The following is a 70,205-nucleotide window of genomic DNA, read 5'->3' on the forward strand; positions in this document are numbered from 1 at the left end:
TGATCTCCAACCTGGGACTCCAAACTTGGTTTGTCTGCTACCTTGTTGCCCCAACTCTTTTTATGGCACATTCCCTCTGTGTCCTTGTGTCCTGTTTGTGTCTTGGAGTCCTCCCTGTGTCTCCTGCGCCACGTATTAATTTCACCCATGCTGAGTATTGTTTAAGGGCACGTATTTAAATTATGCTCCGTGTCTCTTTGGATCCCGTTCTGTTTTGCAGCTCGATGGGGTTTAAGGGTTCCTGGGGCTCTTCTAGTTAGTGGTTTAAGCACTGTGAAATCTGTGGAGCAGATAATAGAACACCACGAATCCCTTGTATGCAGGTGGGTTTTGTGATGGCTGTGGGACGCTCACTTAGAGATGGAATGGGGGTCACAAGGGGCTCGCCTTGCTCCCTGGGGTTTATTCTTCCAGCCCAATAAGCTACGTGGCTGGTGATAGAGTGAGGTGCGTGTATCAGGCTGGGACCTGAGCTTAAGAAAAGCCCCAGCCCCAGTGGCCGTTTTCTTCATCCTCGCTTAGTGTAATGCAGTCTCCACTACTTGAGCATACTGAACACGAGTATTCTGTTCCTGTTTTGTCTGGTTCTCTCCTAGACCTCCCTTACAGATTTGTCAGTAGTAACAGATGTCAGGGCACAGTTCTCAGAGCACGTTGTGGCCGACCACCCCAGGGTCCTAGGGTTCTTTCTGTTTTTATGGCAGATCCGGCTTCGTCTTTCTAGGAAACAAAGGATTGTCTTCTACTGGACCACTTTGTCTGGATCACCCCAGATATCTCCATCCCAATTGTCAGGGGATGCTGTTAGTTTCCTAGTCTGTATGATACCCAACCTCCCCACCCCTCTTCCTTCTATCCCCTGGCCCCCATTCAATAGCTAGCTCTGCCGCTGTGGGACCCACCAGTGTGATGAAGCAGTACCTCTGGTGTGCTGAATACTGGGACTGGCACAGAGAGGCTCTATGGCTGATGTGAATCTTCCCGACTGGACTACTTGGTGAGTTTCCCCGGAGCTGTTGAGCACACAGGCTTCCCCACCTACCCTGGTTGCTCACCATGCCATCGATGTCCTTTGTGGACATGGCTTCAGGTATCATACCAGAGACTCCTTAGAGTCGGAAGCGACCATTTATGATGATCTAGTCCGACTCACCCACAATGAACAGGGACATTCACAGCTAGATCAGGTTGCCCTGCGTGTCACCTTGGAAGGGACAGGGCATCCACTGCATCTGGGCAACCTGGTCCACTGCGCAGAGTCACAGAATGTCCCGGGTCGGAAGGGACCTCAAGGATTGTGGATCTCCAACCCCCTCCCCCGCTACGTGCAGGACCATCAACCTCCCCATTTCATACTAGACCGGGCTGCCCAGGGCCCCATCCAACCTGGCCTTGAACACCTCCAGGGATGGACGGGGCATCCACAGCCTCTCTGGGCAGCTGTTCCAGCACCTCACCGCTCTCTCTGTGGAGAACTTCCCCCTGCCATCCAACCTAAATCTTCCCTCCCCCAGCTTAAAACGTTTCCCCTTGTCCCTTGCTATGAAGGATATTTTCCTTATATCTAACCTAAATTTTCCCTCCTTCTTTCCTTTAGCTCCCCTTTGGGTATCGAAAGGCTGTTACCAGGTCACCTCGGAGCCTTCACTTCTCCGGGCTGAACAGCCCCAGCTCTCTCAGCCTGTCCTCACAGGTGAGGTGTTTGATCCTTTGGTTCTTTTTTTTTTTTTTTCCTTGTGGCCGTCCTCTGCATGTGCTCCAACGGGTCCATGTCTCTTCTGCACTGAGGACTCTTCATATGGACACAGTACTCCAAGTGAGGCCTCTTCAGCACAGAGCAGAGGGGCAGGATCACCTCTTTTCACCTGCTGACCGCACATCTTTTGGTGCAGCCCAGGATGTGGCTGGTTTTCCGGGCTGGGAGGGCACTTTGCTGGCTCGTGTACAGCTTGCCATCCACCAGGTCTTTTGGGACAGGCCTATGCTCAGCCCTTTCATCCCCCAGCATGTATTGGTAGTGGGGGGTTCTCTTGTCCCAGGTACAAGACACTGCGCCTGGATTTGTTGAAGCTGATGAGGTTTGTCTGTGCCCGCTTCTCAAGCCTGTCTAGGTCCCCCTGGCTGGCATCCTGTTCCTCTGGCGTGTCGCTGCTCCCCACAGCTTGGTGTTGTCAGCAGGGTTTCTGAGGGTGCGCTCGATCCCGCTGGTGATGTCACTGACGAAGATATCGAAAAATCTCAGCCCCGGCACGGACCCCTTTGAGATGCCATTCATCACCGATCGCCATCCGGACACGGAGCCATCGGCTCCTGCACTCCCTCCTGCAGCCGGGTCTTTGTCCATTGAACAGTCCACCCATCGAATCCGTGTCCTTCCAATTTGGAAAAAAGGATGTTGCGGGGTATTGTGTCAAAGGCCTTACTGAAGTCCTGGTAGATGATATCAGTGGCTCTTCGCTTGTCTATTGATGTCTAGGGACACCATCACAGACAGCCAATGGATTAGTCAAGCAGGATTTACCCTTGGTCCTCTGGATGCTCCAACAGGTCCATGTCTTTTCTGCACTAAGGACTCTACATCTGGACACGATCCCTAGATATGGGATTATGTAGAATATGGTCTCAGATAAGGGAAACCACTTTACTTCAAGTCCTACAGGAGCTAATGAGAACTTTAGAAATCAAGTGGGAGTTCCATACTTGCTGGCACCCTCCTTCTTCAGGGAAAGTAGAATGAATCAATCAGATGCTGACAAAGCACTTGTCAAAATGCATTTTAGAGACCAAATGACCATGGACAAAGCGTTTACCTTTAGCCCTTCTCAGAATACGAACCGCTCCCAGAAAAGACTTAGGAGTATCACCGTATAACATGCTGTTTGGGTTGCCGTACTTGAGAGGGAGGGGTGAGATGCTCACTCTCGAGACCAAGGATAAGTTTCTTAAGAACTCTTGGAAATCTGGCCCTCGTATCTCCATGGAGAAGTACAAAACATACCGAAAAACAACAGGTTGGTAATGGACCTCATTGGAAATGTATCATAGCAACAGCATCGGGGAGATTGCAAGCCTGAGATGCTCAACCAGTGAGGTAGTGCCAGGAGAGCATTACCTGCGTTCGGTTTAGAGTATAGAACGGAATGAATTTCGCTGACTGGTGCACAGTTTCTCCCTTGCTAATGGGGCATATGAGCCCAGTATTGCAATAACAAATAAACTTTGCTGCTATCATTAAGTTTCTTGCCTAACCCGAAATTTTTGAGTATTTCTCACATGGTCTTGTTCAATATGTTTGTCAACTCCCTTGCTGTGGGGGATAGTGTCCACCTGTAGTAAGTACACTGATGAGACAAAGCGGGTGAAGTGGTTGGCACGCCAAAAGGCTGTGCTGCTAGACCTGGACAGGCTGGAGAGCTGGGTAGTATCAAACCAGATGAGCTGTAACGAAAGCAAGTGTTGAGTCTTGCACCTGGGAAGGAATATCCACAAGTATCAGTACAGGCTGGGATATGACATGCTGGAGAGGAGCTCTTGCAGAGAAGAATCTGGGTGTCCTGGTGGATGACAGGTTGGCCATGAGTCAGCAGTGTGCCTTGGCAGCCAAGAAGGCCAATGGAATCCTGGGGTGCATTAAAAAGAGCAAGGGAGCTGATCCTCCCCTTTTGCTCCTCTCTGGTCAGGCCTCACCTGGAGTACTGCATCCAGTTGTGGGTTCCCTGATACAAAAATGACAGGGTTCTCCTTGAGAGAGTCGAGCAGAAGGCCACGAAGGTGATAAAGGGCCTGGAGCATCTCCCCAGTGTGGAAAGGCTGAGTGACCTGGGTCTGTTCAGCCTTGAGGAAAGAAGACTAAAAGGGGATCTGGATTAATGCTTATTATATTAAGTGTGGGAGTCAAAAGGACGTGGCCAACCACTTTTTAGAGGTCTCTGGGGACAGAAGAAGGGGATATGGCCATAAACTGGAACACAAGAAGTTCCGCACCAAAACGAAAGGAACTTCTTCACAGTAAGGATGATGGAGCACTGGAGCAGGGAGGCTGTAGATTTTCCTTCTCTGGAGATATTTCGCCTGGATGCCCACCTGTGCAGCCTGTGGTAGGGAACCCATTTTGCAAGGGGGGTTGGACTCAGTGATCTCTGGAGCTCCCTTGCAACCCCAGTTTTGTGATTCTGTGATTTTATTCATTGCTTCTTGCAGCAATGCAGCGTTTCAGAAGAGAGAAAAGCACGGCGGGCGTAAACTGGGTTTCTGTGGTTGGTAAAGCTGTGCTGAGAACTGGGCTGACTACTGCACCTGGAAATGTGTGCAAAGTCTGCAGACACAGAAGAATTACTTTTCCTTGCAGGTTGGGCTTGTCTAAGGTAGGTGATTGCTAGGTGAGCTTGTGCTTTAAAGCATCAAGTTGTATAAATAAGGAAACTTTAAAAGCAAGATTGCCAGTTCTTTTTTACCTAGGTGATTTTTTGCAAGGAGAGATTTGAAATGCTGCTTGCTAATGGAAGATGGAGAGAGGAGAATCAAGTCAAAGGCATGCTGTGCATAGCCACCACGTAGCATCTGCGCCGCTCTCCCCCTGCACAAAGGAGGAGCAGCTCAGCAAGCTTGGCCTGGGCCATGGAAGGGAGCATACAAACATCTGGACCAACCCCAACGGAGCGGGTTCTGCAGGTTGGTTGTCTTCTGCTGTTTGTCTCCCATCCTGTTGCTCAGGGGTAGATGTGTTCTTGATCAGTGCTAATAGGAAACTTTCATGACATTTTTGTTTCAGCTGTCCCAATGCTTTGATCCCTTGCTGCTGGGATGGGGCGTTTGCAGAATGACAATGTCCAGTCAGATGTTGGGGATGAGTCTACGCACCGGGGTATGTCTGGCAGGACTGAGGCTTGGGGACCAGGCCAGGTCAAATCCAGTGCACTTTGCTCTCATTCTTAGTGCTTGCTTTTGCTCAGGAGGGTGGGTGGTGAGCCTTATGAACCAGTGCCTGCAGATGGGGTTTGTGGAGAAAGAGGTCCTGCAGGCCTTGTGTGACACCCATGGAGCTATAGTGAGGCTGCATCAGTGTAAAACACCAGAAATCCCCAGAGGTGTGAAGGTGAGCTGTGGGCACCAGTAACACAGGAGGGAATGTGCATGCTTGGGTTTGGATGCTTCTGTGTGTTTTAAGTGACTGTGATACCACTGCTCAGTCAGTTTGAGTGCGTGGAACAAGTGTGACATCCTCTTTGACTGAGTCCTGTGAAAGGAGTCCTATGAATTTGAGATCTGAGTTCAAGCCTGTGGGCATCGTCCAGGAGTTGGGGAAGAGTACGAGGCAAGGAAAGTTGGGTAAGAGGATGAGGCTTCGGACCAGGAACCTCTTCCATCGGTATTAAATCTTGTTGTTCTCTTTTTGGATTAGGAATCCATGTGGGTCTTTTTATGAAGAACAGCCTCGTTGTGCAGCTTATGAATTAATTCATTCACGCCTGTTAGCTGGTTTTCTTTCCTACATGAAGCTGCAATTGAAATGGACACTTTGTGATCTGATCCCCTCTGGCATGCTCAGATCAGCCAAGTTGGCAAGGTCTGGCACAGGCTCAGAGGCGAGGCCACAGCAGCTCTTCCGTTGTGACACAGAGCAGGGACATAGAAGTGGAAGAAGGCCCCACAGCTGTACAGGGGAAATTCCACACAATCATCAACTTTCCATCTGAAAGGTAAAGAGGACTTTGTTTTCCAGCAACCATCATTATTGTTTGGGTGGGTTGTGTTGTTGTTTTTTTTTTCCCCCATTATTTCTTGCGCCAAAACATGTGGAAGCTAAATTAAAGTAACGGTGCCTGAAGTGAATTGTTGCAGTGAATCTCTGCTCCCTTTGGACTCTGAGATTCAACTAACATATTCGGTTTAGCCACACGAGGCTGCCATTCCTTCCTTGCTGGGCACGCAGTCACGAGATGTATAAAGCCATGCTGACGTCTACCCTGGCCTGAGCTGGCTCTACCTTGAAACGTTGGGGTTTTCCAGCTGTCGGGGCCACATACCTGAAACCAGTTCTGGTTCTCCTCTAAGCAGAGCTGTTGGTCAGACCTGCTGGCACTAGAAACTAAACTTGGCGGTGAGATGGGGCCGACGAGGTGTTGATGTCAGAGTCAGAGGTGCTTTTGAATTTCCTTTATGGCTGCACGGTTCCTCAGAAAGCAGTTACGCCTGCTGGCTCCAGAAGAGCCATCCCTTAGATGCTGTCCTGTACAGCCGCGGAGCCTTTGCTCACGTGCTCTGCATCTTGCTTGACACAGTTTAGGGGAATTTAGCCAGCAAGACTTCAGGGCTGAGCTATAGGAGTGGAACCATCCTCAACTGCTTGAAAGAGAGCGAGTTTCTAAGTTGTGCTTCAGCAGAAACCAGGCGGTGCCAGGAACAAGCAACTGTTGGCAAGAGCTCAGTGCAGCTCTTCCCTCACCCCGCACCACGCACGACTCACACCAGTCACTGTTTTCTCTCTCCAGACAACGTCCACCCAGCAAGACGAAGGAATCACCAGCTGGCAGTTGGCGTTCCTGCTTCAGCCTGCGGAAACCATCCTCTGTGGCCAAACGCCGACTGCAGCGCAGTCCCAGGGAGCCCTCAGAGACAGAAGTCGTGGTGCTGGCAGGTAAGGGTGTGAATCCAGCTTTCAAAGCCTTGCTTTTCAGCAACATAGAATTCATGCAATACAAGTGGACTTGTACCTCCTTCTAGCATTCAAGCCCGTGCCTAACAACAACTTCGGTTAACTCCTGTCTTTCCCAAATGAGTCTCTTGTTAAGTCAAGATCTGGACCTGCACAAGGATTGCTGTCAAGACAGTGGCACTGTTGCTGGAAGCCTATTTGCTTCTTTCCGCCATCACTACCTAACCAAATGTCAACGACCGCTTTCATAATTCAGCCTGTCAGTGTCTTGGTTTTGTTTCCCTAGGGGGGACGAGGAGACCACGGGATTCTTTGCTCAGCTGACAGCGCAGACTTAATTAACAGCTATTGCTAACTCCATTCTTTGTTGTTGTTGTTTAGAGCTGGCCAGGGAGCATCTAGCATGCTGCTTAAAGCTACTTGACAGACAACACCAAGACATTGGACAGTGAAAGTTTGACACTAACCCTTGTGTATCCTTCCTAGGTGAATCGAGCCCTTGTCTACCCAGAAGAGCCAGGGCAAGCAGCGATGATGCGCTGTGTGCTTCCATCAATGGAGAGCTCTTAGGAAGCACAAACTGCTGCTGTTCAGATGACAGCCTTCCACATAACAACAGCGATGGAGAGAAGGAGCTCATCTGAGTTCATGCCCTCATTTTTCCCAGCTGTGCTGAAGATGCTGACCTGAGCCTGCCAGACACCAGCCTGGTCACCAGCCTGGACTGTGACCCAGTGCCTTTGCAGAGCAGCCCAGCCCAAGCACAGTCCGAGTGCCCCAGCAGCAGCACCTCCACGCAGGAGCAGGTCAGCATCGCTGAGGAGAAGCCGAGCCTCTTGGAGGGGGACTTAGAATCAGGCCTCCAGCCCCAGGCACCGGGCAGCAGCACTGAGAGCTCTGAGCCACTCTCTCCGTGACAAGAGAGGATGAGTCCCATCTTTACCCTGGACCTCTCACGCCCTCCTGTCTTTTACATAATAATAAAAGCACGCTTGTGCTCAATCAACGCCTTGACTGCCTTCCGAGTCTTCATTCACAGAGACTGGGATGAATGCAACGAAGAGCAAGGCACCCCAGCTTGCAACGCGATGGCTGTGGGGTGCGCACAGCAGAGCTCTGGGTTTGTTCCCGTTCTGTCTGGCTTTGGGACGTCTGCAGCGAGAGCTCAGCTACCATCTGGTATGGTAGCAAATGATGTTTAGCATCCTGGATGCTGCTCATGATAATCCCGAGCTTCCTGGCTGTGGCTTTGTGATGCTTTTCAGGGCTTTTTGATGCATTTCGAAGCCTCGGCTGCTCCCTAACGCCTCTCTCCTCCTGCCGTGTCCATTCCTGGCTCCCGACCTAGGAGCTGGCCGTGCAGACCTGTCGTCATCACGCTGCGGCAGGAGGAGCTCACCTTGAGCAGCATCTCCCTTGCCCCGCCCCCTGCCTCTGATTGGGCAGCGGCGGCGCCGCCCCGCCCCCGCGGTCTCCTTGGTCCGCGGTAGCTCCGCCGGCTGCCGTTGGCCGAGCCGCCGTGCGCGGGAGCGAGCGTTGGGAGCCGGCTGTCGGAGGCGCGGCTCTCCTCGCAGAGCGCCGCTCCTGCCGCCTGGGCCGCCCCGCAGGACAGCGCGGCGGCAGCCGGAGCTGTCCGGGCAGCACCGAGAGGGAAGCCGCGGCGCGACGGGAGCGAGTGCTGAGGACAGCTGTGCCGGAGGTGTGCGGGAGAACGGTCCCGGGACGGGGAGGGGGGCCGTGCGGGGCTCCAGGAAGCTGCAGGGAGGCGACGGGGGGGGATCTAGCGAGATCTGAGGCTGTAGGCGGCTGCGAGGGGGTGTGGGGGTTCTGGGGAGCTGGATGATCGTTGTGGTCCTTTTCAGCCCCCCTGCCGTTCTGTGGTTCTGGTAAACGCTGTGGAAAGTGAAAGTGGTGTTTCTGCATTGGATATTTAAAAGGGCAATTAATCTAAAGAATGAAGCTGTAGCATGTCCTTAGAAATAGCTGATGTGAAAAGTAAGATTACCATATACGTATTAGTGACATATTTTAGAGACATAGTTACCGAATTACGTGACCAATTCTTTCTCCCAAAGCTGCAACAGACTTTAAATGTTCTAAACAATGTGGGTATAGTATTCTGACCTGGGAAACGTACTGTAAGGTTGTTCATTAGGCCAGCAGAAGTGGAGTCCATTGAACAAACTCTCAAGGAGTCGGGGCCTTTACACAAAGCAGAACTGTCCCACTCTGTGGGAACGTTAGGATGCCGTAGGCAGGCTCCAAGATACTGCCCTCTGTCCTCCTTCCAAGCTTATCTCTAAGCAAGGACAGACGGATGACCTGAACATTGACCCAGTGCAAACGGCACAAATGCTAGGGGGTAATGAAGCAGTTAAGAGGTTATGTTTATGTTGTAAAGCAGACATCCAAAACTTACGACCAGATGTTTGTTAAGAAAGCAGTTGTTAGAAGGCAATTGATCAACTAAGATATTTGTGGTTGGGTGGTAAGGATTTGTGCTTTCTTGGTATTCGTACAATTAGTGAAGTGTCGCGAAAGAGTGTGAACCTGCAGTACTCAGCCAGTGAGGAGCCGGGGAGAAAGAGATAAGGGTCGGGCAGTAGGGGATAAAAGACGTAACACTGTTTTCTCTGCGCTCTCCTGCTTGCAGGAGGCCCGCCATTGCAGTTGGGAATAAAGATAGATATAACGATCAGAGATACTGTCCTGGAAAATTATTTGGCTATTTCCAACAATGCTTATAAATATCTTAGAGAAAGCCTATTGCATACTTGTCCAAGGTACTAGACCCTGTATCTCGAGGTTGGCCTGAATGTGTCCAGGTGGTAGCAGCAAGTGCCCTATTGGTAGAAGAGAGAATGTGTGTACACTTTGGGGGTGTAAGGAGTAAATTGTTGGGACTTTGATAGTATGTATTTGTCCCCCCCAAAGAGATTGCTCCTCATTTTGAGGCATGATCATTAACAAAAAAAAAAAAAAAAAAAAAGCAAATTAAAAAAAAAAAAAAGGAATGAGGGCAGGAATCCACTCCTTGACCTCTTAGAAAAGCACGGTGCCAAATTCTCCCCCACGGAGATGAATTGGGCACAGAATAATTGGCCCAACTTAGAGGGAGTTGTGGATCATATAGATTCCCTCCACAAGCAAACTCGTATGGTGGAGGAAAAGGGAAAATCAATCACTTGTGCAGTTTCAGGAGCTGCTCTTACTGCTGCCGTAGAGATCCACAATGAACAGCACACGGCAGAAACCCAAATTATTCAGTCCTTGCAGGAATTGGTTACAAAGACAAATCAGAAAACCTGGTGATCCTTCTCTGCCTTCCGATAGAAACTGGGCATGCATATGAAGAGACTGAAAGTGGGTATTCTGATGTTCGTATCGAGGAGGTCTCCCTATTCTGCTACAGAACTAGCCAAATAAAGGAATGTTTTTGGTTACACACCTAGGAAATCAGTATGTGTGGAAAGTGCCACTAACAGCGGGAGATGAGATCCTGTTGATTGAAAAGGAATCAGAGGGTTACTGGGGACCACCACTGGCAACCACTGTGCCCCGTGGTCCCTTACTCAAAGAGCTGATTATTGGGATGATTACTCCCCAGGACAACTAGTGTTGATTGATTTGCCCCACCCTGGTCCTGTCCCTTTAACCCTCAGGGAGACTCTTAACAAATACATCTGAAAGGCTCAAGATGATCAGGAGGAAATGTACAAAATTAGCTATCTGGATTTCACCTACCTTCTAACTTTGGTTCACTTGGGACCAGGAAGTTTTATGTTTGTTTTGTTTTTTCCAGTTATGCTTCCTCTAACCTTGGTTCCTTTGGAACCGGGAAGTTCTCTCTTGTTTTCCAAATGCTAATGAATGCTGATCCTATTTCTGTGCCTCACATGTTCCCTTCTCGCTCTGTTCCTTTCTCTGGGATCCCCATGGTATCATTAGTCACTGTTTTGGACAGGAATCTTCTTCAGATTAATTTTTGTAATTGCTTATGATGACCTTATCACAGTCACTGGCTGCTCATGGAGCCATGCCCATATTGGCCGTACTGGGCATATGGGACTGAATTCTAATTCTAACAGAGGCTTAACCCTTTCAACCATGGTTAAACACAGTGATTAAATGCATTCAGGAAATGAATAGGGCCAGGATAGCACTGGCCAATTGCCCCCAACTCCGGAGAGATGCAGGATAAAGAATAAAACTAGGGTGTCAGATTAACAAGTGATCTTGTGCATTGCTACACCCCTGCAGTTTTCCCTATCAGCACTGGGAACAAATCAGCAGTTATTATGTAGTGTATTATCTCAGTGGGAAAGAACTAATATAAAAAGTCCACCAGTTAATTGTAGATGCACTTGCCATAATTCAAATAATGTCTCCCTAGCTCTAAGTTGTGGAAGGTAAAAGAAATGCTTTACCCACTGAATTTTGAAAGGTGATTTGGGACAATGCATACAAATTTCAAAGAGAATTTTAATCTTGGTGACATCTAGTTAATTTTACTTGTGATCCTCTCACTAACTATGCCACAGCTTTTGTCCTAACAATATGCAATGCTTTGGTACATATCATATACCTAATAATTGTGCTGGGACTGAATCACAATGGAGTTGGGTTTTTTTTCCTGCAAAGAAGAAAGAATCCCAAATGCTTGTGGAGAAAGAAGATTCAGGGATTTCCTTTTCTTTCTCGCTAGCAGATCTTGATGCTCTCCTGTTCCTGCCTGTGGGCTGCTTGTCATGCCAGAGTCCTGCAGTCTCCAGAAGCTACCCCACATGGTACCAAAAGAGATCATGGACCTGGATTCAGGCATTCCTCATTCTCCCACTGCATGAGCTCTCATGGAGCAGCATGCTCCTCAAAAGTGGTCATGGTCATTTTGTGCAGTTACACAGTGTTTGTGTACTTATGTAGGAATGGAATGTTGTTTCTGCATTAGAACTAATAACGTGAGTATTTTATGTCGTCGTTTCTGCTCCCATCTTGTGTTGTTTGTCAGTACTAATAGCTCTTCTGTCTCTCCCAAATAGCATGGGTTTGTTCTTTTCTTTTTGGGTTCAGTATCATTTCTTGCCATTATGGAGTGTTTCTCTTCCTTTCCTTTGTTTTCCATGCTGTTAATTGACGCCTCATTGGAGCTACAATGACCCAAACACAGACTACTATGCACTGACCAAGTGAGATGCAAAAAGAAGAGGTAGGCTCCAAAACAGGCTTCGGGTGAGTGCTGTGTATGACTTGTGGTTTCTAGAATGACACCTAAGTCTTACTAACCCGTGTTGTTTAGTATCTCGTGTGGAGGTTTCTTTTCTCCTTCCAGGACTGGAGACTCCAGATGCTATTGCCCTTCCTGATCTCTTTGGGTTGCAGTGTTAGACATGCCCACATGCTTGGAAAGGGGTGATTCCTTCATCCTTATTAGAAAATCTTGTCTTGTGTTCAACAGGTGGCATTGGAGAACTGTGGCCCTCTGAGCCGTGCGAGGACGGTACTGAGGCTCTTGGTGGTTACAGCAGGAAACCAGAGCCATAGATGGGTGCCAAGATGCACTCCTTATTTTGTCCGACAAGCTATGTTGACCCCTGAGGCCACTCCCATGCTTGTAGAGGTCCTATATTCATGGCATTGGTTGTCCCTCGTGCTCACTTTGTGTTCACCAGATGTTCTTATTTTACACCATCTTCCCCACCATATACTTACAAGCAAGTGTTCCTCTTGGTTTCCATATCTCGCTCTGGCCAGGCAGATGCGGTGTGCCAACAAAACAAAGCATGCAGACCCTGAGAAGAAAAAAAAACAGGAGAGAAGCTGTCCTGGGTGAGACAGGAGAAGTGTCCCTTGAAGGGATGCTCCACTGGCACTGCCTCTCACATCCGCCGCCTGCACGTTCCTTCTCTCTCTTGTCTTCTAGGGCTCACAAAGTCCAAACGTACCCTGATGGAGTTCAACTCTAGCTTGACCAACACTCACCACGTCCACAGTAGCTGGCTTAGGCTCCCAATTACCAATGGGATGTCTGCGGCTTCTGTCACTCCTACCAAACACGGCTTTGTTCTTTTCTTTTTGGGTTCAATATCATTTCTTGCCATTATGCAATGTTTCTTGTTTCTCTTTTCTAGTGTTTCATGTTGTCAATCTGTGCCTCATTGGAGCTACAGCGACCCAAATGCTGACTGCTCTGCTTTGACCAAGTGAGATGCAAAAAGAAGAGGTAGGCTCCAAAACAGGCTTCCAGTGAGGGCCATGTATGACTTGGGGTTTCTAGAGTTAACTTCTTCTTTTTCAGTTCCCTTTCCAGTTCTCTTTTGTTTCTTTTTTTTTTATTTCCCCCCCTTTTTCTAATTTATTTTCATTTTCTAATTCACTTTCTAATTGTAATGCTTTCCTTTTCTCCGATTCCTTTTCCAGTTCCTTTTATTTTTTTCATTGCTGTTTCTGAATAATTTTCTAATCTGTTTTTTCCCTTTCTTTTCCTTTTTACCTTTTTCTTTTTTCTCCTTTTCATTTTCTAATTCTTTTATATCCTTTTCTACTTCCTTTTATTTTTCTTTCTAATTTATTTTAAAAGTCTTTTTCCAATTCTTTTTTGTTTTGAATTCTTTTTCTACTCCTCTAATTCTTTCTTTTGCTAATTCTGTTTCCAATTCTGTTTCCGTTTCCAATTGTTTCTTTCTCTTTTTCTTCATTATGTTCCTTTTCTTTGTCATATTACTTTCCATATTTTTTTCTTCATCATATTACAATTCCCATTCCAATTCTCATTCAATTTCTTTTTCCTTTACCAATTATTTTTCCATTCCTTTTTCTAAATCTCTCTTTTTCTCTTTCTAAATCTGTTTTTTCTTTCCTGTTTCTAATCTATTTTGTTTTTCTATTTTTTTTCTAATTCTTTTCCTATTTCTTTTTCTAATTCTTTTCCTATTTCTTTTTCCTGTTGCAAGTCTTTTTCCTTTTTCTATTTCCTTTTTTTCTTTTTTGAATCCCAGTTCTTTTTCTAATTGTAGTTCTTGTGTTCTCTTTTTCTGGATAATTTTCCATTTTTTTTTTCCTATTTCTTTGTCTAATTCTAATTATTTGTCTAATTTTTTTTTTAATTTTCCTTTTTTTCATTGTTTTCCAATTCCTTTTCGTTTCCTTTTTCCACTTCTCATTCTAACTTTAATTCTTCGTTTTCTTTTTATAATACTTTCTGTTTTTTCTAATACTTGTTTCATTTTCTTTTTTCCTTTTCTAATTATTTCTCTAATTCTTTTTCTAATTCTTATTCTACTCTTGTTTTTTTCTTTTTCTAATTCTTTTTCCAAGTCTTTTTTTCTTTTTTTCTATTTCGTTTTTTTTTCTAACTCCAACTCTTTTTCTAATTGTAGTTCTTTTTCTTTTCCCCATTCCAAATCTTTTCCCCAATCCACATCCTTTTCATTTTTTCTATTTCAGTTTTTTTCTTTTACATTTTCTAATTCTTTTCTGATTCTTCTTTTTAATTCGTTTTCGATTTTTTTCTGTCCTTTTTCTGAATCAGTTTCTTTTCTTTTTCTGATTCTAAATCTTTTTCTACTTCTCATTGTAATTCTTGATATTTTTCTATTTTTTTCTTTATATTTTTCCTTTTTCTAATTCATTTTATTTTTCTCAATCTTTTTCTAATTATTTTTGTTTCCAGGTTTTTCTTTTTGCATTTTTAGTTTTTGCAGTTTTTTCCTTTTCCAATTATCATTCTAATTCTTTTTCTTTATCCATTGGTTTTTCTTTTTCTAATTCCTTTTCTTTTCATATTCTTTCTCTTGCTCTAGTGCTTTTGTTTCCTTTCTCTTCTTTTTCATTTTCCAATTCTTTTTTCAGTTTTGATTCCATTTCCAGTTCTGTTTCCAATTCTTCATCTATTTTGTTTTCCATTTATTTTCTCAGTTCTTTTTTGTCCAATTCCTTTTCTTTTCATTTTCTTTTCCATATTCTTGTTTTTCTAATTCTATTTTTTCTAATTCTTTTCTTTTTTCTTATTCTTTTATTTTTCATGTTCTATTTTTATCTTTTTCTAGACTTTTTCTCACTCATTTTCTAATGGTATTTTATTTTTTCACTCTTTTTTCATTTTCTAATTCTAGTTCTTTTTCCAATTCTTTTTCTAATATTTTTTTCTAATTTTTTCTCATTTCCCAATTCTTTTTCCAGTTTTTTCTTTTTCCAATTCTAATCCTAATTCTTCTTCATTTTTCTTTTTCTAATTATTTTTCTCTTTCGTTTTCTAATTCTAATTATTTTCTTTTTCTGTTTCTAATTCTAATAATTTTTATAATTAGAATTCATTCTTTCCCCTTTTCTTGTTTTTTTTTTCTATTTCTTACTCTAATTCTTTTTCATTCTTTTACTTTTTATCTTTTTCTAATTCTTAATTGTTATCCTTTTCTAATGCTTTTTTCCCTAATTAGTTTTCTTTTCCTTTTTCTTTTTGTAATTCTAATTCCAGTTCTTTTTTTCCTAATTCCAGTTCTTTTTCCACAGCCTTTCCCAATTCTTCTTCTAGTTTATTTCCAATTCGTTTTCTATTTATTTTCGTAATTCCAATTATTTTGTCTTTTTCCTATTCCCGTTCTAATTTAATTCTTCTTTTTTCTTTTTCTAATAATTTTTCTTTTTATAATTCTAATTATTTCATTTTCTATTTCCTCTTATTATTCTTTTTCTATTTCTTTTTCTACATCTTTCTTTTACTCTTTCCTTTTCCCTTTTTTCTTTTTTTTTTCCCCTATTTTCTTTTTTTTGTTGTTTCATTTTCGTCTTTTGTGAACCTGAAGTACTCAGGCAATGAGAAACCAGGGGAGGAGAAGGTAAGAGTCAGGTAATAGGGCATGAACAATGTCCTACTGATTCAGATTTCATTATTTGTGAAGAAAATACTACCAGTCTACAAGGGACTTATCCAGTTGGGTTGCATTGCCAGAATTCCAAACCCAAATAAACCAAAGGATGCCCAATTTTGTGGGTTTTCACTTGGTGTACTTGTATTGTCTGTGCGGATTCATGGTATTTTTGTACAGGTTTGTGGGTCTTCACTGGGCTTTGCAGAAGTCCGCCCTGGTTCACTGAAGACTTTTCAGGATCACTGGTCTTCACTGAGGTTCCATGAAGTTCACGTGGTTTTGTAAAATTTTGCATGGCTTCACTTCTGTTCACACTAGTTCACATATCTTCACTTTGGTTCAGTCAAGTCTGCACAATTTTGCTGGTCTTTGCTGCCTTAAAATTTTACTTCTTTTCTTAGTCCCTGACAGTTTGCGGGTGGAATCTCAATTTCTGAGTCATCTAGTGCTGCTGCCACTTCCCCCACCTTTCCAGGGTATGTGCCTGCAATTAAAATATCTACACACGGATACAATTTCACATTCTAAGGCAGTGAAACTTTCTGTCAAAGTTCAGTGAGGTGGCTTGAACAACAGTGGGAGTCTGCTGAAGGTATATCGTATCCCCTCCTGTGTAAAAGCAGTTTCTTTATCCTCTTCCTGCAAGGAAACTGTAAAGAACATGTTTTTTACATTGAAAACTGCCATCCAAATAGGCTCCAAAGCCTATTTCACCTCATACTCCAGCCCCAAACCATCAGTATTTCAGACCAAACTCCAGGTTCAAGTCCTTGCTAATTCACCCCAAATTGAGCTCCCAAAACCTCATTATTTCATCCCAAGTATCAGCCCCAAATCCTTACTATTTTCCCCCAAACTCTACTCCCAAGCCCTACCTATTTCACCCCAAACATCAGCCCCCAACACCCCCTGATGTCACCCCCCAAGGATGCTCCAGAATAACTCCCCCAGCGTTATTCCTTAATATCATCCCCCTATCATCCCAACATCACCCACCAGCATCAACCCAACAGTGTCACCCCCCAACATCACCACAGTATCAACCCTCAGTGTCACTCCAACATTGTCATACCCCAACGCTCTCACCCCAGCATCAGTCATTCATGTTAAATCCCAGTGGTACTCCAACATCACCCCAATGGTGTCACCCCAGTGCTACTTGCTGATGTCAACCCTATTGATATCCCAACATCACTTCACTGCAACCACAGTGTCACTTCCTCCAGTGTCGCTCTCTGAAATGTTAGATAATTCCATTAAGTGGGAAGCAGAATCTCCCTAAGCAAGTGTGCTATTACTATCTGACCCTTGAGAGATGGCAAGCCACCGAAGAGGAGAGAGAAGGAACATGCCAGCGGTAGATTCGATTGGCAGCACCAGCACGGCATCCCCCACTTCAAAGTGCACTTCCGTGCTTTCTCCCGCTTTCATTCTCCCCAGGGTCTGTAGGGTTTGTTCCACTTGCATGCTGTACCCATGCGGTCAGCGTGTGATACAGAGCCGAAGTGGAACATCAACTTGCAAAACAAGTCTTTGCAAGAACAAGACCAAATACCAAGGACAGCTCTCTCCACAAAACATTTGCAGCCACAGCCACAAATATCAACTCTGTTAAAACTGCCAAAATACCTTATTCAATTCCAGGATCATTCTTCAGTCAGGGGCCTTTAGATCCCCAACAGTATCACCACCCAGCATTCACTCCCTGATGTCACTCCCTCCAGAAAAGCCCCAACATCACCCTTGTCACTAGAATGACACACCAGAATCATTCTCCAGTATCCCCAATGTCAGCCCCCAGTAATACTACAACATCACCCCAGTGTCACCCCCCTGTTGAACCCCCCCAGCAATAACCCAACCTCATCCCCCCAACATTACTCCCTAATATCACCCCACTGTCACAGCAGTGCCACCCCAGTGTCATTCCTTGTATCACCCCAACAATGTTCCCCCAGCATCACCCCCTGATGTCACCCCCAGTCATACTCATTACCTCTCAGTGTCACTCCCCAAAATAAACCCAGTGTCACCCCAACAATTTCACCCCAGTAATGTCTCCCCCAATGTCACACTTAACATCACCCCAGTGTCACCCCCACGTTCCCCCCAAAACATCACTCCTTGATGTTAAACCCTAGTAATACCCCAACATCAACCCACAACTTCATTCCCCGACATCAACCCAACATCACTTCCTCCAGTGATAACCCAACATCGCCCCCAGTGTCACCCCCTAATAGCACCCCTGTATCACCCCAATTTCACTCCAGTGTCACCTCCCAGCTTCACTTCCTGATGTCAATCCCAGCCACACCCCACCAGGACTCCCCAGTGTCATTTCCAAACATCACCGCAGCGTCACTCCCTGTTGAAACCCCCTTAAGATAGGGATAGCCCAATATCCTTCCTAGTAACATCACCCCAACAATATCATTCCTTGATGTTACCCCAAGCGATAGCCCAACGTCACCACCCAATGTCTCTTCCTTGTCACCCCAACGTCATTTCCTGATTCCTCCCTCAGTGATACCCCAACATCACTTCCCTTCCAGCATCACCTCAATAATATCACCCCCCCAACAACATCACTCCTTCATCTCATCCCCCAGAGAAACTCCAACATCACCCTACAGCATCACTGCACAACCTCGACCCAGTTTCACCCCAGTATCACACCAGTGTGCCCCCATCAGTGTCACCCCAACAATGTAACCCCAATATCACTCCCTGATGTTACCCCCTAGTGAAACTCCAGCAGCATCCTAGTCTTATCGGAATGTAACCTCCCAGCTTCACTCCAACAATGCTACTCAAAAAAAAACCCCAACATCACCCCCACCAGTAATTACCGCCTGTAATACTGCAATGTGGTGGAAAATGCAACAACAATAGCATTAATAGGTTGCAATAAGTGAGGACTTGCTCAAACACAGCAGCTGTGAACACAAAAACAAGGAACAAAATCTGCTTAACTTTAGAAGATCTCAAGCAAGCAGGGACCTCTAGCAAAAGCCTCTCATTCCCACTGCCAACACTTAAATAAGGCCTGGGAGGAGGGTGGAGCCAGGATCCACCCCTTCCATCACTCAGGTGCGTTTCATGAACCTGAGCTCCTCTGGTTTGTCCCTTCTCAATCATTGTTTCAAGCCACAACTTAGGGTCTCCACTACATTCCCCCCAACAATATCACTCCAACATCACTCCCTGATGTCCCCCCCTGTGATAGTCCAACATCACCCCCCAGCATCACCCCCCCACATCATCCCAGCCCAATGTCAGCCCTATGTCACCCCAGTGTCACCCGCAGAGTCACCAATTTTAGAAAGTCAGGCAATTTTACCAATTGCCTTTGAGGACAGACTTGAATCAAAATATGTGTGCCATTGTTGCTCATCCACTGATAACACTCCCCTTGCCGGACAGGCAGATCCAATCGCCTGCTTGTTATTTGTCTTTTTTTTTTTGCTTCAGGCCTTATAGGAACTGTTAGGTTACAGTCAGAAGCAGTGATTGAGCACGTGGTGAGGGGTGTAGCCAGCCCTGTGAGCACAGGTGGAAGCAATTCACCTATGGGAGCGGATAGGGCTGACCTTGGCTCCACCCCCTCCCTGACCACATTTAAGGGCTGGGAACAGTAAGGGCAGCATCCCTACCTGGGGGTTGCCTCCTTGGGAGTGAGTGCAGACCTTTGGAAAATGGTGATTATTGGCTCTTGCTGCTTGTTGTTGTTACGTTGGCTCTTGCTGCTTGTTGTTGTTACGTTGGCTCTTGCTGCTTGTTGTTGTTACGTTGGCTCTTGCTGCTTGTTGTTGTTACGTTGGCTCTTGCTGCTTGTTGTTGTTACGTTGGCTCTTGCTGCTTGTTGTTGTTACGTTGGCTCTTGCTGCTTGTTGTTGTTACGTTGGCTCTTGCTGCTTGTTGTTGTTACGTTGGCTCTTGCTGCTTGTTGTTGTTACGTTGGCTCTTGCTGCTTGTTGTTGTTACGTTGGCTCTTGCTGCTTGTTGTTGTTACGTTGGCTCTTGCTGCTTGTTGTTGTTACGTTGGCTCTTGCTGCTTGTTGTTGTTACGTTGGCTCTTGCTGCTTGTTGTTGTTACGTTGGCTCTTGCTGCTTGTTGTTGTTACGTTGGCTCTTGCTGCTTGTTGTTGTTACGTTGGCTCTTGCTGCTTGTTGTTGTTACGTTGGCTCTTGCTGCTTGTTGTTGTTACGTTGGCTCTTGCTGCTTGTTGTTGTTACGTTGGCTCTTGCTTCAATCTTTCCCTTTTTTGGGGTTCCTGACCACTTTCAAGGGCTGGAGACCATAAGGGCAGTACTTCTCTATGGAGACTTCTTCCTTTGGGGTGTGGGGTGAGTGTGTTTGGAATGGGGTAATTGGTTCCTTCTTTATTGCTAGATTGTAATCTCCTTTTCTGGGGGGCTCCTGATCACATTTAAAGTCTGGCATCAGAATGAGCAGCTACTGTACCTGGAGAATGTTTCCTTTAGAGCATAGAGTGAACCCTTAGAACAGAATGATTGATTCTTTATTTCAGGGTTGCAATCTCTCCTTTTTTGGTAGATCTTGACCCCACTTAAGGGCTGTAGCAGCCTTAAAGGTGGTATCTGTCTTCAGAGACTGCCTCCTTGGGAGTATGGGGCGAGGTCTGGTCCTTGAGAAAGGGTGAGTGATTCCTTCTTATTTTAGGGCTGTGATTTTTCCTGTTTTTGGGGCATCCTGACCACATTTAAGTGCTGGCACCTGTAAGGGCAGCATTTATCTCTGTAGACTGTCTCCTGTGGAGCATGGGCAAGTGTTGGTCCTTGGGAAGGGGGTAAGTGGTTTATTTATTTCAGGGCTGTAATCTCTCTCTCTCTCTCTCTCTTTTTTTTTTTTTTTTTTTTTTTTTTTTTTTTTTTTTTAGTATCCTGACCACATTTAAGGGGTGGAAGCCACAAGGGCAGCATCTCTACCTGGAGACTGCTTCCTTGGCAGTGTGGGCTGAGTGTTCATCCTTGGAATGGGATAACTTTTATTCTTTTTTTTTATTTCAGGGCTGTGATATCCCCTTCTGGGGTATCCTGACTACATTTAAGGGCTGGTGGCCATAGGTGCAGCATCCTGGTGGCAGCTTCCCTTGGAGAGTGGGGTGAGTATTTGGAACGGGGCATGTAATTCTTTATTTCAGGGCTGTGAGCTCCACCTTTTTGGGGGGATCCCAAACTGGATTAGAGCAGCTGTATTTGCATGTTTGTCATCATGATGCCCTTTTTTCTTCTCTAAGGGAGATGAAGGTGTTATCTCCCTTTCTCTGATATGGTGATTGAAGGACTGACATGTTTCTTTTTTTCATTGCTCCCTCATTTCTGGAATGCTTCTATCAGCCTCAGGATAATGCTGGTTAGCTGACTGAGCATTGCTGTTGTGGGAATGCCCAGAGCTAACATCCTTTTCCATAAAGAGGTTCTTCATTCTCCAGGTCTTCTAAGCAAATCTTTGAGCTTGTTATCTTCTGGTTCCACCTCTGTTCACCATTTCATGGTTCTTACAGCATGATCTCCAACCTGGGGCTCCAAACATGGTTTGTGTGCACCTCCATCATCCCATTTCATGACTGTAGTTAAGAGTGTCATGCACTGTTCGAAACCTACAGAGTTGTTTAAGGGCATTCTGTGCGCCCTTACATGTAATAAATCAGCTGATCTCTTTTTTTTTTTTAGCTTGATGGGGTTTAGGGATTGCTGGAGTTTGTCTCATCAGGGGTGTAAGCACTCTGAGATCTACTGGGCAAGTAACAGAGCATTCCAAGCCCCGTGTTTGTGCACTAGCTTGTATGCAGGCAGGTTTCTGATAGCTGTGGGAAGCTCACTTAGGGATCAAATGGGTTGCAGGTGGCTCACTTTTCTCCATGGGGTCTATTCTCCCAGCCTGCTGCGCTACACGGCTGATGATAGAGTGAGGTGCTTCGACCAGGACATGAAGAACACTCCCAGAACATAGTGGCCATCTGCTTCATCCTCACTGAGCGTAATATGGTCTGCACCACTCGAGCATAGTGGTAACAAGTATTCTGTTCCTATTTTGTCTAGTTCTCTCCCATATCTCCCTTACAAATTTGTCAATGGTAATGGATCCCAAGGCATTGTTCTCAGAGCACATCGTGACTGATCACCTTGGGATCCTACAGTCCTTTCTGTTTGAACAGCAGATCTGACTTCATCTTTATAGAAGGCCAAGGATTATCCTCTTCTGGACCAATGTACTCAGCATCACCCCAGATATCTCCATCCTAATTGTCTGGAGATCCTATTAGTTTCCTAATCTCTATGACACCCAAACCCCCATCCCTCTTCCTTCCATCTCCTGTCCCCCATTCAATAGCTCTACAGCTCTGGTTCCCAACAGTGTGATGAAGTGAGGTCCCTGGTCTGCTGAATACTGGGACTGGTCCAGAGAGGCTCTGTGACGCATGCAGATTATCCCAGCTGGAGTACTTGGTACCATCTGTAATGATCTAGTCCAACTGCCACACAATAAACAGGAACATTCACAGCTAGATCAGGTTGCCCAGAGCCTGTCCCAGCCTCACCTTGGAAGGGACAGGGCATCCATCATGTGTCTGGGTAACCTGTTCCACTGTGTCACCACCCTCACAAGATTTTCTTGATATCTAACTTAAATTTTTTCTCATTCTTCCCTTTAGGTATTGAAAGGCTGTTACCAGGTCACCTCAGAGCCTTCAATTCTCCAGGCTGAACAGCCCCAATTTTCTCTCTTTATAGGAAAGGCATTCCACCCCTCAGTTCATATTTGTGGCCATTCTCTGGATGTACTCCAACAGCTCTATGCCTGTGTCCTACACTGCAGCCATCCAAATCCAGACACAGCACTCCAGGCGAGGCCTCACCAGCGTAGAGCAGAGGGGCAGGATCATCTCCCTTCACCTACTGACAACGCATCTTTGGATGGAACCCAGCATACAGTTGGCTTTCTGGGCTGGGAAGGTACATTGCTGAGTGCCCACTACTCAGCCTGTTGAGGTCCCTCTGGATGGTGTCCCGTCCCTCTGGTGTGTCACTGCACCCCACAGCTTGGTGTCATTAGGGTGCACTTGACCCTCACTGTCAATGTCACTGATGAAGAGGCAATCCTGGATGTTTATACAAACTTGGCAAAGAACCCCTTGAGAGCAGCCCTGCAGAGAAGGACTTGTGGATCCCAGTGGATAAGAAGCTGGACGTGAGCTAGCAGTGTGCACTTGCATCCTGGAAAGACAACTATATCCTGGGCTGCATTAAAAGAAGAACGGCCAGCAGAGAGAGGGAGGTTGTTTGTATTTTTTTTTCCTCCTCTACTCGGCTCTCGTGAGGCACCATCTGCTTAACTGCGTCCGGGCCTGGAGCCCCCAGCACAGGAAGGACTTGGAACTCTCAGAGCGGGTCCAGAGGAGGGCACTAAGATGATCAGAGTCCTGGAGCACCTCTCCTATTAGGAAAGGTTGAGGGAACTGGGCTTGTTTAGACTGGAGAAGAGAAGGCTCTGGAGAGACCTCATTGTGGCCTTCCAGTACTTGAGGGAGTGGATAAACAGGAGGGGAAACAGCTGTTTATGAGGGTGGATCATGATAGGACAAGGGGGAGTGGTTTTAAACTAAGACAGGAGAAGTTTAGGTTGGATATTAGGAGGAAGTTTTTCACTCAGGGTGGTGATGCACTGGAACATGTGCTTTAGAGTCACTTCCAGGAGGATCTGTTCTGCGATCATTCACAGCACGGAGGTGAGACTGACATGTTGGTAGTTCCTAGGGTCATCCTTTTTATCCGTAATAACAGGTGTGCTGTTGCCTTTTTTCTACTCACCAGGGATTTCACTTGACTGCCACAACTTCTCAAATACCATTGAGAATGGCTTGTTGACTGCATCAGCGAATACCCTCGTGACTCTGGGATGCATCTCATTGGGACCCATAGACTCCTGGATGTTCAGGTTCCTCAGGTGATCCCAAACCCTATCTTGACTCACAGTGTGGGGCAGGGAGGTTGTTGGTGGGGGTGGCATTGCTTTCTCAATCTCCACCTGCACAGCCAAAGGTGAGGGCTGGGTATAATGAGCAGTTATCAGAGAAGATGGAAGCAAAAGTGTTGTTGGGTATTTGAGCCTTTTCCTTGTGCGTTGTTCTCAGCTACAGTGCTGCTGGTGAGCAGCATCATGCACAGAATGCAGCCCCCCAATGTATGCAGGGTAGTGCTTTCATTACTGTGCAGCATTACTGGGAGCTGTGGTTCTCCCAGGTGCTGTAACGACTGCATGGAGTGATGTGTGGATCTTCATGAGAAGAGCTAGGAACGGAAAGCTGGATTTCCTGGAATGCCCCAGAATCCCACTTTGCTGACTGGTAATTGTCTGCCCAGCAGGTAAGGGCAGCGTACGCACACCAATGTTTACCCATTATGTAGCGTGGCACAACGTAGCACTCCCGGAGCTCTTTATTGCATTTTAGGGTACCCCAAAGGCTGCCTGTCCTTCCCACATTCTATTTGTCTCTGGCCTTTCACTGCAGTGTTCTCCTTCTCTTTACCCGAGACATTCTCTACTGCATTTTCTTGCTGTCTTGTTTTGGTGTTCTGTGCCCCATTGTCTTGGCCATTGTACTTGGCTTTCTTTGCTGCATTCTCTTCAGTGTTTGGTTTTGGTGTTTCTTGCCATGTTCTCTTGGCCTCGTGTTTTGGCATTTCTTGCCATGTTATCTTGGCTGTTGTCCTCAGCATTTCCTGCCATCTCACAGCCATTGCCTGGGCGTTCCCTGTGACATCCTCCTCGGTGTCCTGTTTTGGCGTTCCCTGTGGCATTCTCCTTGGCCTCCTGTTTTGGTCTACCCAGCCACCTTTTCTTGGCCTTGTGCATGGGCTTTTTTTGCCATGTTCTCTCTGGCCACTTGTTCTGGCGTTCCCTGCTACATCCTCTTGGCTTCCTGTTTTGGCACTTCCTGCCATGTTCTCTTAGCCCTTGCCTAGGCATTTACTGCTGTGTTCTCTTAGCCTTCTGTTTTGGTATTTCTTGCCATGTTCTCTTGCCCGTTGTCCTCGGCATTTCCTGCCATCTCATAGCCCTTGCCCGGGCGTTCCCAGTGATGTCCTCCTGGGCGTCCTGTTTTGGCGTTCCCTTCCCTGTGGCATTCTCCTTGGCCTCCTGTTTTGGCCTACCCAGCCACCTTCTCTTGACCTTCTGTATTGGCTTTCTTTGCCATGTTCTCTTTGGCCGCTTGTTCTGGCGTTCCCTGCCATGTCCTCTCGGCCTCCTGTTTTGGCATTTCTTGCCATGTTCTCTTAGCTCTTGCATAGGCATTTCTTGCCATGTTCTCTTGGCCTTCTGTTTTGGTGTTTCTTGCTGTGTTCTCTCGGCCTTTGCTGTTGGCCTTCCCTGCTGCACTCTCATTGCCCTCACCATAGCTTTTTGTTGTCTGTTTTCCTTGTTTTTGCCCTTCCCTTAGCCTTAGCTGTTTGCTTTGCCTTTACCTTGGATTTCCCTTTGCTTGTCCTGGGAGTTTGGCTCGCCTTTGCCTTTGGCTCTCTGGGATTGGCTGGGAGGCAGTGTTAATTGTAATCTTGACCTGAACCCCTAGCTTACTGAGAGCTCTAACGATAATTACATTTACCTGCAATGTGTCTGTCACCCTAACCCTTAGCCTGATGTAAAAAATGTCTCTAACCCGAAATGCAGCAATAAAAATAACACCCCTTGTTTTCTGTCAAAGTAACCTTCATCCTAATTGTAGTGCAGAAAAGAAGTCATAGTTAGCTTAACAATTCAAGCCAACAAATAGCATTAATTATATCCCTAATGCTCCTTTGTGACATCATTAGAGCAGTGTGCACAGGGTGCAGCCCCCACATATGTGGAGCAGTGCCTTAATTACTGTATTGTGTCCAACAGGTGGCAGTGGAGAGCTGTGGCACTCCTGAGCGCCATAACAACTGCACAGAGCGATCTGTGGCTCTTCATGAGAACAGCCAGGAACAGAAATCTACATTTCCTGTGATGCCCCGGAAGCCAACTTTGCTGACGGTAATAATCTGCCCAAGAGGTAAGGGCAATGTTTACCCATTACTTAGTAAGACACAAGGTAGAGTACCCGGAGTTCATTTCTGCATTTCAGTGTGCCTTACAGGCTGTCTGTTGTCTTCTTTCTGCGTTCCCCTTGCCTCTCCTCTTTGCCTGATTATTTCTTGCAGCATTCTCTTTGGTCTCTGTTTTGGTGTCTGTGGTGGCGTTCTTTTGGGCCCTGCCCTCCATTTTGGCGTTCCCTGCATTTTTCTCTTGGGCCCTGCCCTCCGTTTTGGCGTTCCTGGCGGTGTTTTCTTGGGCCTTGCCCTCCATTTTGGCGTTCCTGGCGGTGTTTTCTTGGGCCTTGCCCTCTGTTTTGGCGTTCCTGGCGGTGTTTTCTTGGGCCTTGCCCTCTGTTTTGGCGTTCCTGGCGGTGTTTTCTTGGGCCTTGCCCTCCGTTTTGGCGTTCTATGTAATGGTCTCATCAGTCTTGTGCTGTTTTGGCATTCCCTGAGGCCTTTTCTTCAGTCTTGTGCTGTTTTGGCATTCCCTGACGCGGCCTTCTCTTTGGGCCCGGCCCCTGACGCGGCCTTCTCTTTGGGCCCGGCCCCTGACGCGGCCTTCTCTTTGGGCCCGGCCCCTGACGCGGCCTTCTCTTTGGGCCCGGCCCCTGACGCGGCCTTCTCTTTGGGCCCGGCCCCTGACGCGGCCTTCTCTTTGGGCCCGGCCCCTGACGCGGCCTTCTCTTTGGGCCCGGCCCCTGACGCGGCCTTCTCTTTGGGCCCGGCCCCTGACGCGGCCTTCTCTTTGGGCCCGGCCCCTGACGCGGCCTTCTCTTTGGGCCCGGCCCCTGACGCGGCCTTCTCTTTGGGCCCGGCCCCTGACGCGGCCTTCTCTTTGGGCCCGGCCCCTGACGCGGCCTTCTCTTTGGGCCCGGCCCCTGACGCGGCCTTCTCTTTGGGCCCGGCCCCTGACGCGGCCTTCTCTTTGGGCCCGGCCCCTGACGCGGCCTTCTCTTTGGGCCCGGCCCCTGACGCGGCCTTCTCTTTGGGCCCGGCCCCTGACGCGGCCTTCTCTTTGGGCCCGGCCCCTGACGCGGCCTTCTCTTTGGGCCCGGCCCCTGACGCGGCCTTCTCTTTGGGCCCGGCCCCTGACGCGGCCTTCTCTTTGGGCCCGGCCCCTGACGCGGCCTTCTCTTTGGGCCCGGCCCCTGACGCGGCCTTCTCTTTGGGCCCGGCCCCTGACGCGGCCTTCTCTTTGTTGTTTTCCATGACTTAGCCTTGCCTTTGATGTGTTCAGCCGTAGGCTGAAGAGCCTATCAGGAGCTCGGGCTTTGCAATGTGTATGAGCTTCATTAGCGCCAACATAAATGCACGCAACCTTCTGATTAAAGTTGAGACTTTCTGATCAATTCTGTGGTCGTGTGTTTGTCTCCCGCCGAGCTCCGCCAAATGGTGACCCTGACGTGATAACCCGTTGGATAGAACCAGACGAGCGGCGTAGGAAGTTCGGGTCCCTAAGCAGCAGGGACGGCAAAAGCACTCCGAGAAAGAAGAGGTGCCGCGCCTCAGGACACTCTGTGAGACCTGACCGATACGGGCTGCCGGACCTTGCAAGGCTGCAACAGTGCTGAAACTTAGGTATGGAAAGGGAAGCAGCTTATCAATTATTTACTCGCTTTTTAGAAGAGCGTGGGATAAAAGGAATAGATCTTAATAAAGAGCTCCCTGGATTATTGGCCTATGGTCAGAGCTGGGGTTTGCTTGTTAACCCTTATTCAGTTCATGAGCTGAGTGAGTGGCGGAAGTTTGGAGATGTGTTGTGGGAGGCTACGATAGAGGACGATAAAGTGACAAGGAAACTGGGGAAATTATGGAAGGCAGTTCATAATGAATTGCTTCAGAGTCAGGCTGAGAAAAGGGCAGCTCAACAAGCTGTGGGGGCACACCAGCAAAATGAGGGTTACTGGAATTGGCCGCCAGCAGTTCCTCCTGCCGTAAGCACAATCCCAGCTGAACGGGCTACGGGCTCAGAGCCTGTAAATGCTCCAGCCGCGGGCTCGGAGCCAATGACTGTTCCAACTGCGCCACTTGTGGAACCATTAACCCCTTCAGCAACTGCCCTAGAAAAGCAAGGCGATGAGCCGGTCCCTGGGGCAGAAAGTGCCCTGGCGGAGGCAATCACAAGAGAGCGCAGAGAGGCGTGGGCGAGCATAGCAAAAGCATGCATGGAGCAGGGGGATGGTGAAGGCACGGCGGCGGTGCAGGAATTGGCGTGCCCTGTAACCTATACTCCTTTGGCTGCAGGAGGAATGCAGGCAACCATATCAGCATTAGATTGGAAATTATTGTCACAGCTGAGGGCTACAGTTAGCCAGTGTGGAGTCACGGGTGAGCCGGTGAAGCAAATGTTGGATTTTATCTGGGGTTCACAAATTTTGCTACAAGCAGACATAAGGGGAGTAGCAAAGTTGATATTTACTCAGCATCAGTTATTGCTGTTTAATGCTCACTGGCATGATCTGTGCCAGCAGAGTGTGATGTTTCAGAGGCAGCCAGGAGATCCGCTGCATGGGGTAACACTTGATGAACTATTAGGGCTGGGACCATACGTGAGGACGGAGACTCAAGCCCTCTTAGGTCCAGACAAATTGAGGGAATCTATGCGATTGGCTAGGCATGCCATGTCCAGAATTAAAGCACCAGGTGGACTCCCCTCATACATGGGAATCCAGCAAGGAAGGAGTGAGGATTTCGGGAGCTTTATTGTTGGGGTAGCGACAGCTATAGAGGCTGCAGGGGTACCTGAATACATGAAGGGAGCTATGTTAAAACAATGTGCATTACAAAACTGCAATTCTACAACTCAGGGAGTTTTAAACACATTGAGTAGTGGATGGACAATAGAAGAAGCACTACAGCGAATATCAAATATACCTAGTGGTCCACAAGCATTATTAGTGAAGGCAATCGCAGATCTGGGTGAGGGATTAAAAGCCCAGGCACAAGCTAGTCAGCCACAGGAATGGCAGCTCTTGCACCTTTGCGAGCGTCAGAAGTCCACACACGCTGAGCAACAGATGACACTCCTGCATGAAACACTGGCAGCAAAGGACTAGTGATAGCACCGGAAAAGATCCAGCATACGTCCCCCTGGAAATATCTCGGACTGATATTAAACGACACAATCGTCACGCCATGCTTACTTAACAAACTGTCCACTACTGTCTTGCTTGCACAAAAGGAAAAAGGGGAAATGGTTGTGCGTACTCCCATTGCAGCTCACGGAACCCACAAAAAGAACGGTGTCAGGATGTGAAATGATGAGAAAGACTGAAACCAGGCTTGAAACGACCATGAACTCATAGTGATTGGGATTATGTGCTTCTTATTATTTGGTTTTGCTTTGTAACTTGTTGTATTGCAAATAGCAGAGTAGTAACCTTTGTTGTGTGGTTTTTATTTTTATTTTTTAATTTTTTTTTTTTTTTTTTAGTAATAGATTGAATGTGAATTAACAGGATTTAATGTTACTAATGCTGAAATCTATGGAGATAGCTATTTTAATGTATTAGTAGTGCTAAGACAAAACCTGGAAAGGAATCCCAAGCAAAGGGATGACCTTATATTATAGAATGATTAACTCTCTTTCATCCCACTATTTGGGAATTTAAAATATGATCATGAAGCACCTGAGACAAAGGCACACGCTAAGAGAGTTAACCTTGATAGTTTATTCTGCAAGCAGATGTTCCATTTGGCCTCTGTATCACGCACTGGCCATGTGGATGCAGTGTACAAATGGAAAATACTCTTCGGACCCTGAGAAGAATAAAAGAAAGATAATATAATATAATAAAATAAAATAATATAATATATAAATTATATAATATAATTATATAATATAAATATAAAATAATATAATATATAAATATAAATAATATAATAATATATAATATATAAATTATATTATATAAATAATATAATATAATAAAATAAAAGAATCTGTGGTGGGTGAGAGAGGAAAAGTGCACCTTGAAGCAGGGGACGCCCTGCTGGCACTGCCTATCGCATTCACCACCCTTTTTCTGCAGGTTGTTGTTTCTCAAGGGTCAGTAAGTAATAATGCCCCTAGTTCTATCTGGTATGCAAAGTTCCTCAACTATTAATTTTCTATTAGCCCAAAGGCACAATCATGAGCACTCTAAAAGCATCTGTTGTACAAATCTTAGTGATTTTTCAAAATCAATATATCAGAATATATAAAAGTTGAAGACTTCTTTCAAAGCAGTTAGAGATTAGCACAGAATGGGGCCCTTGGGGATTTATTTCCAGGTTGCAGAAAGTTGGGCTGCAGACCAAACACGTGTTTGTTCTTTTTAGTAGGTTAACAGTATTTCTTGTCATGATGTTATGTTTGCCTTGTTTCCTTTCTCACACTTATAGTATTGTCAATCGAGGCCTTGATTGAGTTATAATGATTGTATTATTAATATAATTAGTGTTATTACTTTATAGTATGGTAGAAGTTTGCTAATAAACAAAAAAAGGGGAAATATGGGAACGTAAGAAAAACTGCACGGAGCAGCAGCTGCGGAGCAAGATAAGCGGCATGAGAACCAAGGACACCTTCAGAAGAAGAAAGAACATCTCACGGCTCTGATTGGCTAAGCAGACAAATGCCACTTCAAGGGTATTAGAGGAATTGTTGGTAGATACAGATTCAGTCAGGCATGCCACGCTGCAAAATCGCGCCACTATAGACTTTTTACTGCTGGCTCATGGGCACGGATGTGAGGACTTTGATGGAATGTGCTGCATGAACCTCACGGAACACTCGTCATCAATACACCAACAAATAGCTAAGCTACAGACCCTCACCAGCCATTTGCAGGAAGAAGAGGGTTTGGGGTTAGAGGACTGGCTCCGTGGGCTAGGAATCGGTCCCTGGTTTCGAGACATCATACGATTCATGCTTATGATACTGGGGGTGTTAATTGTGTTACTGTTGGTGGTGCCATGTGTGTTCTCTTGTCTACATCACTTAATACACTGAGCAATTGATAAGGTAGTAGGAGTTAGCCTAGTTGTCCAAAAAGAAAACAGGGGAAGTGTGGAGAGTGTGATTGAGACCTGGCTGGTTGAGAAAGGCCACACAGACAGTATTCGGCTAATGAGACGAGAGTCCTTGAGCAATGTAACAGGATGTAAACAAGGCTAACGAGGAGAGAGTCCTTGAGCAAACTAACAGGATGTGTAGGAAGGCAGGAGAATGTAGAAATAAGAAAGATGTATGGCATGGTCTAATCACAAAAAGTACAAAGAAGGGCTGGGGCAACAAGTAGCTGAAGAGCCTATCAGGAGCTCGGGCTTTGCAATATGTATGAGCTTCATTAGCACCAACATAAATGCATGCAACCTTCTGATTAAAGTTGAGACTTTCTGATCAATTCTGTGGTTGTGTGTTTGTCTCCCACCGAGCTCCGACAATGGCCAATGCCCTCTGGGGCACCAGGCACATCTCCTACGCAGGATGTGCTGCACAAGTCTTTTTCTTTTTGTTATCAGCAGAATATTTCCTTCTCACCATCATGTCCTATGACTGCTACGTTGCCATCTGCAAGCCCCTGCACTACGGGACCTTGATGGACTGCAGAGCTTGTGCTACCATGGCAGCAGCTGCCTGGGGCACTGGGGCTCTCTTTGCTCTGCTGCACACTGCCAATACATTTTCTCTGCCTCTCTGCCAAGGCAATGCTGTGGATCAGTTCTTCTGTGAAATCCCCCAGATACTCAAGCTCGCCTGCTCAGAATCCTACCTCCGGGAAGTTGGACTTATCATGGCTGCTGTCCTTGTCTTATTTGGGTGTTTTTTATTCATAGTGCTGTCCTACATGCAGATCTTCAGGGCCGTGCTGAGGATGCCTTCTGAGCAGGGATGGCACAAAGCCTTCTCCACATGCCTCCCTCACATGGCCGTGGTCTCCCTGTTTCTCAGCACTGCTTTTTTTGCCCATCCGAGGCCTGCCTCCCTCTCCTCCCCATCCCTGGACCTGGTGTTTTCATTTCTGTACTCGGTGGTGCCTCCAGCAGTGAACCCCCTCATTTACAGCATGAGGAACCAGGAGCTCAAGGGTGCCGTCAGGAAAGTTATCCATTATACATTGTTTCTCCATCAAAACGATGTTCATCATACCCTCAAGACTGCAAAGAAGTTAAGCAAAGTGTGATCGATTTTATGTGATGTTTCCATTTTTTCTTCATATTTCTTTGTCATACTTAAAATAAATTTAATTCCAATTAAATAATATTCATCATCAGTCTTTTTGTTTACTTATTTTTACTTCCATGTGTTGAACCTATTGTACTTAAGGAACCAGGTTCTATGAATAGATAAAGAAATCAACACAGGATCATTTTTTTTGCCTCCCATCCAGTATGGATCATCAGCAGAAGGTCATGAACTAAGACACAAATGCCACAAGGAGCAGCAGTGTCCCTGAGGGATGTTCATCACAGCCTGGAGGGGACTTTCTGCTGCCTTTGAATTGTGCTGCTGCTTCCCTGGAGCCACGGCCATTGGCAGCAGCAGGATGTGGCCTTTTCAGTGCTGCTCTCTTTATGTTCCCAACTGCTATCTTGTGTCCATGCATTTGTGTCAGCTCTCAGTTCTGGTGCAATTGGTGACAGTGCTGTTGTCTCTATGGTGGCATCCCTTTGGCTGCAGGCAGGCAGGCAGTGTGCAGGAGTGTGCCACAGCTGGCCACCCTGCTGAGACCATCATAACAGAAGGGGCTGCTCAGGGCAGGGCCAGAGGGCTGAACACCCCTTCCAAATCTGTGCCAGGAATACAGCCAAGGAGTTGCCCTCGGGAAAGTCCTCTTGCTTTCCAGGGGTTCTGCATGGTTCAAAGTCCCAGGGTGATCAATGAGGACCAAAGGATGGATGAGAGCTCCCTTCTTGGTTGTACATGGCCCAGCAAATGGTAACGGGTCTTGAACATGTCTCTGTGGGACTGTCCCTACTGCGGTGGGACTAATGGCAGATGCTGTCCTGGACAGGAATCTGAAGCATCCTGGAGATGCCAGGGGATCTCCAGGGACAGTGTAAGAGATTGTGTCAGTGCAAGGCAAAGAATAGTTCCTTATGCAATAACAGACCACTGATTCAAAGGAACAGGGGAGTCTGAGGAGCCCACAGGCAAATGAAGGCTCTGCAGTGGTGCTGCTGAGCCAACTGGGCAGATGGAGAGAGACTCAACAATAGAGATCCCATCCAGTTGGGACTGCCTCCACCCTGAGCAGCACAGGGTCAGCCCGGTGTCCCAGGGCACCACAGCTCCCTCGCTCTGCAGAGCAGCTCCACCAGCTCAGGGCCCTGCACAGAGCATGGGGAGGGAAGCAGGAGGGAACAGGGAGCTTCTGCCAGGCCAGCAAGGACACACTGCCCTGGACAAGGATCTGTGGGAGTAGGGCTGGTCCTGGAGAAGCGCTATGGAGAATTGCTGTGAGTTAGAGGATGGATGAGAAGGAACATGCTCTGCTTGCCCTCCTGCTGCAGGTGGCTGCACCAGAGAGGACTCGCAGCCAGCACCTGGATGGAGCTCTGCCACCCGCCTTGCCCTCCCCCTCTCCAGTGCTGTCACTGCTGATGCACTCCATGACCTCCCAGTGCTGCCGGCCGGCACATCTTCCAGGGGCCATTCAGGTGCTGCAGTGACAGTGAGCTCACATCACCACTCCAGCCACCTGTCCTCAGCCTGCCTCTCCCTTGCTCCTCTGCCCTGTCCTGTCCCTGCTGGGATGAGTGCTGTAGGGATGCGCTTCCTGTCCCCACGTTGACTCTTCCCAGCTGCCAGCCTGGTGGGCTCCTGGGGGTACTGATAGTGGGCTTGATGGTGTGGAGCAGAGTCCAGAGAGAAAAGGTGATGTGAAGCAGCATTTTTTCAGTGGAGGCCTCCATGTTCATTTGGCAAGTGAGGACTTGTGCTCAGTGTGCTTGTGGCCCGGAGCTTCTACTCCAGCGCTATCTGCATTGGTCATGGCACAGGAACGACGTTTCATAGACCAGCCACCTCCTTTCTTCCTCACGTTATGTCATAAACCAGTGTCCTTCACTCTGACAGTGTTTGTATCAGCTCATGGATTAAATGAATTAGACCTCTTTTAGTTCTTTGAGTCACAATCCAATGCCTTTTGCTCTCCGCCTCTGTAGCAGATAAATTTTACATACCCTTCATCTGAGGACTGACCTGATAGTTCTTTTCACACTGTTCTTTTTCAACTTCCATAGTTTGGTGGGACTTTTCCCAATGTGATGGGTTTCACCGCAGTGACTGTGACCTATACTTGAGTCTTTTAGGCTGAGTTTGACACCAATGACCCACAATGGTTCATGAATGTTTCTGTTTATTGAGAATAAATCAGAGTTTCTTGGCATTTTAGTGGCCATTTCAGTGCTGGGTCACCCCCAGGGCTCCACTAAGTTGTCTGGGGGGCATTGAGTGTGCTGGGTTGGGCTGCAGCTACAGGGACAAAGACAACAGTTGGCAGTTACTGCCCTGAGACCCTCTTCCCAAGTTCCATCTGCAGCTTCTAGAGGGCTCTGGTCTCCTGCAGGTCCTCTCGGAAAGCTGCCTGTCCCAGACAGGACCTCTGGGGCCTCTGGAGATGGCATGGAATGCTTGTGATCACACAGTGGAGCTTTGCTCCTTGTCATTTATCCTTCAATTAATATGCATTTCCTATTAATATTTATTGTTTCCTGTCTACCTATGTAAAGTACTTATTCTTTTGGGAAGTGAACCATGCTGGTGGGATACGGCTGAGGAGTGTGTCTTGTTTTAGTGAAATTGTATCATGCTTTACTGTTGTTTGTTTTAAAGTAGGAAGCAACGCCCTGTGTTTGTGTGCAGACAGTTCTCTAAGGAAAGCAGGTGAAGGAACGGTGTAAAGGAACTGTAATGTCCAGCTGTAGATTTCAGTGGAGGATTCTGCTGTCGGGAAAAGTGATGCAAGTGCCAGGTGGCATACAGCAGACACGTCAGGCCTGGGGAGGTGAGCAGTCAGGTTGTCTGTACAGTGTCAGGCCTCAAGCAATTGCTTTTCCTGCCTATGCAGATCTCCTTCAGAGACAGTCTGAATCAATATCAAATGGTGAATGATTCCCCAAAAGCAACAAGTTGCACTAATTTAAATCAGAAAACATTTATATTGGGTGCCCTTTAAAGTCTTTCTTTCCTATAGTAAAGAGTACTAAAAGTGTGGAGTAAAGTGTGAGTAAATCCCAGAGGAAGGATTGAGTTCACGCGGAGTAGAGTAAGTTCAAACACACAGTAAAGGGTGGGCAAGCCTGGTGCAAAGTGTAAGTAAAACCTGGAGAAAACTGAGTAAACTCGGAGTCAAGTGTGAGAAACACCCAGAGTAAAGTGTGCGTAGGCCTAGAAGAGAGGGTGTACACACCCAAAATAGGGTATCAGTAAAACCCGGAGAATAGCCTGAGTAAAGCCAGAGGAAAGTGTGAGTAAAGTTGAAGAAAAGTTTGAGGAAACCTTGAGTAAAGTATGAGTCAACAACACTCAAAAAAGAAGTGTGAGTAAACCCGGAGTAAAGTGCGAGTAAGCTTGGACTAAAGTGAGAGGTAAGCCCAAGTGAAGTGTGAGAAAACCCGGAGTAAAGTGTAAGTTAAGACAGAGTAAGGTGTGAGTTAAACACAGAGAAAGGTGTGAGTCCACCCGGAATAGAGCAAGAGTAATCCCTGAGGAAAGAGTCTGCAAGCCTGGTGCAAAGTGTGAGTAAAACCTAGAGAAAACGGTGAGAAGACCAGGCATAAAGTGTGTGTAAACTCCGAGTAAAGTGTGAGAAACACTTGGAGTAAAGTGTGGGTAGGCCCAGAAAAGAGAGCGTACACACCCGGAGTAGGGTGTCAGTAAAACCCTGAGAAAAGTGTGAGTGAAAGGTGAGAAGGGTCCCATAAGTGGAAGTAAAAAGGCAAGAAGGCTTCAAAGTGAATGAGAATAAGGGGAGTGAAGGGAAATAATTAAAGATAGCTTCTAGAAGCAAGAATGTAGAGCTTGTTAGAAAATAAGGGATGTCAGACACTGGGTCTGGGATAGTGAGGGGGTGTAGAAGGCCATACCAATAAGGTCTGAGAACAGCCCGAGGACATTTCACAGAGAGATGATTAGACGTCCACAGAGCAAGAAGAAACCAGTTTGGGGCGATGCCCTCACTTTGGGTCAGAAGTTTACAGGAAGAAAGGGCAGAAGCCTTTGTGAGGAAGTCAAGAAATCTTCATCCCTTGACCCACTACCCACGCACAAGATGAGAGGGTCTGCATGCTAATGAAGTCACGGGATTGTAATGAATATGTATCCGAGTTCCAGGAAAGCTGTTGATGATGTATTAGTTTGGCCTATATCTGTTCCACAAGTATTCCTGATGTGGTGCAAGCTTGGAGGAATGATACCCCCTGCACCAGGGCTTTTGTGCAATTGCCAATAAAAAATAACTTCTCTATATCCTTACAGGCTATAGGGATTGATTTCCACACGTCAAAACCTTCAGTAAAGTTTGAGTAAAACACACACACAAAAAAAGAAGTGTGAGTAAACCCAGAAAGAAGAGTGAGCAAACTTGGCATAAAGTGTGAGGTAAGCCCAAGTCAAGTGTGAGAAAACCCGGAGTAAAGTGTTAGTAAATGAGGACTAAAGTGTGAGTACAACTCAGAGTAAGGTGTGAGTCCACCCAGAGTAGAGCAAGTGCAAACCCAGAGTAAAAAGTGTGCAAGCCTTGTGCAAAGTGTGTGTAAAACCGGTAGAAAGCTGTGAGCAAACCAGGAGTAAAGTGTGACCAAACCCGGAGTCCAGTGTGAGAAACACCTAGAGTAAAGTGTGTGTAGGCCCAGAAGAGAGAGTGTACACACCCAGAGTATGGTGTCAGTAAAACCCAGAGAAAAGTGTGAATAAAACCAGAGTTAAGTGCAGACGTGCGGAATCAAGCTCTGTAACCCAAGTAAGGTTGCAAAGCAGGTACGGTTTATTCAGTGCTGCGCAGACACTGGGTGCAAAGGGGTAGATCCACCTAACTTGCACACCATCCAGAAAAATGGTGCTACAGATATAGGCCAAACAAATGCATAATCAATAGTTTTCCTGGAATTCAGATACATATTCATTACAACCCCGAGAGTTCATTAGCATGCAGACCCTCCCCTCTTGCACGTGCGTTGTGGGTCATGGGATGAAGATTTGTTGTCTTCCTCACAAAAGCTTTTGACTTTTCTTGCTGTAAACTTCTGATCTTTCAGGAGGACATCCCCCCAAACCTGTTTCTTCTTGCCCTGTGGACATCTCATCACCTTCCTGCCAAATGTTCTTGGGTTGTTCTCAAGCCTTATCAGTATGGCCTTCATCCCCTTCACTATCCCAGACCCAGTGTCTGCCATCCCTTATTTCTTTAACAATCTCTACATTCTTGCTTCTATAAGCTATCTCTAACTACCCCTATCCTCAGTCCCTGTGAAGCCCTTTTCTCACCTTCTACTCTTTTACTGTGGGGCCCTTTTCTCACCCTTCAAACAAGGTGAGAGAACAAAACTGAAATACAAACACAGCAAATCACTTTAATTACAGTAAATAGGTAAGGAATATGAAGGATGTGAAATCCTAACTGACTGTGAGCAGATTTCTGTCTTGGAAATGATTTAAATTATGTAAACTATTAGTCAAATGTGTTGTGGGTTAGGCGTTGTTTCAATTAATATATTAAGGTGAAAGGGACGCTGAATTCATCAGCTGTTCCAAAGTTTGCAGGAAAAAGCCTGCATTTGATATGTAGCCATAAACACTCACAGTTTATTGTCACTGGGTTTTAAGCAAGGAAAGAAGAAAGCACCTTTTCCCTCAACCCAGGAATTGTTGAGTTGTGTTTTCTCCCCTGTCCTGTTGAGGAGGGGCACCTGGGAGCCAGGCAAGGTGAGCACAGCGCAGCTGGGTGCTGAGTTCCAGGGTGATTTTGGGGTCCCAGCCCCGCAGCATGAGGCTCCATATGCCTTCCCCTCTGCAGAATAGCCCTCCCCCACCGCCCCACAGGGAGCTCAGTGCAGGCACTGTGTGGGGCAGCATGCGTGCAGTGGTACAGAGATGTGCCCCCAGCATAGCCCCTGTCAGCATGCACTGACCTTCTGCTCCAGCAGCCTCCCCCACAGGCTGTTCCCTGCCCAGCTCCAACATATCCTATACAGCTCACAGCCATCCCTGTTCTGAGCTCCGTTGAGCTCTGGGCTGGGAGAGGGTGCGGCCAGGCTGCCCACTCCCCAGTGAAGGCACTGAGCCCAGGGAGAATGTGGAATGGTCCCATTTCAGCCCTCAGCCCTCAGCAGATTACAGTGAAAAGTGCTGCTGGAAATCACTGGCATGAGGTCTGGATCTGCTGCTAGCTTCCTTGGGCAGTGTCTCCTTTCTGTTCACACAACAGGAAGCTTTGCTGGATCTGTGCCCTGAGGCACCCTGCTTCATGGCCCCACAGGCATGGGGTGGTCTCCAGGGCTCCAGGATCACCTCTGCCAGCTCCCTCCTCTTGTGGGCTCTCAGAGGCTGACGTCCTTGCATGGACTGAGCAGAGGGATTACCCTTTGAATGGTCACAACCAGACTCTGATGTTCCATCTGTCCCCCAGCACACTCATCTTGTACCACGGTTGACTTTGGGGTAATGGCCAGCTTGAGGGTTGGGAGACTGTCACAAGGACTTCTGCCTGGGACAGAGACTGAGCAACAGCAGCAAGGTCATGGGGTCCTGGTCGTACTTGATTCTTCAGGGAGATTTTATGAGCACATCAACTCCCATCAGACTCCATCCCTCCTCTGATCTGATCTGATGATGACACTGTGCTGGCCATGCTGATCAGAGTGGGCAGCAGACCCAGGTCGACAGGGATGAGTGCTGATAAATCCTCTTCCTAAGAGTCTGCGGGTGTGCAAAATGCTTGGAATGACAATGGAACATTTCCAAAGGCACTGTGTGTGCACAGGTATGCCTGAGGAATCTTCCTTCAGCCTCCTGTCCTGGGTCTGCTGCATCCCCACTGCCTCCACAGTGCCTGCTGGCATCTTATTTGCCTACAGATACAGAAAGATAACAGAGGCTGTGGTAGAGTCAGCACTGACCCAGAGTTCATATGGGCTCCAGGAGAAAGAGAGCACAGTGATGCCTCAGTACAAGTGGAAGGAAGCCAAACACTTGTATAGGACCATGATAACCACTACTGATACTCACACACACACACACACACACGAACAGCAGAGAAAAACGTATCTATTAATATAAATAAATATTATAAACATTAAAAATCATAATGTAGGCCTGTTACTGGACAGACTTAGAATTATTTGTAGAGACAGATGAGAAGTTTATCCCTGGTGGATGTGGGAATACAAGATAGACTATTTAGAGCAGAAGTGGTGGAGCAAGACAAGCAGCATGAAAAAGCAAGGCTGAGAACACAGGATATATCTAGAAGAAAAGTAAAAGGAATGGTGCACAGCTCTGATTGGGTTACTGCCTGTCTGCACGGAAAAGGAATGTTTGGGGAATACATTGTCAACATGAAAAGGCAAATGGGAAAGTTGTAAAGGCTGATAGGAAAGGTAAAAAAGGAAACTTGTGAGTGTATATAAGTGATGTGAGAACCTGTAAAAAACAATTTGTATCATTCACATTAGAGTCTGAGCCTGTTTGCCATAGATGGAATTTGTCCATGACATCATTTTCCTCACTGCATCCTTGAGCTCCTGGTTCCTCATGCTGTAGATGTGGGGGTTCAGTGTTGGAGGCACCACTGAGTACAGAAATGACACCACCAGGTTCAGTGAAAGGGACAACAGAGAGAGTGACTTCAGGTAGGCAAAAAAATCAGTGCTGAGAAAGAGGGAGACCACGGCCAGGTGAGGGAGGCACGTGGAGAAGGCTTTGTGCCGTCCCTGCTCAGAGGGCATCCTCAGCAAAGCCCTGAAGATCTGCACATAGGACACAACAATGCATATAAAACAACCAAAAAAGGCAAGAACACTAAGGACAGTAAGTCCAATTTCCCTGAGGTAGTCTGATTCTGAGCAGGAGAGCTTGAGGATCTGGGGGATTTCGCAGAAGAACTGATCCACTACACTGCCTTGGCAGAGAGGCAGTGAAAATGAATTGGCAGTGTGCAGCAGAGCAAAAAGAACCCCAGTGCCCCAGGCAGCTGCTGCCATGCTGGCACAAGCTCTGCTGTCCATCAAGGTCCCGTAGTGCAGGGGCTTGCAGATGGCAACGTAGCGGTCATAGGACATGATGGTGAGAATGCAATACCCTGCTGAAAACAAAAACAAAAAGAAAAAGACCTGAGCAGCACATCCAGCATAGGAGATGTGCCTGGTGTCCCAGAGGGCATTGGCCATGGCTTTGGGGAGAGTGGTGGAAATGCAGCCCAGGTCGAGGAGGGCGAGGTTGAGGAGGAAGAAGTCCATGGGGGTGTGCAGGCGGTGGTGGCAGGCTACGGCTGTGCTGATGCGGCCGTTGCCCAGGAGGGCAGCCAGGTAGATGCCCAGCAAGAGCCAGAAGTGCAGGAGCTGCAGCTGCCGCGTGTCTGCCAGCGCCAGCAGGAGGAACTCGCTGATGGAGCTGCTGTTGGGCATCTGCTGCCTCTTGCCACAAGAACCTGTCCAAGGAGTACAAAAGTTAAAGACAGAGATTTCAGTGTGGAAAATTTTCAGTTAACCCCAGTTATGTGAGCCACATTTCTTGACGTTGAGTTTTGTCTTGAGGGCTTCTGCACTTTTTCTCTCCAGGAAGCAGTCTTGTCCCCATAGGGACAGGGAAATGTGGTCGTGTAGGGAAAGGTTTTCTTTCCAAAATGTATCACATGAAGTAAATTCTAATAGAGAAGTGCTTGTCAGCATCTGTGGACTCAAAGCCAGAAATATGTGGGTTACAAATGGAAGTTGCAGTGATAGTTTTTTCTGCACTCCATCCTCTCACTCAGTGTGTCCATGGAGGGTTTGCTGAATTGAGAAATTCGGAGCACTTCTGCTGTACTCAGTATGAATGCCTATGAGACCTGAGAGGCAAAAGGATTCATGTCTGCTTAGTGTGGAGAAAGGGCAGCTGGTTGGGCTTGTTTCTAATTGTTCTGAGCTTGTCAGTTTTGAAGAGGGAGATGGATTACACTCCCAGAACACTGTGAAAAGAAGGCAGACCCAGCTGAGAGCAGAGGAATCCACTGCCCATCACGGAATATTGCAAAGGAAACCTAACATTCATTCCCTGCTGCAGCAGGGAAGACCTCATCTGGAACAGCTCTTATTCTATGATAAAGAAACATAGAGTGTATGCAGCCTGATCTGCACTGGGATGTGCCAGATTTGGTGATCCCTCTTGGAAAAGTGTTTGCATTACCTATGGTGAGAGACTTACTCTGTCAATGGCTGAAAGCAATGCTCCTGCAGTGAGGTCGCAGCCTGCTCACACCCCACACATCCTGTAATCCCTCTCTCCTTTCTCTTCTATCTTCATGTCACCTCAGAACGTGCTGCTAGTACTGATGCAGAGTACACGGGAGCTGCTCTTAGTCAGAGCTGTGTCTCTGCAGCACTGCCCACTTGTAGGAGCTCCCTGTGTCCCAGGAGCCCAGACCAGCTCAGCAGCAGAGGATGTGATTTCTATCCTCCCGATGATCTCTCCTGAGATGTCCCTGGGTCTCTGTGGCCAACAGCTCCTAAAAGACAGCAGTGTCATGATTGTACTCTGAAATCTGCTGCATTAACCACCAAATGCCCACTGGACAAGGACCAATTCCAGACATACGGTTAGCCCTTCAGTGAGTGTTGCTGTATCAAAAAGTGCACACAGGCAAGGACAGGGAGGGGTGGACTTGCCCTGGGCAGGGCAGTGATCCAGCTGAGGTAGTGCTGGCATCTCATCCCTAGATGGAAACTCTATGGTGGAAATGGGTTTGGGATTTCTCTGGTTCAGTTCAGATATGCACAAAGAGTTGCCTGCATGTGAGCTCCTGCTCTGAGTCCTTGGTCCTCCAGTGGAGAGTCAGTTGCTCACACACAGACCCTGGGTGATGACCAAGGTGCCTGCGATGCTCCTGGATGTGTGCTAGTGCTTGTGAAGTGTGTGGGAAATCCCTGAGACAGACACCTCCTTCCTGAGCATCAGCTGAGGGCCAGAGAGGGGTTAGAGCTATTCTTGGCCATCCTAAATGACAACAGACCACTGCGTTTAGGGCACTGGAGTATGTCTTTTTTACTCATCTCCGTGGAGCAGGCAGAGTTATTCAGCTGACTAAATGGATGAGCTCACAAAAGAAGAGGCAGATCTTCCTCTGTTCTCCATCTGTTGCCTATTCTGGAGCTCAAGGCACTACAGAGCTGACGCACATCTTTGTTCTTCGTCTGAAGAAGCCTCAGTTTTCTATGTGCTCTCATGTGAATGACATCAGAAGCAGCCTAGTGTCATGCCAGTTCCCTGGGCTGTCCAGCACACTCACATGCAGCTGCAAATGCAGCACAGGGCCTTCAGGAAAGACATGTCCAGGAGTATCCATGCTGCTTGGATAACTTAGCTACCCATAATGGGTCCAATGATTATGTGCCACCTTCATAGATACCATGGATGCACTGAATCCAATAATGCCTCCTGAATAGGATGTTTTCTTATGTGATTTTACACTGATGAGAACACCAGTATGTGCTGGGCTACATAGCTTTGTACACTTGCAGGCCTGAGCTCTTGTTTGGATCACAGGAACACAACTGGACTGTAGCATGAGTCTTCATGATAGATGGGAGAGGAGACAAAAAAGAGCAACTGCCCTCTGTGGGTGTGCCCTGAGCTCTTCCTTGGGATGGCAGAGCAGCCAGGTGAGAGTGAATGGCAATGGCAAATAGAGGAGACCAACAGTGTCTGTTCCTGGCTTCCTGATCATGAGGAGGAAGTGGAAGGTGCCCAATGCAGACAGATAGGAGCCTGATGTTTCAGGCCCTTGTCCCCTTTGGGGGCCTTTTCCACTGCAGTATCTGCTGCAGGGACAGCACAGCAGGGCATACAAGATCCAGGATATCCCTGGAGAGCACAGCTGACAGTTTGTTCACCAAGCCTTAGAGAAACCAAAGAGGAGAGGTGCTCTGCTGCATCTCATACTCACTGGCAAGGAAGGGCTGGTGGAGAATTTGAAGGTCCAAGTGAACCTGGTCTGCAGTGGCCATGGGATGGTGGAGCTGTGGAGTCTGAAGGGAGGGCAAAAGTCAAGTTCACACCTTGGGTTTCAGGAGAGCACACCTTGGCTTCTTCAAGTGTCTGTGGTGCCCAGTACAGAAAGAATGCAGATATAGGAATTGGAAACAAGAAGTGGTCAGCTGGGAGCAATGCAGAGTGTTTGTCCTAGTGTACCTGCTGAGATTAGTTTAGAAAGTCTAAAGCTCACACAGAGTTGAACCTGCCCAGGCATATCAAAGACAGAAGGGCTTTTAGAAATATATACACAACAAAAGGAAATCTAGGGTGAATGTGAGCTCACAGTGAAATGGGGCATGCTACCTGGCATGAAGGGCGTGAAGCCTCCTGTGCTGCATGTGACCTTCTAAAACAAGGTCTGAGAACGTGAGAAGATCTCAGTACCACAGTGTGACTCAATTAGTGGAAACACTGAGAGCTGCCATGGACAATTCTCAGCAGGGAAATTCTGGGGAGTGCCAGGCTCTGTTCAAAGCAGAGATGGATTTTCTCTTATTTTTGAAGCTGTAAGTCTGAAAGATGTTCCTGTCAATAAAACTGAAGCAATTGAACTAAATTGAATTGAATTGAATTGAATTGGATGGATTGAAGACCAAGATGGAAATCAGTGAAAATGAGTTAACACACCTCTCAAGTTCTGAAATACTCATGAGATCTGTTTTTTTTTCTAAGTTGAAAATTCAAGAGTTCTAGGGGATTTTGTGTCCTTTCTATTTTATTCAAAAAAGAACAACATTTTGCAGAACTGTGTTAGCAGGAAACACATGCCTTCAGATACGGGGACACAGACTGTGTTTCATTGTTCATCATGAAGGAATTCTGTTTGTTGGAAAAAAGAGAAATCTTTCATTGCCCATGTGCAGCTGGTTCTCTGAGGAATTGGTGCCAGTGCCAATGCCCTGTGACCAATGCCCAGCGTCCACCGCTGCTCTACCCTGCTGTGTATTTGATGTCCCTCATCCTCCAGCTGTCTCCAGCTCTCCTAAATCAATGACCATGATTCAGGACAAGTTTTCAGCAGGCCATCTGGACACATGCTCTTCCCACTGCTTTACAATCTTTTCCTTCCCTTGCTCTTTGTTCACTCAGATACCTCCCAACTATCTGGCTGATCTGTGAACTTCAGGGAGATTATTGGAACTTGCAACATTTCTGCAAAGTCTGATGGACTCCTTGATCAACTACTTAACTGTGATTCTATCTATGCCTTCCTATCTCTGCCTAACATATTTCTTGCACAAATATTCCCAAGACAAACCTCATTAGGTGCGGCTTGGACAAGGCATGCAGTTGATTACATTGCTCTACAGTTCGTTCAATTGCATCATGTTTACAATTGTTGGGAAAAAAAAAAAAAAAGAGAGAGAAATCTTTCATTACCCATGTGCAGCTGGTTCTCTGAGGAAAGCCAGTGGGAGATGGTGCAAACAAGGTTTAGCACTGAGCGGGTGACTGCAGAGGAGAAAAGTGATGTGAGGAAAACTGATGCAAGTCCCATGGGGCCAATGGGAGTAGAAATGGGGTGGGGTAGCTGCAGAGGACATTTGTCCACACAGTGACGAGGCAAAGGTCGTTAGGGGACATCCTGGATCAATATCATTTACAAAGTGCTGCTTCATCTTCTTGTTTAAACCCAACTATAAATAAATAAATAAATAGTCTTCATAAATACCCATCATTCTCTTCAAATTTTAACTCTCTCCCGACACCTGTCCAGTTTGCTGCACAAGTTCTGAACACCTGAAGAAGATGACAGGAAGGCACAAGGCACAGGAAGGCTCTTCAGGTTGTAATGGGTCCCAGGGAGCATTTGCTGCTGAGTCCATCAACCTCCAGTGCACAGAGAAGATTGCATGAAGTGCTCAAGAAGACAAAGTCTGAAGGAACAGTGAAGTTTCCTGGAGTATTAATGGGCCCCACTGAGGACCATTCACAAGCCAGCTTCCCCAGGGACTTGTTAGAGCAGATAATTGGAAGCCATGATTGCAGGCAGACCAAGGCACTGGGATGGTGGCTGTGATGCTGAGCAAAGCCTCCTTTGTCTTGTGAAGCAGAAAGGCCAAGGCCTGATCCCCAGAGCCTTGGCAGGGAGATCGTGTCCCTCCTGCTGGCTCAGGGCCCTTCCTGGGGCAGTGGGATGGAGGTTTGTCTGATGTCACATGGAAGACTGTGGGACAGCAGCTGCCACTCTGCATGGGGTGCAGGGATACCGTGAGGCCCAAATCCCATATGAGCAGTGTGTCTCATGCCAGGATGTGGGATGTGAGAATGGCCCAGTCTGAACAAGCATTCAATCCCAATGAAACTTTGAACTTCAGATCACTCAGTTCTAGTGCCCTCCTTTAGATAGTATCCCATAGTTGTATGTCCTTTATGTTCTTTATGTTCTGACCCATTCTCCAGCGGCTTATCCATCAAATTATGTTTCTGTGTAGCCCTGTGCAGAACATTTTGCCCAGAAGGATACTGTGAGAAATAGTCAAACTATTCTCTCTATACTCTATTGAAATCTTAAAGGATAACCTCAACTGGCTTCTCTTGGTCAACTCAGTGGGTGATGCTGTCATAAAGGGACATTAAGTTAAACAGGACCTTCCCCTCATGAGCTTGTGTTGGGTGTGACCAACGAGAGAATTATCCTTCAGGTGTTTTTAAGTAACTCTTAGCACCATTTTCTCCATAAATTTACCAGGCACTGAAGTGAGAATGACAGTTCTGTAATTACTGATGTCCTCTTACTTCCTCATGTTTAAAATAAGGACAATGTTTGCCATCTTTCTCTGTATGGGATCTGACATTACCCTAAACTACTTCTGATGCCATCCACATGAGAGCTCAGAGCAAACTAATAAGGAGTCATGAGTGAAATAATGTAGATGTTTCATAGCTTTGTAATGCCTTCAACTCCAGACTATGCCACAGATGGAGCAGAGAGGAAGGTCTGTCTGTTCTTTTGTGAGCATCCATTTGGTCAGCAAAACAACACAACATGCTCCATGGGGACAGGTGCAAAAGGCACAGTGGGTGCCCCAAGCACAGGGCTGTGGTGGCATTTAGGATGGCCAAGAATACCTCCCTTCTGGCCCTCAGCTGATGCTCAGGAAGGAGCTGTCTGTCTCACAGATTTTCCACCACAGTTTACAAGCACGAGCACACAGCTAGGATCACTTCAGGCACCTTGGTCATCCCTGAGTGTCTATGTGTGAGCAGTGCAGTCCCTGTTAAATAAAGAGCAAGGATTCAGATGAGGGGCTCACACACAGACACCTCACTGTGTACATCTGAACTCAGCTAAGAGGACTCCCTGCTCTCACGGTTCTGTGAGGAACTGATCCCATTTCAGCCTCAGGTTTTCCATCAGCGGATGAGATGAATAACTCTAGGGTTAGGATGAGAGGGTCTGATATTAACAGGACATATGGAAATGGCTTTAAAATAAAAAGGGGTGACTAAGGTTTGATATTGGAAAGGCATTTTTTACACACAGGCACTGGAAAATGTTGCCAAGAGTAGTTGTGGAGGCCCATACCTGCAGGCATTCAAGGTCAGGTTGGTTGGGATCCTGGGCAGCCTGTTCTGGTAGATGGCAACCCTTTCCATGGCTGGGGGGCTAGAACTAGGTGATTTTTCAAGTCTCCTCCACACTATGCTGTTCTATGATTCTGTAATGTTATGACTTAGAGCTTTTTAGCGGCTGTTTCCAGATTTGGCATTTGCTTCTCTCATGGTCAAACATCTTTTTCTAGGAACAACCATGCTTGTGGAATCCAGTGGACATGTGGTAATTAACTGAGCTGACTGTGTAGGACGTTCTGCAGTGATGACCCTGCTGTCCCTGAGGAGATGTCATCTCTGGAGACCAATGGAGGTCTCCATGGAGAGAAGGAAATCCCATCCTATGCTGCTGAGCTGGGCCAGGCTCCTGGGACACAGGGATCTCATACAAGTGGGCAGCACTGCAGAGGAACAACTCCTCTGCACAGCACAGCCAAGCAAGGTTAGGGGCATGATCTGCAGGTAACAGAGAGAGGAGAGAAGAAAGAGAGCTTACACGCTGTGTGGCACATTAGCAGACTGTGTGCTCATGGAAGAAGCATTTCTCACAGCCCTTGACAAGGTAAGTCTCTGGCTGCAGCAAATGAAGAGGCTTTTCCTGCAGGGATCACTAAATTTGGGACATCCCAGTGCAGCTCAGGCTGCATAAACTGTTTCTTTATTATGGATAAAGAACTGCTCCAGCTGAGGGTTTCCATGCTGCAGGATCAGAGCACAGCCCAGGGGCTGCAGCCGGGTGCCCAGGGCTGTCCTGCAGAGCAGGTCCCTGCTGTGCCTCAGGGGCTGTGTGCCAGGGCAGGGACTCTGCTGCCTGCCAGGCTCAGCACTGAGCACTCAGCACTCAGCATTCAACCTGCCAAGGGAGCTGCCCAGGGTGCTGCGGGGTGATGTGTGGGGGAAGGAGCCCCCCAGAAGGGCAGGGCAGGGCAGGGGCCTTCTGCTGCCACAGCTGCTGCCTGGGGCAACGGGATCACGGCTTCTTTGCATCCCAGAGAGTTTCCAAGGGCACTTTGCAAGAGCAGAGACAAGACAGGGATTTTCCCATACCTGTCCTTAGGGAAAGATAATGAGTTGGACACAGAATTCTGAAAGGAGTTGTGAAATATGAACACATCTCTGAGAATCCTAAACTATCTGTTTCTCAGTCTGCAGTTATATGAATAACCTCCCCATGTGCTTTCAGCCTCTTTTCTCCCAAAGGACAGCACCAGCTGAAATTATCGTAATTCTCTGCAGACATGTATAAAGCACTTATCCTGAAAACAGGCAGCTTTCTCTAACAGAAAGTGAAGTGCATAGAGTTTGGGATGGGCACTCTGAGTGCAGAAGGGGTAAAGACATGAGACATGGAAATCACTTGTAAGAGTAAAATATCCTGGCAGCTGAGATATGATTAGGGAATGAGAGGAAAGTAAGAGCTCTTTCAGCTTCTACTTCTTAAGGTGCAGTAAAGCTCATTAAAATAAACTCACGCTATGGAGATAAATGAACATTTTCCATACACATAGAAAAACTTCTATATAATGGTGGGAAGAGTTTCTGTGTGAATGGTCTTGACTTGTCATTATTTTCTGCACTGTGAACAGGACTCCAGGCCCAGGAACTGCAGATGCCCAACAGCAGCTCCATCAATGAGTTCCTCCTGCTGGCGTTGGCAGACACGCGGCAGCTGCAGATCCTGCACTTCTGGCTCTTGCTGGGCATCTACCTGGCTGCCCTCCTGGGCAACGGCCGCATCAGCACAGCCGTAGCCTGCCACCACCGCCTGCACACCCCCATGGACTTCTTCCTCCTCAACCTCGCCCTCCTCGACCTGGGCTGCATCTCCACCACTCTCCCCAAAGCCATGGCCAGTGCCCTCTGGGACATCAGGCACATTTCCTATGCTGGATGCGCTGCTCAGGTCTTTTTTTCTTTCTCTTCTTCATCTCAGCAGAATATTGCATTCTCACCATCATGTCCTATGACCGCTACGTTGCCATCTGCAAGCCCCTGCACTACGGGACCTTGATGGACAGCAGAGCTTGTGCCAGCATGGCAGCAGCTGCCTGGGGCACTGGGGTCCTTAATTCCCTGCTGCACACTGCCAATACATTTTCACTGCCTCTTTGCCAAGGCAGTGCAGTGGATCAGTTCTTCTGTGAAATCCCCCAGTTTCTCAAGCTCTCCTGCTCACAGTCCTACCTCAAAGAAATTTGTCTTCTTGTGATCAGTGCCTCTTTAGCATCTGGGTGCTTTGTATTCATTGTTTTGTCCTATGTGCAGATCTTCAGGGCCGTGCTGAGGATGCCCTCTGAGCAGGGACGGCACAAAGCCTTCTCCAAGTGCCTCCCTCACCTGGCCATGGTCTCCCTGTTTCTCAGCACTGCTTTTTTTGCCCATCTGAGGCCTGCCTCCCTCTCCTCCCCATCCCTGGACCTGGTAGTGTCATTTCTGTACTCGGTGGTGCCTCCAGCAGTGAACCCCCTCGTCTACAGCATGAAGAACCAGGAGCTCAGGGATGCAGTGAGGAAAATGATGTCATGGTCACATTTCAGTGGGGATAAATTTATCCTCTGTCATAACAAATGATTCCCAGTCTGTCCCCTAACACACCTATGTTATTTTTTTTTAATGTTTAAAATACTTAATTATATTAATAGATACATTTTTCTTTGCTGTTCATATATATGCGTAATTATCATTAGTGTTTATTGTGTTCCTAAACATGTGTTTGGATTCCAATCACTTCTCTGAGGCATCACCCTGCTCTCTTTCTCCTGGAGCCCACAGGAACTCGGGGTCAGTGCTGACTCTCTCACAGCCTCTGTGTTCCATCTCTGTATCTGCAGGCAAATGAGAGGCCAGCAGGTTTGGTGGTCATGATATGGGCTGGATTAACAAAAGGATCAATGTATTAGTATAAGGATCAATATATTACATTAGCAGAACGAATCAGTGTGTACTCATCTTAAATGTTACCAGTTTAGCTTTGCTTCGTGTGTGAACAGCCCTGTTTTTATCACTTCTGTTTCACAGAAGCACTGCAATCACATTTGTTTGCCTCCGCCAGGTGCAAGGACTTGTTCTTGAGTTTGGTATGAACTGTTGGCAGTTATAGTGCACCAAGACAGAAAGCTGCTGATTGTGCAAAACAAGCAATGGAAATTTGCCAAACTGGGGGAAAGGAGCTAAAAGGTGAGCCAGGGCGCACCATGATGAAGAGGAAGATGAAACAAAGGGGAGGAAGTAGGTGCTGTGAGAAGGAGGACGTGCGGTGTCAGGGGCTGTGCTGGGAGCCCATCTCTGTACCACTGCACGCATGCTGCCCCACACAGTGCCTGCACTGAGCTGCCAGGGGCTGCCTGTGGGGTGGTGGGGCCGGGCTGTCCTGCAGAGGGGAAGGCACACGGAGCCTCCTGCTGCAGGGCTGGGACCCCAAAATCAGCCTGGAACTCAGCGCCCAGCTGTGCTGTGCTCACCTTGCCTGGCTCCCAGGTGCCTCCTATGCTGCTCTGTCACTGCCCCTCCCCTACAGGATGGGAGAGAAAACACAATTCAACAATTCCTGGTTTGAGGGAAAAGGTGCTTTATTCTTTCCTTGCTTAAAACCCATGAGAACAAATTGTGTGTATTAATGGCTACATATCAAATGCAATGTTTTCTGCACACTTTGGAACAGCTATTGCATTTAGCGTCCTTTCCACCTTAATATATTATTTGAAACCATACGTAACCCACAACACATGACTAATTGTTTATATAATTTAAATGATTTCCAACACAGAAATCTGCTCACAGTCAGTTAGGATTTCACATCCCTCTTGTTCCTTTACCTACTTACTCTAATTAAAATGATATGCCACTTTTGTATTTCTCTGTCCTCTCACATCCTGAGCTTTCTTTTTCTTTTCTTTTCTTTTCTTTTCTTTTCTTTTCTTTTCTTTTCTTTTCTTTTCTTTTCTTTTCTTTTCTTTTCTTTTCTTTTCTTTTCTTTTCTTTTCTTTTCTTTTCTTTTCTCTTTCTTTCCTTCCTTCCTTCCTTCCTTCCTTCCTTCCTTCCTTCCTTCCTTCCTTCCTTCCTTCCTTCCTTCCTTCCTTCCTTCCTTCCTTCCTTCCTTCCTTCCTTCCTTCCTTCCTTCCTTCCTTCCTTCCTTCCTTCCTTCCTTCCTTCCTTCCTTCCTTCCTTCCTTTCTTTCTTTCTTTCTTTCTTTCTTTCTTTCTTTCTTTCTTTCTTTCTTTCTTTCTTTCTTTCTTTCTTTCTTTCTTTCTTTCTTTCTTTTTTTTCCCCTAATATTTACCAATAATTCCCTAAAGTAACCCCGTGTACCCCTTAGTTATTTCTGTTCTTGCTGTCAGACCCAGTCTGTTGTGTCAGTGCAGTTCAGGTAATGATTCACTTCTGAATGCTTTGGTCATTTGCAGAACTCTGGACCATTCCAATAACAGCTCTCTGGATCCCAAAGTAAAGGTTGCTATGTTACAGAAACACACGCATCTATCAGGTGCCACTTGTAAGCAAAGAATCAATCTTACGAACAATTTCTTTGTGTGTGCTGTAAAAAGATGTGTTTTACTATAACACGACCACTGTCCTGAGATTCACAATGCTTTGTTTAGCTCAATATTTTAAGGATATAAATGAGAAATGAGTGCTTTCCCAAAGCTTCATTAAATGCTGTGGTTCTTTACGGTCAGAATGATAATGTGGATGCTTTGACAGTACATCAGTTACACAGACAGGTACAAAAATCTAGCTGGACTGTTGAAAGTCCTTTGGCATGATCCCACATCACATCCTTATCTCTGTGGAGAGATATGTGAGATGGATTTGAAGGGTTGCTTCCCGCTCTGCCCCGAGGAGCCGCGCTGGGCCGAGATTGGAGAGCAGTGGGGAAGTGACCCGAGTCCAGGGCCTGGGACTCAGGGCCGCAGCCTCCCCCCGCCGTGCAGAAGGGTTCTTCTCCCGGGGTCCCATTTTGGGACTGGCAGAGCGGTGATCTCTTCAGTTTGACGGGAAGGCGGTGGGACCAGATGCACTTGAGGAAGGCTGACAAGGGCTGAACTGGGGAATGGAACTGATGTGAGGAAATCAAACTCTATAACCACTGAGTAGTTCTAAAGCAGGTGTGTTTAATCAGGGCTGCATGCACACCAGATGCAGAGGGGATATTGCCACCTAGCCTGCATACTGGAGGGCAAGAAATGCACATACTTAAAGAGCAGGCTGCTTACATATGCATTAGATGTCCACAAATAGGCTGGTTTATTACACTGAGTCCCAAAAATGATTGATACCCCCCCTCAACCCTGAGTCTCAGTTATTTTACACATACCGTCTTTGTGATGAAAGTCATTGTGTTACTTTCTTAAGCTTGGGTTAGGATGGAGGACGCTTGGCTGCTTCTGGTTGGTCATCTCATCGACCACAACTCCATTCACCAATCTGCTACTTCTTCATTAATTTGTGGTTTTACTGTCTGAGCCTGCAACCTTGCATTCCAGAGATAGGATAGCTAGCATCGTTATTGGGAAAAATGAGAGAATGACTGTCAGTGCTAATTGCCTGTAGAAAATGATGCTGTAGAAAAGCATGTTATTGGCAGTGAAAACTTGGCTAAGCAAAGTCAAATCTGCAGCTGCCAATTCAACACTATGAAGGCAAAAAACTTTTGACTTAAATTATTTTCTACAATTAATTAAACCTGGGGTAAAGGGTGAGTAACGGCAGGAGAAAAGTGTGAGTAAACTCAGAGTAAAGTGATAGTAAAACCCATAGTACAGATTAAACCTGGAGGGAAGTGTGGGTAAACCCTGGAGTAAGGCATGAGTACACCCAGTGTAGAGTAGGAGTAAATGTGTAGTGAAGTGTGTGTAAACAAGGAGTGAAGTGTGGGTGGAACCGGAGTAAAATGTGGGAAGACATGGAGTTAACTGAGACAAAAACCAGACTAAAGTATGTGTAAACCCAGAGAAAAGTGTGAGTAAATGTTGTCTAAAATGTGAGTAAACCCTGAGTAAAACGAGTGTGAGTAAAACTTTGGTACAGGGTGAGAAAAAGCAGGAGTAAAGTGTGAGTAAACCTAGAGTAAATTTTGAGTAAGCTTGAAGAATGAGTAAACCTGGAGTAAAATGTGAGTAAAAGCCAGATAAAAAGCCAGTGTGAGTAATACCAGTGCAAGTGTCAGTAAAAACAAAGTGTGAATAAACCTGGAATAAAATGTGAGCAAACCTGGAGAAAAGTGTGAGTAAACCCAGAGAAAGAGTAAACCCAGAGTAAAGTGTGAGTAGAACCCATAATAAGTTGGAACTACAATCCTGAGTAAAGTGTGGGAAGACACAAAGTAAAATGTAAGTCCAGCAAGAGTAAAGTGTGAGTAAACCTGAAGTGTGAATGCACCAGGAGTAGAGTGAGTGAACCTTGAGTAAGGTTTGAGTAGGACTGATTTCAATTGAGAGTGAACCTGGAGTCAAGTACCCTGATCCCAGGGTAAAGTGTGAGTAAAAGCCACAGAAAAGACAGGGTAAAGCAAGAGTATGTGGTAACCTGGGGAAAATTGTGAGTAAACCTGGAGTAAAGTGTAAGTAAACTTGGAGTAAACTGTATGTAAACCCAAAGTAAAATGTGAGTAGACCTGGAGTAGAGAGAGAGTAAACCCTGAGTAAGGTCTGAATAAACCCAAAGTAAAGTGTGATTAAACCCAGAGTTACTTGTGAGTGAACCTGGAGTCAAGTGTAAGTGAAACCTGAAGAAAAGACATAGTAAACCACGAGTTAAGCGAGAGAAAAACTTGAGTAAAGTGTGAGTAAAATCCAGAGTAAAGTGTAAGTAAAACCAGAAGTAAGGGGTGAGCAAAACCAACAGGAAGGTGTCAGTACAACCTGAGTAGAGTAAGAGTAAACCCGGAGTAAAGGGAAGGTAAACCTAAGATAAAGTGTCCATTAACCTGGTTCAAAGTGTGAGTAAAACCAGGAGAAAAAGTAAAGGTAAAGATGGAGAAATGTGTGAGACAACCCAAAGTAAAGTATAAGTAAACCCAGAGTAAGGTGATAGTAAATGTGGGGTAAACTGTGTGAAGACACAGAGTAAATTGTGAGTTCACCTGATGTAGAGAATGAATAAGCTCTGAGTAAGGTTTGCGTAAACCTGATGAAAAGTGTGAGTAAGCCATTGTAAAGTGTTAGTGAAACAGGAGTGGTGTGAGTAAAAACCAGAGAAAAGAGTGAACCATGAGTAAAGTGAGAGTAAACCTTGAGCACAGTTGCAGTAAACCAGTAGTAAGAGGGGAGTCCACATGGAGTAGAGTAAGAGTAAACCCGGAGTAAAGTGAGAGTTAAACCAGGTGTTAAGTGTAAAGCCGGTGTAAAACGTGAGTAAAACCAGGAGAAAACTAAGGTTAAACCCGGAGTAATGTTTGAGATTACCTGTAGTAAAGTATGAGTAAAACCCAGAGTAGACACAAAGTAGAGAGTGAGTAAACCCTGAGTAAGGTCTGAAATTAGCAGAAGAAAAGTGTGAGTAATCCTGGAGTAGATTGTGAGCACAACTGGAATAGAGAGTGAGTAAAACCTGAGTAAGATCTGAATAAACCCGAAATAAAGTGTGAGTAAATTTGGAGTGAACAGTGAGTGATCCCAGGTTAAAGTGTGAGTGATCCCAGTGTAAGCTGGGAGAAAAGTAAGAGTAAAGCCAGAGTAATGTGTGAGTAAGACTTGAATAAAAAGTGAGTAAAAACCAGAGGAAGTTGCAAGTAAAACCCTGAATAAAGTCTGGGCACATCTAGTAAGTGAGTAAGAGTAAACCTGGAGTGAATTGTAAGTAAAACACGAAGGTGAGAGTACACCTGGAGTATGGTGTGAGTAAAACCTGGAGAAAAGTAAGAATAAACAAGGAGTGAGAAAAAAAGGACTAAAAAAGAAGTAAAAAAGGAGTGAAAGTGTGAGAAAACTTGAATTAAAGTCTGAGTATACCTGGAGTGCCAGGAGAGGCTATACCTGTGTCAGATCCTTGGTACATAACAGAAAGAATTACACTGGTAGTTGTGCAATTTCTCCCTTGTCAATAGGGGGTGTGCACCCATCACTGCATTAATGAATAAAATCCCTTCCCAAACATCTTTGCCTGATGAGAACTTTTTATCCTGAGCGTGTTTCTCACATTCTCAATTCACATCGAGTTTTCTCTTAATTTGCTGTGTTTGCCTCACTCATTACTCCCAGTTTTATACAGTTACATCTAGGCTTTTTTTAGACTTTACTCCAAGATTTACTCACGTTTTACTCTAGGTTTTCCCTCAATTTAATCCAGGTTCTACACACACGCTACACCGAATTTTATTCACATTCTACTCTGGGTGTACTCACAGCCTACTCAGGTTATTCATATCTACTCTGGTTTTTACTCACAGTTTACACCATGTTTACTCACACTTTACTTTGTGTTACCGCACACTTTACACCGAGTTTACTCACACTTTACTCCGGTTTTATTCACACATTTTTATCTTTTATTCACATTTTACTCAAGGTTTACTTGAACTTTTCTTCAATTTTACTCATACTTTACTCTGGATTTACTCAAAATTTCTCCAGATTTTACCAACAGGACTTTATCACACTTTACACCAGGTCTTTCTCACACTTTATTCTGAGTTTACTTACACTTTACTGCAGGTTACTGACACTTCTACATGGGTCTTACCTTCCACTCTGGCTTTTGTGCACACTACCTCAGGTTTACTCTCAATTTGTAAAGGGTTTTCTCTTACCTTTCTGCAGATTTTACTCACTCTCTACTCTGGATTTTACTCACTCTTTACTCTATGTTTTCTCTGACTTTGGGTTTTACTCACACTTTAAACTGGGTTTGCTCACACTCTATGTTTTCTCACACTTTATTTCAGGTTTACGCAGACTTGACTCTAGGTTTTACGCTTTACTCTGTTTTTTTTTCTGACACTTTACTTAAGGTTTATTCACACTTTACTCAGTGTTTACCCCAAATTTACAACTTTTACTGACTCTTTACTCCGGGCTTTACTTACACTTCACTCCTGGTCTACTCACACTTTCATGCAGGTTTACTCACACTTTATTGCATTTTTCTCACACTCTACTCCAGGCTTACTCAAACTTTTCTTCAAGTGTTGCAAAGTTCACACTTTACTCTGGGTTTACTCAAACCATTCACAGTATATATTTACATTTTAGTTCGGGTTTTACTCACCGTTTTTCTGGTTTGACTCACGCTTTTTTTTCTGGGTTTACTCACAATTTACTCCAGTTTTCATCCAAAACTTTCATCCAAGTTTTCTCATGCTTTTCTTTGGATTTACTCACATTCTTCTTTGTGATTACTCACACTTTAGTTCTGGTTTTCTCACACTCTGCACTGGGTGCATTCACAATATGGTTTTTCTCACACTTGATTTCATGTTTACTCAGTTACTTCAGGATCACACACACTCCACTCCCAGTGTACACACACTTCAGGTTTACTCCAACTTTTCTTCAGGCTTACTCACACTTTTATCTGTGTTTACTCAAACATTATTCCAGGTTTATTCTGAATTTACTCTGTGTAAACTCACACTTTACTCTGGGTTTACTCTTACTTTTCTCTGGTTTTTATTTTAGGGTTTTTTTTTTGTTTTGTTTTGTTTTGTTTTGTTTTTCTACAGGTTTATTCACACTTTTCTTTGGATTTCCTCACACGATACTCCAGGTGTATTCACACACTACTCAGAGTGTTCTCACACCTTACACTGGATCTTATTCTAACTTTACTCCACGTTTACTCACACTGAACTTCGGCTATACTCACACTTCATACTGTGTTCCCACACCTTACACTGGATTTTACTCACACTTTACTCCAGGTTTACTCACTCTTTACTCTGGGTTTACTCTCAATTTACTTTGGGTTTGCTCACACGCTTCTCCTGGTTTACTCAGTCTTTTCTCTTGCTTTTACTCACACTCTACTCCAGGTGTTCTCACTGTACTAGATGTTTACACGTGCTTTACTCAGGGTTTACTCACACATGACTCCAGGTTTACTCACACAATATTCCGACATCGCTCACTCTTGTATCCAGGTTTACAAACAGTTTAGTCAGGTTTCTTCACACTTGACTTCAGCTTTACACAAAATTTTCTCTGGGCTTACTTGCACTTTACTTCAGATTTACTCAGACCTTACTCGAGGTTTGCTGACTCACTACTCTGAGTGTACTCACACTTTACTCCGGGTTTACACACAGTTTATCACTGAATCATAGATTCATAGATTGGCCTGGCTTGAAAAGGACCACAGTGATCATCCAGTTTCAACCCCACTGCCACGGGCAGGGTCACCAACCACCAGACCAGGCTGTCCAGAGTCACATCCATCCCAGCCTTGAATGCCTCCAGGGATGGGGCATCCACAGCCTCCTTGGACAACCAATCCCTGTGCTTCACCCTCTGACTGAAAAAGGCCACAATGAGGTCTGCCTGCAGCCTTCTCTTCTCCAAGCTAAACAAGCCCAGCTCCCTCAACCTTTCCACGTAGGAGAGATGCCCCAGCACTCCTTGAGGGACACTGCTTGTGACCACCTCCACCGTGACCCAGAACCGTTGATCACAACCTGTTAGCTGCATCCATTTCACGGTTTTATACTTCTGTTATTGGTATTATACATCATAATGTCGTGTAAAGCACGGGTAATTAAAGAGCTAATATTCCAGTTCACTGGACCGGCAACTTTACAGATACCTGGTTCTCAGAAGAGAAGAAGAGCTGCATATCCCGGGGTATTTCACGGTCAGAGAGGAAGATAAGCCATAAAATAAAATAGAATATCAGTCAAATGTGTTGTGGGTTAGGTGTTCCAAAGTATGCAGGAAAAAAAAAGAAAGGGGAAAAAAAAAAAAAAAAAAAAGCCTGCATTTGATATGTAGCTACTAACACTCACAACTTATTGTCATTGGGTTTTAAGCAAGGGAAAAATAAAGCACTTTTATGCCTCAAACCAGGAATTGTTGAGATGTGTTTTCTCCCCCATCCTTTTGAGGAGGGACAGTGACAGAGGAGCACAGGGGGCACCTGGGAGCCTGGCAAGGTGAGCACAGCACAGCTGGGTGCTGAGTTCTAGGGTGATTTTGGGATCCCAGCCCTGCAGCATGAGGCTCCGTGTGCCTACCCCTCTGCAGGACAGCCTGGCCCCACCGCCCCACAGGTAGCCCCCGGCAGCTCAGTGCAGGCACTTTGTGGGGCAGCATTCGTGCAGTGGTACAGAGATGTGCCCCCAACACAGCCCCTCATATCATGTCTTCCTTCTCACAACACATACTTCCTCCTCTTTAGCTCATCTTCCTCTTCATCACAGTATACCTTGGCTCACCTTTTAGCTCTTTTCCCCCAGTTTGGCAAATTTCCACTGCTAGATTTGCCACAATCAGCAACTTTCTGTCTTGGTGCAGTATAACTGCGAACAGTTCATACCAAACTCAAGAACAAGTCCTTGCACCAGGTGGAGGCAAAAAAAGTGATTTCAGTGCTTCTGTGAAACAGGATTGTTGAAAAAAACAGGGCTGTTCACACACCAATCAAAACTAAACTGGGAAGATTTAATATGAGCACACACTGATTCTATTTGCTAATGTAATATATTGATCCTTTTACTAATACTTTGATCCCGTTTGCTAATCAAACCTATATCAGCCCCATGGTCCTCGCATCTCATTTGCCTGCAGATATGGAGATGGAACACAGAGGCTGTGAGAATGTCAGCACTGACCCAGAGTTCCTATGGGCTCCAGGAGAAAGAGAGCAGGGTGATGCCTCAGTACAAGTATAAGGAAGCCAAACATATGTATAGGAACATGATAACCATTAATGATAATTACACACACACATATATTTATGAACAGCAAAGAAAAATGAAGCTATTAACATAAATCTGTATTATAATCTGTAAGAAACTTAATATAGGTGTGTTATGGGACACACTGGTAGTCATTTGTTGAGACAGATGTGAAGTTTATGCCTGTTGAAATGTGACCATGACATCATTTTCCTCACTGCATTCTTGAGCACCTGGTTCCTCATGCTGTAAATGAGAGGATTCACTGCTGGAGGCACCACTGAGTACAGAAATGACACCACCAGGTCCAGGGATGGGGATGATAGAGTCGAGGGCTTCAGATAGGCAAATGTGGCAGTGCTGACAAAGAGGGAGACCACAGCCAGGTGAGGGAGGCATGTGGAGAAGGCTTTGTGCCGTCCCTGCTCAGAGGGCATCCTCAGCACGGCCCGGAAGATCTGCACATAGGACACAACAATGAAAAGAAAGCACCAAAATAGCACAAAAATACCAAACACAAGAAGCCCTAGTTTCCTCAGGAAGAAGCGTGAGCAGGAAAGCTTGAGGATCTGAGGGATTTCACAGAAGAACTGGTCCAAAACATTCTTATGACAGAGAGGCAGTGAAAATGTATTTGTAGTTTGCATCCCAGCGTATAGAACCCCAGTGCCCCAGGCAGCTGCTGCCATGCTGGCACAAGCTCTGCTGTCCATCAAGGTCCCGTAGTGCAGGGGCTTGCAGATGGCAACGTAGCGGTCATAGGACATGATGGTGAGAATGCAATACTCTGCCGATATCAGGAAGACAAACAGAAAGGTCTGTGTAGCACATCCAGCATAGGAGATGTGCCTAGTGCCCCAGAGGGCATTGGCCATGGCTTTGGGGAGAGTGGTGGAGATGCAGCCCAGGTCGAGGAGGGCGAGGTTGAGGAGGAAGAAGTACATGGGGGTGTGCAGATGGGAGTCGAAGGCTACAGCTGTGCTGATGAGGCCGTTGCCCAGGAGGGCAGCCAGGTAGATGCCCAGCAAGAGCCAGAAGTGCAGGATCTGCAGCTGCCGCGTGTCTGCCAACGCCAGCAGGAGGAACTCACTGATGGAGCTGCTGTTGGGCATGTGGAACTTCTGGGCATGGAGATCTGTCCAAGAAGTACAAAATTCAGTGACAATGAATTTCTGTGTGGAAAGTGTGCATTCAGCTCCGTGATTTGAGATACATTTCATGAGGTTGAGTTTGCCAGGAGTTATTCTGCCCTTTGTCTCTGAAGGAAGCAGTTTTGTCCCTGTGGGTACATGGGAATGTAGTGGTGTTGTGGGGACAGATTTTCTTTCCAGAATGCGTCAGATGAAATCACTTCTAATGCAGAAGTACTTTTTAGCATCTGCACAATTTATGCCAGAAATGTGTGGGAAGCAAATAGAAGTTTTAATGTTAGGTTTTTTGTTTTTTTTTTTCATACGAATACTCATAGTACTCATGATGCCCAAGGAGTTTTTGCCTAAATAAGAAATCCTGAGCACTTCTGCTGCACTCAGCATAGAAGGCTGTGAGTGAAAGTTGAGAGGCAAAGGGATTCACCTCTGCTTACTGCAGGGTAAGGGGAGGTGGTTGGACTTGCTTCCAACTGCTTTGAGTTTGTAAATTTTGAAGATGGAAGATGATTGCACTTCTGTGTTACATATAAAGAAGCCAGATCCTGCTGAGAGAACAAGAATGCACTGCCCATAACAAATATTCACCGTTTCTCCAGGGATCTGAGCAAGGTTTCATCATCACACTCTTGCAAAGGATTCCTACCAGTCATTTCATCAACAACACAGCATTTCCTTGCACATAGCCCTTCTCTGCTTCACCCCTGGTCTTGGCTCTCCAGGCTATAGGAAAGATTTGCATCCTTAAGGCCAGCTCACAGTTATGAAGGACACATCAGGGAGATGGCATCTCAAATAAGGCAAAGCTAACTCCTTCCCAGCCTCACAGACTGCGTTGCCCACAGTCCGAGGCAGTCACTTTCAGGCCCTGTGGACTGCAGAGGGTGATGGGCATGTGCCTAGGGAGATGCTCTGCTCTGCTCTCTGGAGCTCTGTCTGCACAGGAGGTGATTCATGCATCGGACATGATGATCATGAGGACAGAGATGTTTCTGGGTGGAAGTTTCCTATGAGGAAAGTGTCGGCACTTCAGGATTATCAGTTGATGTGCTCAAAATTGACAAATGATTTACCCTTCCATAGAAGCAGGAGAGAGAAAAGTTGGCCTAAAATTCCCGCTTTTGTTATCCTTATACAAAGGTCCCTGGCAGTGCCCTGTGGTGCACTCTATCTGTGATCCCCCTGCCCCAGGCAGCAGCTGTGGCAGCAGAAGGCCCCTGCCCTGCCCTGCCCTGCCCTGCCCTGCCCTGCCGGGGGGCTCCATCCCCCCACACGTCTCCCCACAGTGCCCTGGGCAGCTCCCCAGGCAGGCTGAGTGCTAAGTGCGGAGTGCTGAGCCTGGCAGGCGGCAGAGTCCCTGCCCCGGCACACAGCTCCTGGGGCACAGCAGGGACCTGCTCTGCAGGACAGCCCTGGGCACCCGGCTGCAGCCCCGGCTGCACAGCCTGCAGCCGTCCTGGGACACGCAGCCCTCAGGGCTGTGCTCTGATGCTGCAGCACAGAAGCTTTCAGCTGGAGCAGGTCTTTTTCCATGATCAAGAAACAGTTTATGCAGCCTGACCTGTACTGGGATGTCCCAGATTTAGTGATCCCTCCAGGAAAAGCAGCTGCATTACCTTCAGTGAGAGTCTTACCTTGTCAAGGGCTGTGAGCAATGCTCCTTTAGTGAGTTTGCAGCCTAACGTGTCACACAGCCTGTAAGGTCTCCTTCTTCTGTCCCTGTCACCTGCAGATCATGCCCCCAGCCCTGCTGCGTGCTGCACTGGAGCTGCTCCTGGGCACAGTTGTCTCTCTGCGGTGCTGCCCATTTGTAGGACCTCCCTTTGTTCCAGGAGCCCAGCACAGCTCAGCAGCAGATAATGTGATTTCCTTCTCTCTGTGGAGATATCCATGGCCCTCCTGAACTGAGAGCTCCTCCAACTCAACAGGGTCATCACTATAGAACGTACTTCAAAGTCAGCTCAACTAACCAACACATCCACTGGATTACAGAAACACAGTTGTTCCTGCAAGAAGAAATTTGATCATGAGAGAAACAAATGGCAAATCTGGAAATCCTCCATTCATGACTTGTAAATGCAGTCATAAGATTACAGAATCATAGAAAGGCTTTGGCTGGAGGGGACTTTGAAGATCACCTACTTCCAAGCCCCCAGCCATGGACCGGGTTGCCAACAACCAGATCAGACTGTCCAGCATCCAATCCATCCTGATCTTGAATGCATGCAGGGATGGATCATCCACAGTCTCTTTGGGCAACATTTTCCAGTGCCTGTGTGTAAGAAGTTTCTTTCTAACACAATTTAAAAGCCATTTCAATTTGTCCAATTACTATCAGGCCATCACATCCTTAGCCTAAAATTAGGCAACTCATCAGCTGATGGAAACCCTGGGGCTGAAGTGGGATTCTGTCCTTCACAGAACCATGGGAGCTGGGAGTCTCCTTAGCTGAGTTCAGATGTGCACACTGAGGTGTCTGTGTGTGAGCCCCTCGTCTGAATCCTTGCTCTTTATTCAACAGGGACTGCACTGCTCACACACAGACACAGTGATGACCAAGGTGCCTGGGGTGATCCTAGCTATGTGCTCGTGCTTGTAAACTGTGGTGGAAAATCTGTGAGACAGTTTTAAACAAGAGCAAGAAAAAGGACATAGGCAATTACAAAGCTGGCAGACTCTCTTAAGTACCTGGCATAATTATGGAAAAAAATGATGCTGGGAGTTACCGAGAAACACCTGAAGGACAATTCTGTCACTGGTCACAGCCAACACACATCCATGAGGGGTAGGTCTTATTAAACTTAATGTCCTTTTATGACAAGGTCACACTTCTAGTTGACCAAGGGAAGCCAGTTGAGGTTATCATTGAGGATTTCACTGGAGCTACTGATACTGTTACTTAGATAATTCTTCTGGACCAATTTTTCCTGCACTGGGCTAGACAGAAATATAATCTAATGTGTGAGCAGTTGGCCGATGGGTCTGGCTCTAAAGGGTTACATTAAATGGGGTTCTATCAGGCTGGTGGATGTTCACTAGCAGGGTTCCCCAGGGCTCCATTTGAGGGCCACTTCTCTATAATGTTTGCATCAAGGACTTGCATGTAGGACTAGAAGATGTTTTGAGTACATTTGTTGATGATATCAAGCTGGGTACAGCTGTTTCCTCTACTGAGGGTAGAGAACACTTTGAAAGCATTGTGGACAAGTAAGAGAACTGGGTAAACAAAAAATGCACATGAAGTATAACCAGCACAAGTCCCCAATTCTGCACCTGGGTGTGGGCAACCCTGGACGTACACATTAACTGGATATGGGACACTGGAGAGCAGTGCCACTGAAAGGGATTGGGGGTCCTGGCCAACATCAAATGGAACGTGAGTCAGCAGTGTGCCCAGGCAGCCAGGAAGGCCAACTGTCCCCTGGGGTTCATTGAGCATGGCATTGCCAGCTAGGTGAGGGAAGGGATTGTCCTCATCTGCTCTACTCTGCTGCAACCTCACCTGGAGCACTGGGTGCACTTCAGGGCACCATAGAACATAAAAGACTTAAAACTATAGGAGACTGTCCAAAGGAGGGCACTAGAACTGAGAGAGCTGATGTTCAGAATTTCATTGAGATTGACTGCTTGTTCAGACTGGGCCATTCTCACATCCCACATCCTGGGATGAGACACACTGCCCACATGGCACTTGGGCCTCACGGCATCCTTGCACCCCATGCAGAGTCTGGCAGCTGCTGTCCCACAGTGTTTCATTTGACATCAGACAAACCTCCATCCCACTGCCCCAGGAAGGGCCCTGAGCCAGCAGGAGGGACACGATCTCCCTGCCAAGGCTCTGGGGATCAGGTCTTGGCCTTTCTGCTTCACAAGACAAAGGAGGCTTTGCTCAGCATCACAGCCACCATCCCAGTGCCTTGGTCTGCCTGCAATCATGGCTTCCAATTATCTGCTCTAACAAGTCCCTGGGGAAGCTTGCTTGTCAATGGCCCTCAGTGGGGCCCATTAATACTCCAAGAAACTTCACTGTTCCTTCTGACTTTGTCTTCTTGAGCACTTCATGCAATCTTCTCTGTGCACTGGAGGTTGATGGACTCAGCAGCAAATGCCCCGTGGGACCCATTACAACCTGAAGAGCCTTCCTGTGCCTTGTGCCTTCCTGTCATCTTCTTCAGGTGTTCAGAACTTGTACAGCAAATTGGAGAGGTATCTGAAAAGACCTTAAAGAGGAAGAGAATGATGGGCATTTATGAAAACTATTTATTTATTTATTTATAGTTGGGTTTAAACAAGAAGTTGCAGCAGCACTTTGTAAATGGTATTGATCCAGGATGTCCCCTAACGAGCTTTGCCCCGCCACTGTGTGGACAAATGTCCTCTGCAGGTACCCAACCCCATTTCTATTCCCATTGTCCCCATGGAACTTGCATCAGTTTTCCTCACATCACTTTTCTCCTCTGCATTCACCCACTCAGTGCTAAACCTCGTTTGCACCATCTCCTACTGGCTTTCCTCAGACAACCAGCTGCACATGGGTAGTGAAAGATTTCTCTTTTTTTTTTTTTTCTTTTTTTTGCCAATAGTTTTAAACATGATGCAATTGAATGAACTGTAGAGCAATGTAATCCACTGCATGCCTTGTCCAAGCCGCACCTAATGAGGTTTGTCTTGGGAATATTTGTGCAAGAAATATGTTAGGCAGAGATAGGAAGGCATAGATAGAATCACAGTTAAGGAGTTGATCAAAGAGTCCATCGGACATTGGAGAGATGTTGCAAGTTCCAATAATCACAGAATCACAGAATCACAGAATCACTAAGGTTGGAAAAGACATATAAGATCATCCAGTCCAACCATCCACCTATCACCAATGGTTCTCGCTAAACCATATCCCTCAACACAACATCCAAATGCTCCTTGAACACCTCCAGGGTCGGTGACTCCACCACCTCCTTGGGCAGCCCATTCCAGTGCCTGACCACTCTTTCAGAGAAGTAGTATTTCCTAAAGTCCAGCCTGAATCTTCCCTGGCGCAGCTTGAAGCCATTCCCTCTAGTCCTATCACTGTTACACGAGAGAAGAGGCCGACCCCCAGCTCGCTACAACCTCCCTTCAGGTAGTTATAGAGAGCAATAAGGTCTGCCCTGAGCCTCCTCTTCTCCAGCCTGAACAATCCCAGCTCCCTCAGCCACTCCTCATCAGGCCTGTGCTCCAGACCCCTGTCACAGAGTTAACTAGATCAGTTTATGCCCGTGACAGGGGGACAGTAGGCCCCTGCCCTCCCCACCCCCCCGCCTGGCCCCACAAAATGGGAAGGAAGGAAGGGGGGAAAAAAAAAATCGGCAACAATCTATGGAGGTAAACTTATTTTACTAACTATGATATCGGAATACAAAATAATACAATATAATACAATCTAATTGAAATTGAGACTAATAAATCAAATAAGATAGGAGAGAGAGTTCCTGAGACCGAGTCAAACCTGAAAAGCTTGGAACGGCTAGGAAAGCACCTCCAGCACCCACTGCCAGGCAGTAAGAGACCGCCCCCCCCGGAAGGGTCAGATCCCATGACTTCCGTAATGTATAGGGATAGGTACATAGAATTAGAGCATTAACACTTTAATTGCAGTACGTGATGTTTTGATGTGGAATATTGAAAATAAAAAAAACCATAAAACCATGACATTCCACCCCTTATTCTACGTCATTACATCATGCTTAATATATATATATATATATACACATACATACACAAACAAACAAAATGATTAAAAATGCATCACATGCACACGTCTATATACATAATGTAGGGAGCTGGATTGGGTAGGACCATCACGACTGATAGATCCTCTGGTATTGACCAATCAGGTGGCTTCTGCCAAATGCTTCTCCCAGTGCTTAAATGTTCCGCCACCCATTGCTTTCAGCACAGTTTTTAACAACCCATTGTATCGTTCAATTTTACCAGAGGCTGGTGCATGGTAGGGAATATGGTAAATCCATTCAATGCCATGATCTTTGGCCCAAGTATTTCCAAAAGAATTTTTGAAATGAGTCCCATTATCTGACTCAATTCTTTCTGGGGTGCCATGTCGCCAAAGGACTTGTTTCTCCACACCAAATATGGTGTTTTGGGCGGTAGCATGGGGTACTGCATATGTTTCAAGCCACCCAGTGGTTGCCTCCACCATGGTGAGCACATAACACTTACCACTGCGAGATCGTGGCAAGGTGATAGAATCAAGCTGCCACAGCTCCCCATATTTATACTTTTGCTATCGCCCTTCCTCCCAGAGAGGTTTTATCCTCTTGGCTTGTTTAATAGTGGCGCATGTGTCACAGTCATTAATAGCCCGTGCAATAGCATCCATTGTTAAGCCCACCCCTCGGTCTCTAGCCCACTTATGTGTTACATCTCTCCCTTGATGGCCCGAGGTCTCAAGGGCCCACCGAGCTAGAAATAATTCACCCTTGTTTTCTGCCAGTCCACGTCTATTTGAGCCACCTCAATTTTGGCAGCTTGGTCTACCTAATGGTTATTTTGCTGTTCTTCAGTAGCCCGACTCTTGGGCACATGAGCATCTACATGGTGCACCTTTACAACCATAGTCTTTATTTGGGCAGCAATATCTTTCCACATTTCAGCAGCCCAAATGGGTTTACCCCTCCACTGCCAGTTATTGTGCTCCCACTGCTGTAACCACCCCCATAGAGCATTTGCCACCATCCATGAGTCAGTGTAAAGATAAGGCATTGGCCACCTCTCCTGTTCAGCAACATCTATGGCCACCTGGACAGCCTTTACGTCTGCAAATTGGCTTGATACTCCTTTCCCTTCAGTGGCCTCTGCAACTCATCGTGTGGGGCTCCACACAGCATCTGTGATGCTTCCCCACAATATGACACGATCCATCAGTGAACAGGGCATATTTCTTTTCATTTTCTGGTATTTCATTGTATGGTGATGCCTCTTTAGCACACAATACTTCTTCTGCTCATGACGTTCCAAACATTTTTATGTTCAGACCAGTCCATGATCACCTCCAGGATTCCTGGATGGCTGTGGTTCCCCATCTGCGCTCATTGTGTAATCAGCGCAGTCAGCTTACTCCAAGTGGCATCAATATCATGATGGATGGAGGGAAGCTTTCCCTTGAACATCCAGTTCAACACTGGCAGTCAAGGTGCCAAAGGAGCTTGGAGGTTCAGTACTGATTACTTCAGAAGCAGCCTGAACTCCCTCATACGCAGCTAAGATCTCCTTCTCAGTTGGAGTGTAGCACTTTTCGGACCCCCTGTACACTCGACTCCAGAATCCCAGGAGTCAGCTTCGGGTCTCTCCTGAGGCTCTTCGCTGCAGACTCCAAGTGGGACCTATCTTCACAGAATCACAGAATCACAGAATTGCCAGGGTTGGAAGGGACCTCAAGGATCATGAATCGCCAACCCCCTTGCCACACGCAGGGCCACCAACCATTCCACCTAATGCTAGAACAGGCTGCCCAGGACCCCATCCAATCTGGCTTTGAACACCTCCAGGGACGGGGCATCCACAACCTCTCTGGGAAGCCTGTTCCAGTACCTCACCACTCTCTCCGTAAAGAATTTCCCCCTGACGTCCAACCTAAATCTCCCTTCCCTCAGCTTAAAACCATTTCCCCTTGTCCTGCTGTCACTCACCCTTTCAAAGAGTTGATTCCCCTCCTCTTTGTAGGCTCCCTTTAGGTACTGAAAGGCTGCAATGAGGTCACCCCGCAGCCTTCTTTTCTCCAGGCTGAACAAGCCCAGCTCTTTCAGCCTGTCCTCGTAGGGGAGGTGCTCCAGTCCCCTGATCATCTTCGTGGCCCTCCTCTGGACCCTCTCCAACAGCTCCCTGTCTTTCTTGTACTGGGGGCTCCAGACCTGGACGCAGTATTCCAGATGGGGCCTCACAAGAGCAGAGTAGAGGGGAACAATCACCTCTCTGTCCCTGCTGGCCACCCCTCTTCTGATGGAGCCCAAGATCCCATTTGCCTTCCGAGCCGCAAGGGCACACTGCTGGCTCATGTTAAGTTTTTCATCTATCAAGACCCCCAGGTCCTTCTCCACAGGGCTGCTCTCAAGGACCTCTCCTTCCAATCTGTAGGGATGCTTGGGATTCCTCCGGCCCAAGTGCAAAACTCTGCACTTTGCCGAGTTGAACCTCATCAGGTTCACCCGGGCCCACCTTTCTAGCCTCTCGAGGTCCCTCTGAATGGCATCCCGTCCTTCAACCGTGTCAACCACACCACTCAGCTTGGTGTCTTCAGCAAACTTGCTGAGGGTGCACTCGATTCCGTCATCGATGTCATTGATAAAGATGTTAAAGAGCACCGGTCCCAAGACAGACCCCTGGGGGACGCCGCTCGTTACCGGCCTCCACCTGGACATGGAGCCATTGATGACCACCCTCTGTCTGCGGCCTTTCAACCAGTTTCTTATCCATCGAGTGGTCCACCCATCAAATCCACATCCCTCCAGTTTGGAGAGAAGGATGTGGTGGGGGACCATGTCAAAGGCCTTGCTCAAGTCCAGGTAAATGACATTGGTCGCCTTTCCCTTGTCCACCGATGCCGTCACTCCATCATAAAAGGCCACCAGATTGGTCAAGCATGACCTTCCTCTGGTGAAGCCGTGCTGGCTGTCACGGATCACACGCCCTTTCCTCATGTGATCAAGCATGTCATCTAGGATGATCTGTTCCATGATCTTCCCAGGCACAGAGGTGAGACTCACCGGCCTGTAGTTCCCGGGGTCCTCCTTGCTCCCCTTCTTGTAAATGGGAGTGACGTGACCCTTCCTCCAGTCATCCGGGACCACACCAGACAGCCACGACTTCTCAAATATGATGGAGAGCGGCTCGGCAACCACCTCAGCCAGCTCCTTCAGAAACCTGGGATGCACGCCATCCGGCCCCATATACTTGTACACATTCAATCTCATGAGGCGGTCTCGGACCTGCTCTGCCCTCACAGCGGGGGGGGATTTACCACCCCAGTCCCCACCCAGAGGTGTAGGGATGCAGGGCTCAGGGACGGAAGGAGTACTGGAGTCCTGGCTGCAAGTGAAGACCGAGGCAAAGAACTCGTAGTAACCACCTACAGTTAAGTAAGCGATTTCAGTATTTATTTCTGATTGTGGCAATTACTTCAGTTCAGAAGTCATACTTAATTTACGGTGCCTGTTTTAATTTTAACAAAGTTTGCAGTTGTAGCTGACTTCCCAAGGCTGCAGCACATGGTGGTGGCACAGCCTTGGGCTTCTGCATTTGTGCTAATCCTCTGTCTTGCAGGTCAGCTGGTGCTAGAAGTGGACGGCATCCCAGTGTGAATGAAGGTTTGTGTAGGAGCAGCTGCTGATGGGAGGAAGGAAGTGCAGGCTAATGGACTCTGAAGCATCTCCCAGTACGGTACCAGGGGAGGCAGTAGTGATGTTGGGGGGCAGTTGCAGAAGAACACGAGGAGCTCCTCAGCAGGAAGCTACAAACCCTGCAGAAAGCTGCAGGAGACTCAGAGCACGTGTGGATACCCAGGAGGAAATGGAGGCCCAGTATTTGAGCAGCGCCTGGCCATAGAGTGCTTTCCAGTCCAAATGCTTAAAGCCACAGTCCAGTTAGAGAGGCTGACACACGTCCTGGGGCCTAAAGATGCTGCTAGAGAAGCCAGGACTGGCCCTGAGGCCTAAAAACAGAGCCAGAGAGACTGGCAGTGGCCACAGGACCTGAAGCCACAGCCAGAGTGGCCAGCACCAACTCTGGGGCATAAAGCCACAGCCCCAGCCAGAGAGGCTGGCACAAGTCCTGGGGTATAAAGCCACAGCCAGAGAGGTCTGCGCTGGCCCTGAAGTCTGAAGCCCCAGCCAGAGAGCCCAGCACCAGCCCTGGGCCATAATGCCACAGTTATAGCCACAGAGGCCAGCACCAGACCAGATGGGGCTTAAAGCCACATCTACAGCCGAACAGGCTGGCACCAGCTGTGGAGCCTAAAGCCAAATCCTGAAAGGTCGGCACCAGCCCCTGCGCCTGAAGCACAGCCAGAGAAGCCGGAACCAGGCCAAGGGCCTAAAGACAAAGCCACAGCTGGAGAGGCCTGCACTGGCCCCAGGTCCTAAAGCCACAACCACAGCCAGAGAGGCTGGCACCACTGCTGTGGCCTAAAGCCGAAGCTGGAGAAGCTGGCACTGTCCCCAGGACTTCAATCCACAGCCTGAAAGGCTGACACCGGCTCCAGGGCCTAAAGCCAGGCACAAGAGGCCAGCACCAGCTTCGGGTCTAAACCACAGCCACAAAGGCCTACGCCGGCCCCGGGGCCTGAAGGTGCAGCCACAGCCCGAGAGGCCGGAACCAGGCCAAGGGCCTAAAGCCACATCTGCAGCCCGAGAGGCCGGCACCAGCCCTGGGGCCCAAAGCCAGAGGCACAGGCCAGCTCCGGCCCCAGGGCACACAGATGTGCCTTCCTATTGGTTTCTACTGATTCCTATAGGACTCCATTGACCACTCTGAGGCCATACTGGTCCTTACTGGTTTTTACTTAGCCATACTGGACTTTTCTGGTCTATACTGGTGTGCACTCCTCCCAGTTCCTACTAGTTCCTCTGGGACTCTACTGACCACAACGAGGCCATATTGAGTTTTTATTGGGCTGCATAAGAGTCATGTTCACTTCTCTGTTGCTTTACTTCAATTAACCCCCATTCAGTTAACCCCATTCACCCCACTGGGTGACCCTGGTGTTGATTTCCTAAAATTTGGATCTAGGAGGTGACCACTCCCTTTGCTTATGATGAAAGCACAGAAGTGATGCAGGCACTCTCTGAGGTCACAATGGTTGCTGGGG

At 46.9% G+C, this 70,205-nt stretch overlaps 3 protein-coding genes, 1 long non-coding RNA gene and 1 pseudogene across 16 annotated transcripts; 4 read left to right on the plus strand and 1 right to left on the minus strand.

The window, feature by feature from the left end:
- The first annotated feature begins 1,540 nt into the window (after positions 1 to 1,540).
- On the plus strand, positions 1,541 to 26,139 carry LOC149912126 (uncharacterized). Of its 13 annotated transcripts, none has more exons than XR_016462409.1 (10): positions 1,541 to 1,693; positions 4,201 to 4,671; positions 4,772 to 4,864; positions 5,402 to 5,699; positions 6,492 to 6,637; positions 7,142 to 11,884; positions 12,784 to 12,875; positions 20,557 to 20,651; positions 21,223 to 23,916; positions 25,436 to 26,139. It is a non-coding gene; the product is annotated as an uncharacterized LOC149912126 (long non-coding RNA). The 13 variants fall into 13 exon arrangements; XR_016462412.1 differs by having other exon boundaries at positions 21,223 to 23,497; positions 23,794 to 26,139; XR_016462416.1 differs by having other exon boundaries at positions 21,223 to 23,279; positions 23,365 to 26,139.
- Positions 26,140 to 26,793: 654 nt separating this feature from the next.
- On the plus strand, positions 26,794 to 29,381 carry LOC149912127 (uncharacterized). Its single transcript, XM_090132748.1, has one exon. The coding sequence runs from the start codon at positions 27,189 to 27,191 to the stop codon at positions 28,662 to 28,664; it is 1,476 nt and encodes a 491-aa protein (XP_089988874.1). The 5' UTR covers positions 26,794 to 27,188; the 3' UTR covers positions 28,665 to 29,381.
- A 175-nt stretch (positions 29,382 to 29,556) lies between these two features.
- Positions 29,557 to 31,829, plus strand: LOC149912128 (olfactory receptor 14J1-like). Its single transcript, XM_090132756.1, has one exon. The coding sequence runs from the start codon at positions 31,035 to 31,037 to the stop codon at positions 31,773 to 31,775; it is 741 nt and encodes a 246-aa protein (XP_089988882.1). The 5' UTR covers positions 29,557 to 31,034; the 3' UTR covers positions 31,776 to 31,829.
- A 16,158-nt stretch (positions 31,830 to 47,987) lies between these two features.
- On the plus strand, positions 47,988 to 48,949 carry LOC149912129 (olfactory receptor 14J1-like; annotated as a pseudogene).
- Positions 48,950 to 58,078: 9,129 nt separating this feature from the next.
- LOC149912130 (olfactory receptor 14J1-like) lies at positions 58,079 to 59,652 on the minus strand. Its single transcript, XM_090132750.1, has one exon. It carries the CDS (start codon positions 59,420 to 59,422, stop codon positions 58,355 to 58,357), a length of 1,068 nt encoding a protein of 355 aa, XP_089988876.1. The 5' UTR covers positions 59,423 to 59,652; the 3' UTR covers positions 58,079 to 58,354.
- Between the last annotated feature and the right edge of the window lie 10,553 nt (positions 59,653 to 70,205).

This window comes from Phasianus colchicus, unplaced genomic scaffold (genome assembly GCF_987193195.1).
Source record: "Phasianus colchicus unplaced genomic scaffold, bPhaCol1.hap1.1 HAP1_SCAFFOLD_43, whole genome shotgun sequence".
NCBI classification, from domain to species: domain Eukaryota; kingdom Metazoa; phylum Chordata; class Aves; order Galliformes; family Phasianidae; genus Phasianus; species Phasianus colchicus.

Excerpts from the sequence above, each read along its gene's own strand:
- LOC149912127 (XM_090132748.1), top strand. The coding sequence starts at position 27,189 with ATGGAAAGGGAAGCAGCTTATCAATTATTTACTCGCTTTTTAGAAGAG.
- LOC149912128 (XM_090132756.1), top strand. The coding sequence starts at position 31,035 with ATGGCCAATGCCCTCTGGGGCACCAGGCACATCTCCTACGCAGGATGT.
- LOC149912130 (XM_090132750.1), bottom strand. The coding sequence starts at position 59,422 with ATGAAATGTATCTCAAATCACGGAGCTGAATGCACACTTTCCACACAG.